Here is a 72089-nt window from a genome sequence, read left to right on the forward strand (position 1 = left end):
AGACTCTGCACTATGACAATGATGTCCCTTTCATGCCTGGGTGGGGGTAGTAGGGCTGACGTGGGCTATTGTTCAGAAGATCATGTAGCGGTGAGTTGCTGTCGCGTTCATCACATCTGCCCCACCAAGTCTGTGATCGGTTTATGGTGTAAATTATTAAGCCACACCTCAATAGATCACACAAACTGGGGAAAGAGGGTTAGGGATTTATTGATGAGTGGCACATCATCACATCTGTTATGGAAGGAATGATACAGTTCAGTTACCAACTGTATTGCAAATAGTTCTTCAGCCCCAGAGCATCACATTATATTATTTTACCTGGGGTTGGAAAAAATACAAAATAGGGAGGAGTTATTGTTAAGAAGGGAAAAACTATACTGTATGTATTATAAATACCAAAATGGACAGTGCATCTGCATTTGTCTTCTCGGAATGTCCGTCTTGGGTACAGAGCTCAACAGCTCTGGTAAACAGGAGTGTTGTTATGTAGCTTTCGGGCAGAAGAAGAGAAGGCCTGTGGAATGCACAAGAACACCATGTCAATATTGTTAAGTCAAGGAGAATGTAAGCTTCACAGTGGATGAGGATCAAGAAGGCAGAGTATAGGCTTGTGCAACCATGTATGATTAACTAAGAAGTGAGAACAATCTTTTATCACCAATCCCAGAGAAGTAGCTGCATGTAGCTGGATAATCAATCGCACAAATGCCAATTGTGTGCATTCATCATGTGACATATGTCCGGTGATAGTACCCCCAGAACACAACCACTTAATTATAGTTTGATTGACATTTGAGCCAGCACATTACTTAGTATTTTCCAAATCAACGCACCTCTCTCCAGTCAACAGGAGTAGAACTCTTAGAGTCATGTTCTTTTTCCCATAGGGATTGTTCGTAACTTCCTTCTTTGGCTGTTGAGATAGTCCTCTGACTGTCCCAACTATAAGTACCCTGCCGAGTCGAATGAGATAGACCTGCAGTTTGGATGAACAAGAAGGGCAAAATAATTTGAGCATTTTGTGTAGTTTTCGGAACTACACTGACTGATGTTCAGGAAAGGTGGAAGCAAGGCAATCATTCAGGCAGAATCATCCATTGGGCCCCAAACATTACAAATCAAGTTTACAAATTAGTTACAAAACCCTCCCAGCCACTACATGAATCATCAATCACTCAATATGTCACTCATTGGTGCATAGTTAGTTACCTGTTCTAAATGTGGACCACTGAACATGTGTCTATTGTATCTTCTCTTTTCCTACGGAAGAGACAAACCATGGCACTCTTGTATTATCAATGATCTTTGCTGGTGGTAGGCACCCCAGCTAGGGAATGGAAAAAAGAATGATAGGGATGAGATGCATTTTATTCATATCATTTAACCGAATGGGGGATGGGTCTTCTGTGCACACTGGTCCACTCCATACATGTGGATAGACGAGGCTGCATAAGACAGACACCAAATGCATAAATGTTCTTTGATATCCCCCTTTTTTTTTTTTACAATTGAGATCAACGATATTAATATATGAATCTTCTGTTGTGGCTTGCCCAGTCAGGTAAGTAGAGTTCATCCTAAAACTGAGATGGTTCACCTAGCAGTTCATCAACTAACACACTTGAGTCTGACCGATCACCCCAATCCTCTTCCTGTGCTGTTTCAGAAACAGTGTAATCTTGTGGTATGAAATGTTGGTTACTTTTTACCATAGTCAATTTTTCCATGTTTTGAGGTAAGAAACTGGTTCTTCTGACTGTGACAACTGTGCCGACAGCATTAAACACACACTCAGGAGACACAGACAAGCCAGATACTTTATTGCTAGCCTGCTGAGCTCTGGCCATTGTTGCACATTCGCATATCATTAGACCAATGGGTTTTGGGTCATCCAGATAGTCTTGGACCATCCTCTGAATGGTCATTAGTGCTGCCACTTGGTCGACCTCTGTTGCCTTCACCTCTGCCCTTGAATTAAGCTCTGCCACTTGAAACCAAGCCATTGCAGAGGTTGGGTCATATTTTCTGTTGCTTGCGTTGCTTGTGGTGCTGGTGATAATGATGATGGTTGTTAGACAATAGCACTGCCCTCTCCGGAGGTTGAAGACTGCATGCCAGACTTTCTGCCTGGGCCTCTACCTTCAAGCCATTCTTCTGCCAGGTGTCTTGCTTGGTCAACAATAAAGTCTTATATTGTGAAACATCCACTTCTAAAAAAGGAATGAAAATGGCCATTATTTTTTTGCACTGTGAATCACGTATTGTGGCACAGATGTACTCTTTGGAGGATACGATCTCTTTTTGCAGGCTTATATTAACAGACAAGTAAAGGATTAAGATCTGAACCAACTCATCTGCTTCTTTGTTCATGCTGGCAAATCTTTGCAACAACTTTTTCAACTGGTCCTGTAACAAATGCAACAATGGAATTGCTTGGCTCATCCTACTGTCCTCCTTTCTGACTTGCAGGGTGAAAACATCAATAGGAAGTTGCATTTGTGTAAGGCATTTGACTGGCACCCATTTGTCTATTTCCATGGTCATGCTTTTCCCAGCTGTACCCCCTCCTTTTTGATGGACATAGTTGGTGATCAGTCTGTACTGCTCAAACAGCATTGCAACATGTAGTAGGTTGAGTTCCAATCTGTTGACACCTTCCGTATTAGGGCTTTAACTGGTACTCTATTAGAATGCTGAATGATCCTAAACTGCTTTTGGGCTTTAAAAGAATAACTTAAATGAGTGCAGATTCTTCTGCAGGTGGCCAGTATGTTGCTATCTCTTCTTTTTTGAGGAAGTCTTGCACAATCACATTGATGCAATGAGCCAAACACAGGACCCTGAAAGACTCATGATCTGCCATGGCCTTGACCATATTACGGTGTTAGAAATTGAGGCCTATAGTTGGCAGGGGTATGCATCCTGTCCATATAAGGACCACAGTCCTAGTCAGGGGAAGTCAGATATAGAATCTAAATTAACCCATGCTCATCCTCTGGTAGCTTGGCACAGAGTAGTCAGGCTCAAATTAAGAGGCAATGTGTAAATATTTGTAAAACACTTAAATTACAGTAACACAAAGAAAACACCCAAAAAATATTTATCGGATTAAAACAAGACCAAAACGACAAAAATCCAATAACTAGAACTTGAGATATGATTTTTTTAAGATTAAATGCAAAAACAGTGCTCAGAAGTCACTAGCGGTCAAAAGAGAATATGACTAGTTACAACGCGAGTCATTACATCGCGTGGCATTACAACGCGGTCATTACAACGACCGCGTTGTTACCACGCAATGCCATTACTACGCAAGTCATTACACCGACTTGCAGTAGATGGTGCTCTGACATTAGAAATGTATAATTTACTATTCCAACTCCAGCCTACGTAACAGTAGGGAAGGTGTTGGAATAGTAAACTATACTATTCCTAATGTTAGCGCGTCATCTACTGCAAGGCAATGTAATGACTTGCATAGTAATGGCTTTGCGTGGTAACAACTCGGTCGTTGTAACGGCCGCGTTGCAATGGCATCGCAGTGTGATGACCTCGATGTAAAGGTCGTCTCCCATCAAAAAGTTACTTGAGGTTGTGAAGCACTGGTACAAACCCAAAGCTCGTGCTGACTGCGATGGAGGGCAGGCTGGCTATAGAAACCACACAGGGTCCACTGAAAAAGAACCTTGTATGGAGCAAAGTGTGGACGTCGAAAACACGATGCGCTGGAATTTTCCCTACAGTCGGGTCACTATGTCGGAGAGGAGCCTCCCAGATGATGTCAAAGATTTGGTGCTGCGTCGTCGTAGAGCCTTGCATATGGTGTTAAATGATCGGTGCTGTGTTGTTGTTGAACTTTACAGTCAGGACCCCCATTGTTGTTGAATCGGCAGTGCGTCAGTGTCGGAGGGCAGTGCGTCAGTTCCAATTGGCGCAATGGGGCCCCTGCATCGATTTTTGGGGGAAACAGCTGCAGAACCCACTTCTGAGGCCCAGGTCTGCAGGGGGAACCTCAGACAAGGGTAGGACTCACAGATACCAGAGTCCAGCAGCACCAGCAGAAGTTGCAAGAAGTCTTTTGTGTCCCTGAGAGTTCAGAAAACAGGAGGCAAGCCAAACTTGGGTTAAAGTATGTACAGAGCAGGTCCAGTCCCTCTCACTCCCGGGCAAGAAGCAGTAGGCAGCAGGCCAACATAGCAATGCAGGTATCAAAGTGGCAGTCCCTTCTATAGTGCAGTAGCTCTTCTTCAAGGCAGAATGTAGTTGGTCCCAGCAAAGTTGTGATTTGGGGTGTCAGGGGTGCAGTACTTCTACCCAAATGTGCCTTTGAGGTGGGGGAGACGTGAAGATCACAAGGTCCTTGCCCTGGCTCCAGACTCCCTACAGGGGAATATGCAGCTCTTTGTGTGTAGACAGGCACAGTCCCAATTAGGTGCAAGTGTCAGCTCCTCCCTCCCAATCTACCTCAGGAATGCCCATCAGCCTGGTGCTGCACCATCAGGATGCAAATGTCACACCCCATGTCCCTTTGTGTCACTGTCGAGACAGAATCCACAGACCCCAGCTGTCACCCAACCTAGATGCGCATTCAGAGACAGGCAGATGAACAGAATGTTTAAAGTAAGAAAATGGCATCTTTCTGAAAGTGACATTTTCAGACTTGCAATTTAAAATCCAACTTCACGTAAGTTGTGATGTTAAATTGGGAGTCCAGAGACATCCAACTCCAAATCTCTATCTTTTCCCACTTGGAAATTACACTTAAAAGACGTTAGGATATATAAACCTCAAAAGTACATCTCCTACCTTTTACATACACAGCACCCTGCCCATAGGGCTGCCTAGGGCCTACCTTAATCGTGACATCTGTAATAAAAGGAAGGTTTGGGCCTGGGAAGTAGGTTACCTTGCCCGCTCGAAATGGCACACTCAGGCTCTGCAGTGGCAGGCCTGAGCCATGTTTAAGGGCTACTGAAGTGGGCGGCACAGTCAGTGCTGCAGGCCCACTAGTTGCATTTAATTTACATGCCCTGGGCACATATAGTGCACTTTACTAGGGATTTACAGGTACATTAAATATGCCAAACATATTGGAGTGAACCAAATATGCCATGTACATGCTCATGCACATGCTCTTTTGCACTGGTTAGCAGTTGTAAAGTGCCCACAGTCCTAAAGCCAACAAAAGCGAGGTCAGAAAAAGGGGTGAAGGAAGGCAAAATGTTTGGGGGTGACCCTGCAGAAATGGCCAGGTCCAACATACTGCCAAATTTTGTTCTGAGACCTCTGTGTCGAGGTCATTCAAATACCTTGCTGTTAAAGCCTTCTAAGATGTTTGCATCTGTATGGCATTTCTCCATGGCTGACATTGCTAATTTTGCATGTTGCCGCAAGCCCTTAAAAATGTCGTCAGTGCTGAGACCTGCAGATAGCTGTTGCCCAACCCCCACAAAAGAATCCAATGTGCAGCGATACACATGTAATCAGTTGCTTGACAACTAGTTGTCCTCAGGTGGATTTTGTAAATAGCACTCTGCTGCATAGCTTGGTCAACTAATTGCAGCACATCATGATAGAGTGCTGGACCTTTTCATTTCGAGCAAATGGCTGTCACTAGTTCTAAAAAAGTAACATCTAACATTTTCACCAGCTTTCCGTTGTACAAACATGTTGTTGGGTGGGTGCATTTGTAGGGCCTCTCCTGCCTAAACATGCCCATATTAGGAGCCTGAATTGATTTCTTTTGATGTGCCACTGACACAGGCAAATTCCAGAGAGTAGCAAGAGATGGTAGACTCACTGTGTGTCTTAAAGCAGAAGTGACTATATGCAGCAGTGTCTGCATCTGAGTCTTTTGCCATTTGGATGTTGCTGATGCTGGTGATGCTGGCTCACTGCAGGGGACAATCCTGGTTTCTGTAAAGCTGTCAACCTCTTCTTCCTCATCGTCTCCTTGTTCTATCATTGTGATCGGAGCTGCTTCCCCTCTCTCATCACCACCCGCATCTATCTTTTAAAGGTACTCCTCCCACCAGACTGCATTATGTTTTTTCATATGCTTCGTTTGACCTCCAGTACCATAGTGTGAACCTGGCTTACTTCGACGAACACCCGCGTGGCAAATGGAGCATATTACAATATTATCCTCCTGCTTGCTAATTGTAGAGAAGTCCCAAACTGGGGAGAATAATGTTTTGCGTTTGCCACTGCCAGTGCCTGAAGAACTGGAAGTAGGTGGGTATGTCATTTGTCTCTTTGCAGTACGTACTTTGAGGTGGTGATGGATGCAGGTCACAGTGGGGGCCTTACAAATATGGAAGCTGGCAGTGGTGGTAGTGGTGGAAGCACATCCCTCTGAGCAGAATGAATAGGAGGGTTCATCTCGGTGTCCCTTGAGCTGCCCTCCGTATGGCTTTTCATCACTGTAATTTTCCTTTATTTTAAGGCTTTTAAGAGCTTTCCTTTTTTGCTTGTCTCTTCTGGCGGGTCTGTGACTTGGACGGAAACTAATCCATGTCCAGATCATCGTAAGGGGGGCTTGGAGAAGATGGTGGAGTAACCTTTCTTTTTCTTTCTGCAGATGGTGAAGTCAATGGTTCAAGAGCTACATCTTGTTCATCAGGAAGCTCAACCTCCTGTTCTGCTCTTACTTCAGGAAGAACTGTTGATGACTGCAGCTCCTGTTGTCCACTTTGCTCAGTTTCCTGTGATGATTGGGAACTTTGTGGCAGAGACAAATCCAATTCAGATTCACTGCTCATTACCATGACTGCAGTGGCTGATTTGCTGAGAGACATGGACTTGGGCTTAGGTTGGGCTGGTGTCAGTGGTGCAGGAGTGCTGCTCCCAGCTTTTTTCTGCTCAGAGGAGGGTGTGGCAGGCACACCATTTTTCCTGAGAAAGGTGGCACACCAATGGTGGCAATCTCTTTCCTTTTCTCCTCCTCACTGGCCACTTTCTTGGCAGGAACACCTTTCTTAGGGGCCATCTTCAAGTTATTAGCAGTTGGCACTTTGCTGCACAAGCAGGAACAGAGGAGTTCTTAGGTGATGTCAATCAGCACCAGCCTTATGTCTGGCAGTGCTCTGGTTGTGCGCCTAAAAGCAAACAAGAAAAACTTTCAGTAAAATGTGGCATTTGCAGTTTGAATATACATACTAACAATATAATTATTAGACCTGTCATCTTTAGGGTGGTCTTCCCCAAACATTTTGTCTACTTACCTCCTCTTCTTGCTGTATCTTGTGTTGGCCCTAGGACTCTGAGAATGTTACCTCTGCTGACCAGTGCATGTACTTCTACCCTAAACATGGTGGCATTGGTGCATACCCAATTGGCATATTTAGTGTACTTATAAGTTGCTTGTAAAGTGGTATACCATATACCCAGGGCCTGTCATCTAAATGCTACTAGTGGGCCTGCTGTCTGTGTGTGCTGTTTACTGACACTTTGACTTTGCATTTAAAACCACTTGCCAAGCCTTTAACTTTCCTTTTATTACACATAGGTCAAGCCCTAAGGTAGGCCCTAGGTACCACTAAGGGCAGGGTGCTGTGTAACTAAAAGGTTGGACATGTACATTTAAGTTTTACATGTCCTGGTAGTGCCAAACAGCTAAATTCATGTTTGACTACGGTGAGGACTACTCCTCTCATAGACTAGCATTGGGGATTCCTTAAAACACTTTTAAGCTGTAATTTCTGACTAGAAAGGAGTCACTGCATCTTGTTTCATATCTTTGGAATGGTAATAATAAATTCTGGTAACTGATAAAGTTGGATATAACATTACTGTTTTACAGAAGCCACTTTTAGAAAATGGTCATTTCTCTGCTCTTCCTGCTCTGTGTGCCTTGTAGCCTGTCTCTAATACACGTCTTGGATGGATTGGATGGACGACATCTACACTTTGTACATTTTCTCAAGACAGCCACAAACACAAGAAGGGTGGGTGTGACAGGGAACTCATCTGCATTCATCTATATTCTGATAGCTCTTCCTGGGCCGGGAGAGGTAAAGACTGCCGTGCTACAAGGATTGTAATTTTGCCTGACTGTTGCTCTGAAGGAACTGGTTTCTGTTTTGCTGAGCTGCCCTGCTACCTGCTGATCTCTGCCCTGCTGACGACAAGGACTGGACCCATCTCACTTGAATCCAAGGTCTTGCTCGCTTGCCCCCTGTTCTGAAATCTCAGGGCCCTCAAATACTTCTTTCAAACCTTCACCAGCACTGGGACTCTGCTATCTGTGAGTCCAGCCCTGCCAAGTGGTTCCAATCCAGTCCTGGGCTCTTGAAAGGTTATTTCTGCTGTCCAGAACCATCAAAATTGATGCAGTGATGACTTTGCGTTGATCGGAACCAACACATTGCCCTTCGCCGCAGGAGCTGATCGACAACATCACCTTGACGGACTGAGTGGCTCAACGATGATGGACAGCGTGGCTCAATAACGACACAGTGCCTGCATGGTAAAGGGGTTTGATGCTAAAGTCTTCATTGACTGCACGGATTAGTGCTAATGCTTTGCCTCAATTCCACAGGATTGATGCGGTGCCTCCTCGACTCCTCGCATCGAGTCTTTGACGTCAACGCTTGCTCCATCCAAGGACACATGCATGCCTTTGGCAAAAGCACACTGACTACTACAGAAAATCGCTGCCAGACACAACAACAAGCAATGAGTCATTGACAAAAAGAGCCCATGCAGATATATCAAAAAAGCACAACTACTACAAAATGCCCGCAAGCCACATGTTCAAACAACAACAAGCAAGGAGGCATGGACAACAAAAAAACACATGTAGGCCTATGGCAAAAGTACACTAACTACTACAAAATGGCCGAAGGCCACATGGTAAAACAACAGGAAACTAGGAGGCTTGGACAACAAAGAGCACATACAGGCCTATGAGAAAAGAACACTGACTATTACACAAAATAGCCACCGGCGACAAATAAGAACCAAGGAGGCATGGACAACAAAGAACACATGAAGCCTATGGCAAAGGCACACTGGCCACTACAAAATGGCTGCCGGTCACATGTTCAAACAACAACAAAAAGGAAGAAGGCATGGACAACACAGAACACCGGCAGGCCAATGGGAAAAGCACAGTGACCACTACAAAATGGCCACATGTTCAAACAACAACAAGTAAGGACACATGGAAAACAAAGAACACATGAAGGCCTATGGCAAAGCACACTGACCACTACAAAATGGCCTCTGTTCACATGTTAAAAAAACAAAAAAGAAGGCAGGGACAACAAAGAACGCATGCAGGCCTATGGCAAAAGCACACTGACCACAGCAAAATGGCCACGGGCCACATGTTCAAACAGCAACAAGCAACGAGGCATGGACAACAAAGAACAAATGCAAGCCTATTGACACTGAATTCACAAAATGCCCTCTGGCCACATGCATGGAAAAGAAAGACAAAATGGTTGCCTATGGCAAACACACACACACACACACTGGCCAGACAAAATGGTCACTTGGCTAGCAAACAAGGGAGGGATGACAAACAAAGAAGAAAACACTGCCATTAATTCAGCAATGCCAAAAACGAAAAATAAGTCAGCTATAAAATTCTCCAACACCACACTTCGCCGATTTGAAAGACGCTGGCGCAAAGCCTATGATCTACAAGCCTATGTAGAATATAAGGCAAAACTCGCCGTCTACAAAAAGACCTTGTTAAGCTACAAGGCCAAACATTACGAGAACAAGATTCAGTTGGCCACCAATAAACAAAAAGAAACATTTAATATCCTCAAAGAACTAAGTCAAAAACAGGTGCCAGTCGCCCCTTCTAGCAAGGAACTATGTAACAAATTTCTATCCTTCTTCTCAGATAAAGTCCAAGATATTCTGACGGACATTAACAACTCCCCCTTTAAACTCCCCCTTAATATGAGGGTGGAGTCAAAAGAGAAAGGTACTGAGCTAATATCCTGTTTCCAGCCCCTGGACTTGGAGACACTGCGAAGTATTGTGACCAAAGTAAAATCCGGCTCACCATTAGACCCTTGCCCTCCCAAGATTTTCAAACTGGCCCTTCCAGCTATCGAGGAGGAAATCCTAGCCCTGATGAACTCCTCGCTGGATTCAGGAAGTGTCCCACCCCAATTCAAAGAAGCCAGAGTTATTCCCCTTCTTAAAAAGCCTGGGGCTGATGTTTCCAACTTAAAAAACTTCAGACCCATATCTCAGCTGCCCTTCCTAGCTAAAATATTGGAGCAATATGTCCTCCAAACCCTCTCCAAATTCATGGAGTCCTACAATCTATTTGAGGACAGGCAAGCCGGCTTCAGGGCTCATCATAGTACAGAACTGGTGATGCTGTCTGTTCTAGATGAAATTAGGACCAAAGCAGACAACAAAAAACCCTGCGTCCTAATCCTTCTTGACCTGTCGGCAGCGTTCGACACGGTCAATCATGCTCAACTCTTAGATAGAATTAGAGACACTGGTATTGGAGGGTCGATCCTCCGCTGGATCGAATCATTCTTGTCAGATCGTACCCTGAAAATACAGATGGGGGATCTGACGTCAGAGAGGGGATCCATTCCTTGCGGTGTTCCCCAAGGGTCAGCTCTATCTCCCCTTCTGTTTAACATCTACCTGGGTCCACTGATCAGGAAGCTTGCCAAACTGGACTGCCAAGTCTTCAACTATGCGGATGACACACAAATCATTATCCAAATAGATAACAGTACGCAGGCACACGATAGGGTACAAGATATCTTGAGATTTGTGGTCAGGTGGATGACCTCTAATTCTCTTAAGATCAACCCCGACAAAACTGAGGTGTTAGCAATCACAAACAACAGCAACCCTTGGAACTCCCAGTTCTGGCCCGACGAACTGGGGACAATCCCAGCACCAGCCACAATGGTAAAAAGTCTGGGAATAAAAATCGATGCGAATCTCTCCTTGTCAAATCAGATCACCTCCGTCTTCGGGACTTGTGTGAGCCTTCTCAGGCGATTAAGAAAACTCTCCCCCATCCTCTCTTTCTCAACAATGAGAACCGTAGTATCCGCCCTGATCTTGGCCCGGATCGACTATGGTAATGCACTATATATCGGCCTTCCTTCCACACTACTGCACAGACTGCAGGTGGTTATGAACGATGCAGCCAGATTGATCTTTAAACTACCCAGACACACTCACGCTTCCCCCTTACTACAACAACTACATTGGCTGCCCATCAAGCAGAGGGCCAAATTTAAAGGCCTCTGCATCACACATAAGGCCTTGTTTGGGCAAGCCCCCAAATATATCAAAGACCGTCTGACAATATATACCCCCGGTCGCACTCTCAGGTCCTCCACGGAGGGTCTACTAAAATGCCCACGTTTCCACTACTCCAAAACAGGGGGGCGAGCCTTTTCCACTCTTATGCCCCAAATTTGGAACAAACTACCAAGCGACTTGTGCTCTGAAAGCAGTCTCCTGCCTCTCAGGAGGAAACTGAAAACCCTCTTATTCACGGAGGCTTGGGCCTAGTGCCCATGCTACAATACTTTCATCTCCTGGCACTTCCGTTGTTCTGTTCACAGCGCTTAGAGACCTGTCGGTATTAAGCGCTCTACAAATTCAAGTTAACATAACATAACATAACACATCTTCCCAAGTCCTAAAAAATGTACCCCCACCAAAATAAACTTTTAAAGTTTGCAGAAAAATGGGAAAAAAACACATTTTGCTTTTAATCCAAGGCCATACCTAAACCATAGATGTTTTAGAACAAAATTTACCACAAAAACAGTTGTTTTTTTTACATACCGAAGCCTAGTACTGGCTGGATGGTCCATGGGCAGACTAGGCCACATGGTAAAATTAATAGTGCAAATTTCACAAACATATAGATAAAGTGCAGAACTGTGCAACCTTTTTCTCATAAAAAACAAAAAAAGGTGAATGCAAAAAAGCAAATTTAAAAATTGGATAAAAAACAAAAAGGTGAAAATATATACTGCTGCATGCCCTTTATCAAACAACACCCTTGTCCAAAAGTATTTTTTAACTTACTTGATTGATATGCTGCAAAAGCAAAGTAAATGCACCAGGAATTGAGTTTTGTGCTAAAAAACTACCTGAACCGTTTGTATGGGTAGAATATTCACTTGAAAGGGTATTTTTGAGTTGATGTAGCTGCTTCTCGAGTAGAAAATCTAATTGAGAAGCAGCCCCAGCTGCTCGTGAATGCCTGTGTCAACAGAATGGCGCTGGAAGGCTCCCTGGCGAGCCGAAAATGAGCTGGGGCACCAAATCCCGCTCGCTTGATGGAGCCTCACCTTGTTCCTGTTGTCAACTCCATGTTACAAGAGTAACGCAGAGTTACCAAATTCAGCCAATTCCATGAGCAGAATTAAAATTCCACCCAGACCTACAAAGTAGCACAGGCAAAAAAAATTGCACCACAGAGAAAGTTTTTATAATACAGCCACTGACCCCTAGATTTACCTCCATGTATTACAAGGGTAAAGACCTAAGCCTGTATACATTGAAAGAAGCGTTGGAGAAAGGGTATGAAAAAGACATCCAAAATCCCAGCAGGAATACAGATCGTACAAGGAGAAAGCATTCTTAATTGGAACCATATTCCTAGAAGTAAAGGTCGACACAACAGTAGAATTGGTTTAGTGGGAAAGGCTCTCGTGGGGCTTGGAGAGTTCGTTGTTTCCAGAAATGGTAGTAAATATGTGTAATTGGCTTCCAGCAGCTCTAGTAGGGCCAAGAAGAGCAAACGTATGAAATAACTCAGCCAGGCACAGGGGAGTAGTATTAGTAGGAGCCCAAGGGTAAAACGGAGTAAGAAAAGTTTTTTTAGTGTTAAATGAGGTCAGGGCATGCAGACGGGTGAGCTTGGCAATCTGTAGCTGTCATCTCTTCATATATATATGATTCTGCTAGTCTTTTCGAAAAGACAAAACAAAAACAATAGTAAGGATGAGAGACTATCATGTTGCAGCAATCTACCCCATGGTGCAGTTGAGCAACACAATAACACAAACACGTGTCCAAAGTAAACATGAAATCCCTTCAGCTTAATAAACAACCAATCAGAGGGCAGGTATCCACTCACGCCCGGAAACCACCCCAGTCCAATAATGTGAGCCTTCATCAGAGCTAGAATGACACAATGCCAACTCATATTATGACAAATCCTTAATTCACACAACATGGTAAAACCATTTATGGAAAATGGGCACAGGTATACGTGTGATGTGAAAGGGAAACATATACCTTGATAATATCCTTTTAAGTATTTTTTTGTTGTGTTCATGCTTTTGTGAGAGCAATATGTGCAGTTTGTTATGTTATTACATTGTTTTGGGATGAATTCGCTGCATGTATGCTTTGCTTTGATAGGCTCATAATCGACCAATCCACATACATCAAGCCAGGAAAGTTCTTCAGCTTCTGATGCAGAGGAAGACAGTCATGGCTAATAGTGCCAATATCGGCCACACTCACCAGCCCTCCTACAGCAACATACATGTAGCATAAATAAGCAGACCAGACAACTTTTGGTGGAGAAAATTGCTGCAGGTTTATTAGCATACCAAATATGCCAACATGGTGGGTTATCTTACAGGCGATCCAAAGGCAAGCCGCCCCTCGCGGCCTAACACCTGATGGGCCAACTTGCATCGTGGTCTTAGCCAATCGGTGCTTAGCAGTTGTGGTGAGGGGATAGCCCCTCCCACTTCCGGTGAACCATTGGTCCACCATATAACTCACACTCCCCCCTATGAGGGGCGAAGCGTTCAAGCGACCCCCGGTTGTACAAGTTTCCAACCACCCGTAGGACAGATGGGGCGCCGTCGCACCCCAGGGTCCACCGCACAGACTTCCTGGGATATTCGGCCTTAGCACCCTTTGTGCTCCTGAAGAGGGTATCCCTGAGTACCTTTCCGCCTCTGGATCGCCATGTAACTCCGCCTGCAACACAAAGAAAAAGATTAGAACATCCCCCCCACCCTGATTAGGCTGGGTAAGCGGTAGGGAGGAAATCGGCATCAGGGCGAGGGGACAAAGAGGCCGCCAGGTGAGTGGGGGAGGAATTTATACCTCTCCCGACCCCACCCCGGCAGGAAGTGACACGCGGGACCCCAAAGGGGTCTCTGGACACTAGGCTGCCCAGTGTGCCATCTTGTGGCACTAAAGGGGCCGCCCTCTTATGAGGGTCCACTGCGGTGACTATGTCGGTCAGCCCGCATAGTGCCAATATCGGCCACACTCACCAGCCCTCCTACAGCAACATACAGGTAGCATAAATAAGCAGACCAACTTTTGGTGGAGAAAATTGCTGCAGGTTTATTAGCATACCAAATATGCCAACATGGTGGGTTATCTTACAGGCGATCCAAAGGCAAGCCGCCCCTCGCGGCCTACCACCTGATGGGCCAACTTTCATCGTGGTCTTAGCCAATCGGTGCTTAGCAGTTGTGGTGAGGGGATAGCCCCTCCCACTTCCGGTGAACCATTGGTCCACCATATAACTAACCCCCCCTATGAGGGGCGGAGCGTTCAAGCCACTCCCGGTTGTACAGGTTTCCAACCGCCCGTAGGACAGATGGGGCGCCGTCGCACCACATGGTCCACCGCACAGACTTCCTGGGGATATTCGGCCTCAGCACCCTTTGTGCTCCTGAAGAGGGTATCCCTGAGTACCTTTCCTCCTCTGGATCGCCATGTGACTCCGCCACAGCCCTGGGTGTGGCGACCGTTGCAGCCAGGGCCCCCCACCAAGGCCGGTGCTCCTACTTACATCCCGCTATTTCCAGGGCCTCCCCTAGGTCCAGGAGGAACAAGTCCATGCATATTCTGGAGAGATGTATCCCATCGTCCTCGAAACACCCTGTGGATTTAGCATGAAGCAAACCATGTCTTATGAATCCAAACCCCATTTGTTCGGTGAATTTACGCATCGCGCAATTGACTCTCCTGCGCGCAGCCTCCATTGCTTCCCCAGATCGGGCTCCCTGCCTCAGGAGCCGTGGAATGATCTCTGACCACCACAGTTCGCATGTCCCTAACTGATTGCTTAGTTTGCAAATTGTGGCTTTCATGTTTTGAAGCAATGTTTTTTTGCCCAGTGCCATCAGGTCGTTACCCCCCAGGTGTAAACCTAGCACGCTGGGGGAACTGGTAACTCCCCCCAGTCTATGCTGAAGTTTGTCCAACAACCCATTCCATCGTATGCCCGGGTACCCCAGCCAAGTTATCTCAGTGTTTGAAAAGCCATGCCTCCACTTCCTGCTTGCAGCCCACTGTGCCAATCTGCTGACGCCAGAGTGGCCAATCACCCAGATCTTTGTTCCTGGTAAATAAAGAAATGTGATTTTGCAAGACGCTTATTAACAACACAGCACGCAATAATGAAACATTAAAATTACACTGATCAACACACTGCCGCCAGTACCCGGAAAATCGGTTCCTGCGAGCAAATCAAATTATGTGGCGCATGGCAATACACAATTGTAAACAGAAAATTAAACACCACACCACACCTTCGTCAGTCGCCAGGACACGGCTGTTGAAAGGCTAATAAAGTTCGTGGGCTCATGGACGTATGTATCTTTTGAAACAGTGGGATCTGCTGGAAAGCCTTCCTTAAACGCTGTAGTTGCTGCCCCTATGCAGAAGGAGTGGCTGCAGAAACGCTTGCTGGGGGCCTTGTTGCCAGACAGCGCCAGGCACGCATGCATAATGTGTTTCACCTGGTACTTTGTAAGGGGCATGCTGCCTGCATGTAGGAAAAGGTAACTGTCTGCTGCCTGGCGCAGGGCCAAATAGGCGGCGAACAGCCTGACAGGGCAATACCTGCCATCGCCCAAACTGCACAGCCAGAAAACCCTTCCCTCCCCACTCTGATCAGTCTTGGACCTTCTTAGCATTACTTTAAGGGAATCCCTTGAGAGCACCACATCCTGCCTTTTCAGTGCCACCCCGACTTATCATTCTTCGCTCTGGCCACCAACTCACTAATTCGAAGTGCCCCAAAGAAAGCCAGGCAGAACGTGGCAGCAAACAATGCAGCCTCAAACGTCGAGTGAGTGGCCTTATGCATCCAATCTAGCATCCCCTGAAGTGTCTTAAAGTCTATGGGTGACCTATTGTTCGGTGCCTTTGGTTTACTTCTGGCCCACCCTTTTAATGCAGCTCTGATCACAAAGGATCTTGTTGGATCTGACTGCCCCTTTAGTCTGGCATGGTGGCTGATTGCTGCAAGATGGCCCAATATCCATGAATGACTCTTCCCTCTGTCTTTAGCCCACAATATGAAGGACTGCAGACTGCTTTCTTAAGATAGTTCGCCTTCATCCCATGGCCCCATCACTGAACAGACTGTTTAACGCAGGACTTATATCTCTTGTTTGTCCCGGGCGCTAGGGATAGCTCACTCAGGCCCCTCATTCGCTTTTCCACTTCAACAGGAACCAAAGGTGCGCTGGGAAAGGGGTCCCCTTCTCTCTCGCTCTCGGCCACACCTTCCGGAACCGACGCCACTGAAGACGAGAGAGAGCATCAGCCGCTGTGTTCTGCACACCCTGAAAGTGTCGCGCCCTGCATTCAACACTGTTGTAAAGACAAGCCCGCACCCACTCCCTCAAGAGGCACAGAACAAGGGGACAACTCGCTGACTGGGAATTGATGGCCTGCACTACTGCCAGATTGGCAGATCAAAAAAGGACCCTCTTAGCCGCCAGTACTGTGGGCCATAAGTGGAAAGTCACCACAATCGGGAATAACTCTAACACTGTGATGTTGGTCGTGATCCTCTCCTTGTGCCAGGCATTGGACCATTTCTCGGCACACCATTCCCTGTCTAGGATGGCCCGAATCCTTCCCTGCCTGATGCGTCTGTATGTAGGGCTTGGTCTGGGCTGCCTGCCCAGGGAGCCCTCCAAATCACTGATCCGTTAAAGTTGGCCAAGAACTCCATCCATATGGCCAGGTCCAGTCTCATGCCTTTGCTTTGCTTGACCATGTGGTGCTTCTTTGAGACCCTGGCGGTGGCCCTGGCCAACATTCTGCCAAACACTCTTCCAGCTGGTATGACCTTTGCTGAAAAGTTCAGTTTCCCTAAGAGCCCTTGAATGCATTCCAGGGTGGCCCCGCCCTGCCCAACCACAGACTGAATATGTTGTACTAGGTCACGGACCTTGTCTGTAGGCAATCTGGATTCCCCTGTGATGGTATCAAGCTCGATCCCAAGAAAAGTTAAAACCTGCACCGGACCCACCATTTTACCTGGCGCCCAAGTGACTGGCCAGCTGTTCAAAATCCTCAAGGGTCTGCTTACAGTCCTGCGTGGCATCACTCCCTATGAACAAGAAGTCATCGAGATAATGGGTCACCCCTACAACCCAGTAGGTCTCCAGGAGGACCCATTGCAGGAAGCAACTGAATGCCTCAAAATATGCACACGACACAGCGCAACCCATGGGCATGCATTTGTCAAAAAAGTACCTGCCCTCTAGCTTGAAACCCAGCAGGTGATGGCTGCTCGGATGGACTGGTAGCAAGCGAAAAACCGATTTGATGTCTGCCTTTGCTAACCAGGCCCCTCTGCCCGCCCTCCTGACTAGGTCCAATGCTACGTCCAGAGTACAATAAGACACGGAGCAGGTGCTCTCCTCTAGCCCGTGGTTAACTGATGCCCCTACTGGGTAAGAGAGGTGGTGAATCAGTCTAAACGCCCCCGGGTCCTTCTTGGGCACCACCCCGAGGGGTGAGACCACAAAGTTGTCCAGCGGGGGTTGCAAGAATGGACCCGCGACCCTGCCCAAAGCCCTCTCCTTCTCTACCTTGGCCCTGACTACCTCTGGATGCTCTCTTGCAGATCTGAGGTTGTCGGCCTCTCTGCTCCCCTGGGGGCCCACGTAGGGGATCTTAAAGCCTTCATTAAACCCAAGCAGCAGCGTGCGGCTATCTGGTATGTTGGGGTACCTTCTGAGAAGAGGCGTGATTTGGCCAGGCTGACAGGGGAAGGGCCTATGGTGGAGAGCCCGTGTGTTGTTGAACTGGCTGCGGTGAAAAGGCTCCCGGAACGGTCTAAGTCATTCTCGGGGACTAGGTGGTGCGCATGGTGGGGCGATGGGTGGGGGGGAGGGGGAGTTCTAGATATCTGTGGTCTTTCTGCCTCAAATTTGTTGCCCGCCTTTGTCGGCAGGCTGCCTATCCTGGTTGGTGTGGCAAGAAACCGCTGGGTGGGGCCCGCCACAAGTGTTACACGTGTGCAGGAACTTGCACGTCTTACCCCAGGAGCATGATCCATTGTTAAACAGGCGGCATGTACCCGGGGGGGACCTCTTGAAACCTCCCCTCTGTCTCACCCCCCGTGTGCCCCGCAAAATGTCTGTTTGCCCCTTGCGCCTGCTTGAAAGGACCCCCTGGAAGACGATTGTCCCCCCTGTGCATTTACCTGGGGGCCTACACTCTGCTGTGGACGGGAACCCATATGGTCCATCCAAAGCTGGACCTCTTTTTGGTCCCAACCCATCTCCGGGCACTGTGACATCTTCCTCCTGAACTCCCCATCATAATTCAACCATCCATTTCCACCCCACCTCATGGCCTTGTTATGTATGGTCCTAGAGTATTGCACCAACCCGGGTCCCTGCTCTGGAAATTTCTCCATAGTCACAGAAGCTAGGATGGAGAAAGCCTCTAGCCAGTTAGCTATGTTCTTCTCCGGCCAAGGCTGGTATTTTACTTTTTTATCATCCTCCTTTGCCCCCATTTTCCTGGCATCAAGCCCCTCTTGGCCCAGCATAAGCAGGGTAAAAATGTCCACAAAATCCCTCCTCCAGATTCCCTCTTTGGCTGCCTGGGGCACTTGCCAGGCCAGTGAACATCGCCCAGACAGCAGCAGGGCAGTCGTGCCTTGTTGGACCAGAGCGGGCAAGGGAGTGGGCACGAGAGAAGACACTACAGCTGTGGCCCCCGTACTTGTATTCCCCAGCGGTGGAATCGGGCTGGCTCCCGGAAGTAGATGTAGGAGGAATTCCCACTGCCGGAGTTGCTCCAACCTGCCACCCTGACTCACCCACACCTGCTGCCCATACACTTGACGCTGCTAATGTGGCTCCTTCCTTAGTCCCGCCACTGGAGCGCGCATGAGCAGGGCTGGAGGCCACAGAACCTGCTTGAAGCTGAGACATAAAACTGTTCATAGTGTCCAAGAGTTTAGCAAGTTCATCCCTAGTGGCGTAGTTACCTTGTGCCGCAGTACTGTCCATCGGGGTGGGTGGCCCCGGGGGCGTGGGAGCAGCTGTCGCCGTAACGACCTCCTTAGGGGCCTGAACTGATCTGCTTCTGGGTGGTGGCAGTGGATCTGCCGGGAAGTCCCTGGTCGTGGGCTTGCGGACCCGCTTGGGCCTAGATGGGCCTGCCTCTGCACCGGGTTGTTGTTCTGTAGGGAAAGAATCGCCGACGATCCCAGAGTGCTCCTGTTCGGGAGCGTTCATGATGCCGTTAGCCCATGCCAGGCCTTTGACCTTGGCCATCTCAAAGAAATTCACCCATTGCGCGTCCTGTGAAGTGCCCGGCATCGAGTCCTCCACCTGGGATCTCTCCGGGAAAAGGGGGGGGAACACTGGCTATCCATGCCGACCTTCGTCTCCACACGGGCCACCGATCTGAGGAGAAACAATTTTGGGGTCAGCAAACACGATTTTGCTTCATTGTCTAGGGCAGACCTCTGAAGTCCCCTGCTGCCCCTGACGCTCCTTGGCCCCACCTTCCCCCGTACTTACTTATTGTACGGTAGCAGTAGTGGACCTGGGGCGTGACACGCCCAACAGGCTGGCTCAAAGTGTGCCCTGCGTCTGTTGATGATGTGGGTGGGCTGGGGGAGAAAAGAAAACGTTAGCTGGGACCGTGGTGCGCGATCAGCGACCCTTAGCGCCCACCCGCATTGGTCCTGGTGTCCCCCCAGTGGGCACCGGTGCTGTCTCTCTCGCTCCCACCCGCAGGTGCGAGCCCTGATCAATACCTGCTCCTAATTCCTGCTGTTCATCCCTTTTCATCAGACCCCTTGCGACATCGCTTCCTTAATGAATGGTTCTGACCTGGAATAAAAAGGAGAGTTTTAGTGCGCACCGAGACGAGGCCGGCGTCCATGACCCCTCGTGCACTGTCGCATCTTCACTGGAGACCGTTGTGTCCCCGTACTTGCTGCGGGCACTGAAGCCGCAGGACCACCGCGCAGCAGTAAAACCCTATCGAATGACACAGCACCTGCAAATGAAGACACGTTAAACACGCCCATCAATGTGTACATTTCATGCAAGCACGTCCCACCACTTTGTTAATAGATTCGGGGGGGAGGGGCAGGCAAGGCATTGGGTTAACAAAGCTTTAGAAAATTAAAGAATCTCGTGAAGCTATTTGTGTTGGTTGCAACATGGAGTATCTCCGTAACAGTTCCCAATTAGTAAGCCTTAAATCTCTGGTGCATGATATGAAAAGGTGCTGCTACGGTGCTTGTCTCAGCAGATAAATAGAAAATGACAACTGTAGCATTAACACTGTAATAAACTGGCACATTACTGTCTCAAGTAACATGTTGCATCATCACCCGACTTCAATATACATGCCAATAACCTTCTCAAATCCTTTAACAACGACAATTGTAAAGCAAAGTGTGCCAATGTAAAATGGCCTCTGCGGGCCGGGGCCAGCACTAGGATATGTTTGGCAGGGAGGACCCTTCACACTCCCCCGGTGGGCCTGAGATCACCATGCCACCCAGGGGAACAACAGTAACGTAATGGCGGAAGGGGGGGGGCCCGACGCGGTCTGTCCCCAGAGCTGATCCAGGCTGCAGGCATACGCAAGAGAGCCTGAACTCGGTTCCGGTGTCCCCCCCAGGGGTGAGGGAGATACAGGAGGGGACGGCCCATGAAGACGACACCTCCCACGGCTGGCCTCCCACATGGCCCCCGCGGGCCTTCGACCGAAGCGGGAAAAGCCAGCACGGGATCAGATGGGAAAAGCACCTCTGGGCAGAGAACCCGTGGAACTCCACCGTGCGGTCGAAGGCAGTGTCCCGTACTGGCACCCTGCTGGCCACTTTGCGGGCCCCCGAGCCAGCAGCCGGACCGCCCTCATCGGGCCCATAATAAACGAAATAGCCCGATCGAGATCTCCGACCAAGGCACAATCTCGCCACCCCGCTTGGGTGGCGGCGCCCTTAGCAGGCTTGAATCCCCTGCAATGCTTTCCATTTCCCGCATGCGCGCCCCCAACACATGCACGTGGGGGAAGGGGGGTGTAAGATGCCCGCCTTCTTCCCCACCTCGTCCCCCAGGCTTCGACCTCCTATGCCCTCAGGCCACCAACCCGGTGTAGCGTGGGGAGCCTGGCTATAGCGGAAAATACGGCTCCCAAACCAGCCAAATGCGCAGTGTTCGTAGGCCGGGGGGAGAGGTGGGGTAAAAGACCCGCTGGGGTAAGACTTGCTGGACGAGGACTGTTCTGATCGGCGGGCCTAGGTCCCCAAGGCCCACGAGGCAGGGAAACCCTTCCGTCCCCCCCGGAACATGGATAGAGGATGCATGGACGCGGTCACCCTGTGGCACCACTCGCCTCAAAATATCGCGCGGGTGGCCTAGCCCAAACTGATGCATACTGCCAACTTGGGTGGAGGGGGGGAGGGAGTGTGGAGGAGTCAGCCTCGCAACATTCCGGCAACCCAGGTGCCCCCCCCTCCAACCGCCGATCCTCTGGGCACACTGAAAAGGCCCGTACATCACAGCTACCACCATGACGTGGCACAGAGGGCGCTGAAATACCATCAGGGAATACGGGGGGCACACGTTGTCTCCCCCGCAAATGAGGCCCGGGCGAACCCCTCAACCCTGTGCCTAGTCCCGGCGAGCACTGCCCAAGTGGACCGAGCCAAAGCTGCGCACCCTGTCTGTCCCCACCACCGACCGTAGAGGAGGAGCGTCCTAGTCCTTGACACCGGTAACTACCATGCAGGACATGTGGACCCCACGACCAGTCGTGCCCCTGAAACCCCCAGCCCGGAGCCCCCACGGGGCCGGGGGCAGCCCGGCGGGACACCGAGCGTGCTGCTTTAACCCCCCCCAGGCGGCCTCCAGCCCTGGCCAGGCCGCCAAGCCCGTGATGCAACCTGATGGGAGCTCGGGCGAGAGTGGGGGGGGAGGCCTGGGCAAGGATGCACTCACCATGCAAAAGATGCAGCAGCTCCCACGGGACACGTCCGAATCGGCGTCAGGGCGAGGGGACAAAGAGGCCGCCAGGTGGGCGGGGGAGGAATTTATACCTCTCCCCGACCCCACCCCGGCAGGAAGTGACGCCCGGGACCCCAAAGGGGTCTCTGGACACTAGGCTGCCCAGTGTGCCATCTTGTGACACTAAAGGGGCCGCCCTCTTATGAGGGTCCCCTGCGGTGACTATGTCGGTCAGCCCGCATAGTTGCAGCACAGGAAAAAGGAGAATTACCACTGTGACTGGTGTGCATGCAAACACTGTCAGGCCAATCTGTCCCAGCAGCCATCTTCGTGTGACATCATGGACAAGCAACTGACCTTTAAGCCCTGACTGAGCTCAGATCCTGCGCTATGACGTCATCCTGCAACTTAAAAATCGTGGCGCCATCTTGTTTGACAGGTCGTAACAAGGATGCTGGTAAGCACTGAAAATGGGCACTGAACAAAAGAAAAATTAAACAAAATCATCAGTGAAGGACTATGGTCAGGTATCTACGCAGCAATTATTTGAATCAAATATATTCAAGGAATACATTTTGGACAACACACTAGTTAGTGGTTGGCTGATTTTGGATATGCAGACAAGTGACAAAATAAAGTATAGGGTTCACGGTGAAGTCAAGAAATGCAGGGTGACAGAGCATTCAACCACTCACTTTATTTTTACAGAATACTTTAAACTTAGTACAAAGTAGTAACTGTGACACAGACTTTTGAGAATTATGTGGTGACAATTGATGCAAAGAGGCTCGTAGCAGAAGAGAGGGAAATGGTTTTGTTGTTTAAGTTATTGGGTGCTAAAGGTCATAATTCTTTTGACCACTTACCGTAAATTGAGCCCACTCCAGCAGCGGAATGATGAAGGTGGGATGAAATACTCAAGAAGTAGAAAGTCTGGTGTTGAATTTTTCTGAAGAACCGAGTGTAGTGTTTGAGGGGCACAGCCTTTATTTTAAGAAAAAGGGAGTCAGGAAAAGATCAACGAGTATCTGACTTCCTTGGGATTCTAACTGCCACGTGTGAACTTTATAAAAGGATATAGACCAATACCAGAAGGATCGAATAGTGACAAATTGTTGTTCTAACAAGTATGTGAAAAACGACTTTGCTGCATAAATCTAACTATTGGGAAAACTATTACAAAAGCCAAAGCGATAGTGATCTCAATGATATCTGCTAGGGCGTTAGCTAGGGATGTGGACAATTCGATGCAAGCAAGTGTGAATATTGTGGGGAAGGAGCAAAAAGCACATAGAAGGAAATGAAGAGAGGCAGAAACAATTGTTTTAGATGCGGGCTAAGGACACATGTAGGAAACAATCCTGCATGCCCGTCAGTGGGAAAAGGGGGCCCCAGGGGGAGCGGAGAAACAGTCTCCCCCTGGGGCTTTTCGCCCGAATGGAACGGGCCGCGCTAGCAGCACAGGGAGAGGCGCGCGCGCGCGTTAGTTTTCAGTCAGGTGCGGTAGTGTAGGGAAGCGCGAGCGTGGGGGAGAGGGAAAATTGAAGTCCCACCCTCCCAACCCTAAAAAAATATATATATATATATATATATATATATATCGTCATGTGATCAAGGCTCAGGCGACCCGAAACGCGTTATGGCGACAATGGAATAAAAAGAAAAGCTTGCACATATTTTCGGGTCTGTGTCCATCCTTTGGGAGAGCCGTCGGATGAAAGTCAGCGGAAGGAATACTCGTAATATATATATATATATATATATATATATATATATATATATATATATAAATAAATAATTAACATTTTTTTTTTTAAAAAGCCACTATTAGACAAGTTGCTCTTGGGCAACATTCATTTAGTATATGCAAGGTTTGGGTTGGGTGAGGCAGGAGCGGTCTTACCCGGCATCCCAGGAAGACGGGTAGGAAATAGGGGAAGAAAATAATGACAAGGTAAAGGCAACACAGAGAAGTTGGAAGGTTGGTTTAAAGTTTTGAAATGGGGAAATGTGATGTTAGAAATGGTTTTGGCTCAGTATTCTAAATTATAAAATAAATACATAAATCGTTGAGTTATTTGAGAGTTTACCTGTTCTAAATAAAGTGGCCTTTCTACTATGCAAAGATGCGTGAGGGTCAGTTTGTTTTGGGCGAAAGTGCATGAAGTGGAAAAAGCTAGGCTATTTTTAGTGGCAGTGTAGGGCACATAACTCCTTAAAGTGAAGTAGTATTAAAAAGGAAGAAAGGAAATTCAATTAACCAGTTGATGCCAAATTTGCTGCTGGTATTTTACCACGCAAAAAGGGACCTTTCTGTGAAGTAAATATAGGTAAGGTATAAACTACCATTATGGTTGAATGCGGATCAACAGTAATTATTCTATGGAATAGTGCATTCAAAACATATTTGGTTATTATGGACTTGAATTAAAAAAATGCTAAAACTGACATTTGCAGAACATATTATCAATGCATTGGGTTATTTCGAGGACAGTTTAGAATGTAATCACAGTTGTATTTTAACTAAAGTTTACATAGTAAAAGATAGAAGAAACATAATGGGGTGTGTGGAGCAGGGTAGACAAGGAATACATTGAATATAAGAGTGGATACTCCTGTGTTGTTGATGAGTGATATTTGGAACCAGTTTGGTGATGTTTTTACTGACAAATGCAATTGTGTCAACGTGTATGAGAACAAAATAATATTGTGAAATGGTGCCATCCCTGTCACATATATAGTGAGAATGTGCCCCTCACTATTAGGAGAAAATTCAGAGCACTACTGGATGATTTGTTTGCACAAAGAATTATTAAGCCTGTTGATGCAATGGGGAACATGTGTACAGTTGTTATTGCAAGGACGAAAAGTGGGCAAATAAGAAGGTGTGCGGACATACTGTCATTCAAACAGCATATTGTTGCATGTCACCCCCTTTCTAAAATACAGAACATGCTTGCTATGGTATGTGGTGCCACATACTTCATAACCACAGATCTGAAAGCAGCATACCATCAGGTAGCACTTGATGCCAAATCTCAAACTTTCACCACCTTTGCACCTTGTACTTATCAAAGCCATGTGGGTTGGTTTCTACTATAGGTGTTTTCCAAAAATGCATGTTTACACTGCTTAATAAGGTCTGGGGGTACGGACTTTGTAGGATGAGATCATCTATGCTAGTACTGAGTAAGAGCACAACTAGATTTTGGAAAAAGTTCTTGGAGTGTCGAAAGAAAAAGCAATCAGTGTTTAAAGAAAAATGCAATATTTTGACATTATCTGTGGAGTGTCTAGGACGTTACATTGTATTGTTTTGCAACATTTATATAACACGTATTACCGCTATATTGGGCACTGAAGCGCGTGTCTACATGGTTAGCATGCTATACCGTGAGGAGTGAGCTTGGAAGTGGGTGTTCTTTGTTTGGGGCCTACATGTGAGTTTTTTATGTGTTGTGCATGATGACCATGATGTGCGGTTATTGTGTTATGGGATCCAGCTCTTAGCAGTCTAATGGATGAAGAAGGATGAGGCAGATGCACACAGTTTATGGTTTTCTGTAAGCTGTCAGCTTTGAACATTACTCCTGAAGACATAAAGTGGAAATGTGATTTTGTGAAAGCGATAACTGATGCACTTAATCCACTGAAAAGGATCAACTACGATTGTTTATAGAATTTAGGGCCACATGTATCAAAAAAGCATTTTGCGTTTGCCAAATAGCAATTTTTACCAGATCACTATTTGGTAATCACACACGGCTATGTATGTAAGGAATCGCCAAAGATTTAGCGATTCCTTAATATTACCAAATAGCAATTCAGTAAATAGGTAATCGCTTTTAGGTAATACTACCTAAATGCCCATAGGTGCGAATGTTTTTGCATGAGATAATTTGACTTTATCTAACTGGTAATCACAAATTAAGTAATGCAAAGCCAAAGGTGCCCGGGGGCCTAAGGCCCCGATGATGCACCCCCCAAAAAAATGTGCACATGTAAAGTGCACACATGCCCTTGGAGCATGTGTGCACTACATGCCAATTTGAAAAATGCATTTTTGTGCATTTTCAAAATTGACACATGGCTACCATAAAATTGGAGTCAATTGTAATAGCATTTTCCTAAATGCACAGTTTGGATTTAGAAAATGCTTGGTACATGTGCTAAGGGAATTGTAAATTCCGATTCCCTTTTAGGTAATCACTATTTTTGCAATTACCTGAAATTGTGACTACAAAGCCTTTCATACATCTTGAAAGGCTATTTTGCATTTGCAAACGGCTGAAATTACCAATTCACACCGTTTGCGAATGCAAAATTGTTTGATATGTGTGGCCCTTAGTGATTATTATTTGAGATTTGTAAAAGGGTACGTAAGTGGGTAATTTGAAAAGAATGCTTAAGAAAGAGGAACATTTGTGTGGGAGGAAGCAAAGCAAAAATCCATTCCAGCACGTAAAATTATTATTTTGGCACCTGTATTGAAACTTTATGAATCGGAAAAATAATGTGTTTTACCAGTGGATGTCTGACTGGGTAACTCGGAGCTGTCAATTCTCCTTACCTTGGCCCCTCAAAATGTTGTTCCCCATAGTCTCTGCTACTAAACTGATTAATTCCACGAATGTCTTAAATTGGAATATGGTCTGAGCTCCAAGGAAAATAATATTGAATGGCTGGAGTTTATTGGAGGCAATAGTATTCTTTGTTTCCAAGAAATGTGGGCTGTGAACAACACTTTCTTTGTGAAGGGTTTTGTTGCGTTTTTTTCTCCAGCTACTCCCGCAGTCTCAGGGAGGTCCAAGGGAGGCCTAATCACAATGATTTCTTTGAAACTTAACTGTACGGCTGTCTTTCTTGACACCAGTAATCCTCATCTACTTGCTGCATTAGTACAGTTTTCTAGAAAAGATAAATTATTGGTGCTGAACTTCTCTAATTGCCCAAATGGCTGAAGAAGTCCTGGTCATTCGATGAACCTTAGAGTTTTTTAGGATCATTTTAGAGAGACTCATAGGGGCAGATTTACAAGCCTGGTGCGCCACTTTTGCGCCGCCGTTGCATCCCTTCTGCGACGCAGCGGCGGCGTAAAGCTAGCGCCATGATGCGACGGAGTTGTAAAGCCCTGCGCCACATGAAACCTGCGTCAGGTTTCATGTGGGCGTTCCGGTGCAGGGTGGGCGTTCAGGTGCAGGAACGCCTCGGAAAAGTGCCTGAGTGAAATCTACAAGATTTCACTCAGTCACTTTTCCGACGCCGCTGCGTCAAAACCTTACGCCTGCTTGAAGCAGACGTAAGGCTTGACGCACAATGTTGCAGATTGGCTGGGTTAGAACAGTGCTGGGGTTGCGTCGCGCCAGCGACATGACTCCAGCACTGCGCCAACCTTACGCCGGCAGATGCGACATGCATCTGCATTACCTTGTGCCATGGCACGCCGCATTGTAAATGCGGTGCATCCGTGGTGGCGCAAGGATTGCAAAGCGTGTCGCAAGTTTCCTGACGCATCCCTGCTGATTTGCAGGGACGCGCCAGGAATTGTAAATCTGCCCCATAGTTTGTTTATTCCTCTCATTTTAGTAGGCAATTTTAATCTTCATCTGTGTGAGCTTGAGTCTTGTATGCAAGGCTCTTGGTGGGATAATGGTAATGAGGACTCCCTTCATAATGAACATTCTACTGAATGGGACTTTTTAAATAGTATCCTGGATGAGTTTAAATTAGTTTTCTCACAACTCCCTAGAGGAGTAACACTATCGGTGGCGGAGAATGGTTTCCGATACCTCGGCATTAGCATCACGCCTGACCCAGCCCTATTTTTTTAACGCAACCTGCTTACGCCCCTTCGAAGACTCCGGAGCGATGTCAAACACTGGCATTCCCTTCCGTTAACTTTGCTGGGGAGAGCAGCCCTGTTCAAGATGATGGCCCTCCCGCGCTTCCTTTATGTACTGCAAAATACGCCCATGCCGATCCCAGACTCCTACTCTAAGTTGGTGGAGGCGGAGGTGGGCAGTCTGCTGTGGGAGTGCGGGCCCTACTGCATAGCTCTCTGCAAACTGATGAGGAGTTGGTACGACGGGGGAATCGCTCTACCCAACATACGTTTCTATTACTGGGCCTCCCAGCTCACGGTAATCAATCAATGGCTGCATGCGCCGCACGATGATCCGGCCCTTCGCATGGATAGTCATAAGATGGGGGTGACAGGAGTCCTTCGTGCCTTGTACGATAAATCCCTGAAAAATACACTAACATGCCCCACAAACCACACCATACTCATATGGCACACGGCGCAGCGCAGGCTTGGTTGGGAGGGGGTGATCACTCGACAAACGCCGTTATGGGTCTCCCCCGCGATAGGCATGATGCATTTAAGTAAGGAATTTGCGGGGTGGGAACTGATAGGCATCTCCAAGGTCGGTGACCTCTGGAGACGGGGTGAGGTGGTCCCGTTTGAGCAACTGCAGATAGAATATCAGATGAAACGGGCGGAATGTTTCAAATTTCTGCAAATTCAACATGCGTTAAGGAACGCCATACCTAGGGGGACCACCCCACCTGAGTCCTCCCCACTCGAGGATCGTTTGCTCACAGATTATCTGACCAAGAAAGCTATATCATTGACGTATCGTAAGCTGGTGAACCATCACAAAGGCCCCACAGAACTTCTCAAAAGGAAGTGGGAGGCAGACATAGGAGACATGGATGAGCACGAATGGCAGGAGGCGACGGCGTCCCCGCGGGAGGTGGCGGTCTCATCCAAACTAAAATTGGTGCAGCTTAAAATACTGCACGGGATATACTACACTAGATCCACACTACATAAAATAGGGAGGGCGGATGATCCGCTTTGCCTGCGGAGATGCGGCCTCCAGGGTACCTTTTTTCATACTATATGGGACTGCCCCGCCATTGCTGGATATTGGAGGGAGGTTATGGCAACGGTCTCCCGAGTAACCGGTCATGATGTTCCACCGGAGCCTCGGATGTGTTTATTGAATGTATGGGATGATACAGACCTCAACCACGCCGAACAAACCTGGGTGACCATAGGACTAGTATTGGCAAAGAGGAATATTGCACGACACTGGGGGGCGCAATCAACCCCCTCGCACACGCGTGGTGGTGTCGTGACTTAGATGGTAGCGGAGAAGGTGGTATGTAGTAATAGGGGTTGCCCCTGGCGATGGCAGCGGATATTTGGAAAATGGAACACATTCAGGGGTCATATATGCGAACCCCCGCTGTCGGGATCAGTGTCCGACCTCAGCGAATAACACAGAGGGTACACTTCACTATTAGAGGGGACAGGGTCCACGTATGGGAATGCTTTCAGGAGGCTACCTGTGTTGTATGTAAAGATGACGTATGGCCACTAAAGAGTGCTATCACCAATGTTAAAGTCAACAGATATGATTACGAAAAGTGTCTTGAAAAGGAAATCTGTATGATGAAAGGTGCAATATTAATGTTAATAAAAATTGTTTTAATAAAATTAGTTTTCTCTTTAAATAAAGGTGCTTCAAAATCTTCTCGGACTAGTTGCCCTACATATATTGGGAAAGATGCAGAGACAATCAATCATTGCTTTGATATTTATCTCTGTCCCGCTGGTTCCTTCAATAAAGGATTTTAATATTTTGTGGAGCACCTGGAGTGACTATAACCTTTTACGTTTAGTATTATGGTAGGAGAGGGACACCAAGACACCAGACACGTTGACATCCCATGGCCATATGGTTAAGAATCTTATTTACACTATTGGTCAAGGGCGAAGGATTAGGTGGACTAAAATTATTCCTGGGTCTTGCTTAGTAAGATAACTAACATTTGAATCAAGAAGTTTACCTTTTGCCTTTTAGAGACTTCTACTAGTTTTGAGTATCTTGACTCTTGTGAAGTAGTTTATATATGATCAGCTGTGGTCTGATTTCTTATCGATGATCTGTATCATCTTGTCGCTGGTTCGATAAGAAGTGTTCTAGTAGAGGCCTCATGAGAGAGCTAAGTAAATCACCGAGAGATAGAGTTGATGTGAGAGAGAGTTGAATATTGTATAAATCCACTATTAGGAAAAGAAAGACGTTTTTAAAAAGGATGCCTGGGATCTACTGGCCTCTGCATGTACATTATCTCTTAGTGTGACATTTTGGCAAATAGAAATTGACCCATCTTCTCTTAGTCTGACGATAATACTGTTTGCTCAAATATTCCTCTAGAGAGTTGGGTGAAACATTTTGAAGCAATATATAGTTCCAATGATGATCTTTCGGATAATCGCATGATCTACTCTGTTTGGGGCCCTTCAAATATTACTTTTGAGTTGGATGAAGTCCAGCACTCTTTGACCTGGTTATCTAACAATATCTGACAATAAAGCCCTGTGGCCTGGTGGGGTGTCCCCTGATTTGCAATAAACACGCACTCAGAAGCCACATTGGCTACCAGACAAGCCAGATACTTTATTGTTAGCCTGCTGAGCTTTGGCCATTGTAGCGTCTTTTAATACAAATGAGGAACTGTTCCTGTCAAGATCAGAAAGAAAAGAGAAAAAGGACTCCTGAGGTGAGCAGCGAGGGTAGGTCATTCGCTTTTGCAGCGCCAGAACTGATCAGAAGTGGAGCGCTGACTTCTGCTTTGCAACCTATGAGACCAAAACCTACCAATCCTATGGGTTGGATGGTCAGTTCACTCAGTTCTTTATAAACAGGTATTTTGTAGCAAATACCTACTATTACACTTAGTAGGTGTGGGGTGGGGTATTGAATAACCCTTTCTTCGTTCTGAAGAAGCATTGCGGACCTGGTCTCGTTGGGCCACAAGATATGAAACATGTTGACCTATGATTACATTTGATCACACTACTGATACACATCTCCTGTCTACAGTAGACCCAACCTACATATGCTCTTTTAACCCTGACAGGAGAGCCTCCAGAATAAAACTATTGAAGTAGGGATCTCTTAGTCAGTTTGGGATTTTTTCAATCACAATCACACAGCCACCCTCACTTATCCTCCTGATTTTAGGAGCCCTATCACACACACTCATCATACGGCTGGAACTACGAAAAGATCTCCACCGAAGTGACCTTCGGGGGACCAGTTTGGCATTGCAGCTCCGGCCACACGAGGAGCAAGCCCGATGATGAAGCATGACATCCCTAGCGGTGTATGAGGGCATCACGAATAATCTGTAGGATTTTATTACTTCACCGTCTGCCTTCTTTTTCCTCTTTTCTTCCTGATCTTGACAGGAACAGTACCCCATTTTTGTTTAAATTATGATTTAGGACTCCAGTTATTAGACATCCATTGGCTCTCGTCAAACCTTTTTTTTTTCTTTTAGCGCGCGCGCTTGTCTAACACAGTAATGCAGAAATAATGCTTCTGAAAAATGCATCAATCTTACTGCTTGTATTACATGACCAAATGTGAGATATTGTTAGAAGGTACATAAACTCGGATATAACAAGCTCTTCTAAGCCACTATTAGTATGTTTTCCTGATGCCCTACACAAGAAACAATGTATTTTTGTCCAGAATGTTTGACTACTTGTGCAGTCACTCAATACTAGATCAAAGAAAGGTTTGTCACACTGTAACTCCACTAACATCAAGGGTCTCCACAAAGATATGCGTGCACCCGTCTGCAGACAACCCCGCTAGGAATCTACGCTAACCTCCTTGCCAGGCCCAAGGCGGCTCTTCCAGGCAAAAGGGGCTGCAGTGCGTGCTGCTCTCAGGAACCATGCGCAGCTCGCTAGGTGAACGGACAAGCTTTTTCCCATCGGAAAACATCTTTTCACAGCCCTCTTACCATCCCCGTGGCCACCCGTCTGTCCCAGCCAAAGTCGTACATGCTCGACGCCATGAGGGTGGGTCTCGAGCTACTATTTGCTGTGGTTTCGACAATTACAAAACATTGTGCTGAGATCTGTAACTTCTGACTAAACATTGAAACGGAGGATCTGTCCCGTCAGAAATCATCCACTCTCCGTTTTTGTCCTGCCAAGCTTCAGCCAATCGGTTGCTCTGTCCCGTCGAGCTTCATCCAATCACATTTCACTTGAACACCAACGTTGCGATGATAGTATTTCGTGGCAACTGGGTAAAGCAATAAAACATCATGATTAAATGGGTTATAGTGACATAAACATAAAAGGTGGACCCTAAATTCCAAGCCCCGCCTCCACTGAAAGTTATTGAAGAGAGACGTCTCTACGAAGGCTTTTCTGCTGGATACAAGGAAATGCGTTGTTTCTTCTTTGTAGCACGCGAAAAGTGGATGAAATAAATAACACACAGCTACAAAATATCACGATTAGTGTCTGCATTGATATCATCTACCCTACCAATGACTAGATAATGGGTCCCCAGGGAGAGCGGAGAAACAGTCTCCCCCTGGGGCTTTTCGCCCGAGTGGAACGGGCCACGTAGGGACGTTAGCAAGGGGCGCGCGCGCGCGTAGGTAGTTTTTCAGTCAGGTGCGCGTTTGAGTAGGGAAGCGCGAGCGTGAGGGAGATTAAGCAGCGAAGTATAAAAAAATCAATAAATAAATAACGAAGGCAGCACTGTAGAAACAGTTTTATTGGTGGCAAAAGGACCAGAATCGACGGGGAGGAGCAGGGAGACATGGAGGACGACGAGACAGTGAGGGCAGCATTGGAAGTCCTAAGGAAGGCGGGGAGAGAAGACCTGCTGTCAGAGGAGGCGAAGGCTGTGTCTGCGCCCAGGGGAAGGTCTATGCGGCGGCAAGCGGAGTGCAGAGGGCAATAGCGGCCTGTTTGCCTCAGCAGGCTAGTAGAACACGGAGAGCCATGCGCCTCAGGAGCGGAGGTGCACACGGCATTGCGGACAGAGGAATGGAAAAACGCCTTGCGCAGCGCCCGGTGATAGCACTGCCTCAGGGAGTTTTACATGATACCATAGTAGGGCAGGTGGTTAGCATGAGGGGGGCCCCAGTGGCAATTGTTAGGGGGCTCATTTCCAGAAGAAGTAGAGTGAGGGGCAGGAGGGGTTGGGGGAGGGGTGCTGCACCATGCCTCCTCAGCTGGGAGCAACAAGGTAGCGTTGAGAAGGTGGGAACGGAGGACCAACGGGTTCGTGATGAGGCAGAACCTCTGGGTATGATTTTGCACTCTAAAGGGGAACAAGGCTTTCCGTTGGTGGATTATTCGTCAGACTCAGGGAGTGACAGGGGCCAAGAAGAGGTTGCGGGCAGTTTGCGGCCAGTGCAGAACAAGAATAGGCAGAAGCCTGGTGGGGGTACTGGTAGCAAGGGAAAAAGGTTACAGCAAGTGAGGAGTGAAGGTTTGGGTGTAGGGGAGGAAGGTGTGGATTTTGTGGCGCAGGTGGTGGAGACAAGTGGTGAGTCCAGTGAGGAACAGGATGATTGGGTATGTGGCATAGACCAGCTGGGTGGGAGTTTGTGGCAGGGCGATAATGGGCCCTCTCATAGGTCAGATCATGACATGGAGGAAAGTATTTTTCCAGAGCCTAGGTTACCACCAGGTCAAATAGCGCAAGGGGATTTAGCAGAGATAGGGTGTGTGCAGGGCAGAGGAGTGAGGCGCAGGAGAGGGAAGCCGTTAGAAAATCACTGTTTCCGAGAGTACCAGTTGCGGAGCAGCTTGCCGGCGGGAAGAGCGCCCGTAGGTCAAAAGCTGTTTCTGGGCGGACTGTAGCTCAAGGTGAGCAGCGGTCTCGACAAGCTCCACAAGTAGCGGTGGCTGGCGATTTAGCGCAGCAGCAAGAAAATTTCAGACGCAGAGCTCAAGCACAGAGTCGTGTTCAAGATTGGCGCTTTTTTGATGGAGGGATAGGAGATGGAGCATTGCCTAGCAGTAGTAGACAAAATGTGGGGTATGGAGAAGAGGGTGGGGATGCAGAGGTGATTTGGGATGACTTTGATGATGAAGATGGTACAGTCAGGCAGCAAATCAGAACGGGAAAAAGGGTAGGGGAGGGGGGGAAGGGGTCAACTGCCTATGTTTCTACCTTACAGAAGTCACATGAGGACCTGCCAGTTGAAGATTCTCAAAAGAAAAGACATCGGGTGAATGTGCCAGTGGCCTTGAGGGACAGAGCAGAACATCTTCCGAGAGGTACGACACCATGGTGGGAGGTGTGGGCCCCTTCAGTTTCACAGTTAGACTTAACACAGGTGAGGGATATACACAGCGGCTCGAGTCAGCCAAAGGTACTGTCGGGTAAGGTTGGGGGGGAAGAGGCCTCAGTTGTTAAGCAAAACACGGACAAAGTAGGGAGTGCGACGGTGCAAAAGACAGGGGGGGACGCGTCGCAGGCAGTTGGTAAGGTAGCTAAACTTTTACCTTACATGGGCTTAGCGATGCCCTTGGGTACACATTTATCTTTAAAGACGAAACAGAAAATTTGGGATCATGAGTTCGTCGATATCTTTAAATTATTACACAGGGAAGTCCAGGCAAAAGAAGGTTCTAAAGAGGAGGAGTGGGAACTGGCAAGGCGACCAAGGGTTCCACGTAATGTGGAAAACTGGACGTCTGCGTTTCTCATTTTTGCCAGCATATATACGGAGAAATACCCTGAGAGAGCAGTGTCCATTTTTAAATATATGGATGTAGTACGAAAAGCTCAGTTACAGTTTGGGGGCTATTGCTGGTTCAATTATGATGAGGAATTTAGGGCCAGGATGAGCATGGCACCAAATAAACCATGGGGAGAGGTAGACGCAGAATTGTGGCTCCAATGGATGGCTTCAGCTCATCCTGTGGCGACTACTCATACTGCCAGTGGTCTGCCAGTTACATATAAGCCCTTTCTATCACGTCCCGCTCTATCAGGGGCGGGTGTCACACGGAGGGGGCAGGCGGCCGGGGTTGGAGCCTGCTGGAATTTTAATAGGGGATTGTGCACCAGGGAAGCGTGTCGCTTTCGACACAAATGTTCACAATGTGGGGGGCGACATGCAATTACCCAGTGCTTCACCACATTTAATGGAGCTGGTGGACAGAGAGGGCTCGAGCAAGGATGGGGGGCCAGGGGAGGAGGGGAACCATTACAGTCTATGCCAAAAGGCGGCTACGCCAATTAATTTAGAGGCGATGATACCATGGCTGAAAGCATATCATGATAAGACAGCGGCTAGCACATTGTTTTGGGGTTTGTTGGAGGGTTTCAAGATTAGTTATCAAGGGCCCAGGGAAGGTCGGTGGGCAGAAAATTTGAAATCCGCAATGGAGTTCCCTCACGTAGTTCGGGCTAAGCTGCCTGAAGAAGTGTCATTGGGCAGAGTAGCCGGCCCTTTCGAGATGTGTCCCTTGCCAAATTTGATCATCTCACCCATCGGTGTCATACCTAAAAAGGCAGCTGGGGAGTTTCGTATGATCCAGCACCTGTCTTGGCCAGAAGGCTCTTCTATTAATGATTTTATTGCTCCAGCAGACACGGTAGTGTCTTACACGTCAGTTGATGAGGCCCTGAAACAGGTACATTTTCTAGGTGGAGGAGCACAGCTCGCTAAATGCGATATCAAGTCGGCGTTTAGGCTCCACCCGATTCATCCAACTGATTTTGAATTGTTGGGAATGTATTTTGAGGGGCACTATTATGTTGACAAAGTGTTACCTATGGGGTGTGCAGTGTCTTGCGCCCTCTTTGACCGATTTAGCACCTTCTTGCATTGGGTTTTTTCGCAGAAATACCAGCAACGAGCTTCCTGTCACTAATTGGATGATTTCCTCTTCATGGGTCAGGCAGGTACTAGGCAGTGCCAGGCAGCTTTGGATGTTTTTTGTAAACTAATGAAGGAGCTGGGAGTGCCATTAGCGCCAGAAAAAACAGTAGGGCCACAGACCTGTTTAACATTTCTTGGCATCGAAATAGACACGGTAGCACAAATAGCCAGGCTGCCAGCAGGGAAAGTACGTGAAATTCGAGAATGTGTGGAAGAAGCATTGGGAAAAACGAACCTCGAGCTTAGGCAGGTTCAGCGCCTACTGGGCTATTTGACGTTTGCTTGCAGAGTTGTAAGGGCAGGTAGGACGTTTTGTCGGGCTTTAGGCATGGCGCTGTCGGGAGCCTGGCGGCCACATCATAGGGTCCGCATATCCAAAATGGTGAAGGAGGATTTGAGAATATGGTTGGTTTTCTTGGAAAATTTCCATGGAGTGCCGTTACAATTCATTGAAGAACGTTTTATCTGGCAGGTACAGATATATTCGGATGCGGCTGTTCCAAAGGTTTTGGTATCTTTTGGGACGGTCGGTGGTGTTCGGAGCAGTGGCCAGTGCACTGGATAATACATGGGCGCAGTATCGCCTTTTTAGAACTGTTTCCGGTTTTAGTAGCGCTGGTCACATGGGGCAAAGAGCTTCAAAATTGATCTGTTCTGTTCAATATTGATAATATGACTGTGGTGAATCTACTCAATCATCAAAAAGCCAAAGATGTGAGAGTGTTGCGCTTGTTACGGGAGTTTATGTTGGTGAGTTTGCAATGGAATATTATGTTCAGAGCCAAACACATACCTGGGGCAAATAACTGCATTGCTGACGCCCTTTCACGTCTTAATTGGCAGCTTTTTCGCGAACTGGCGCCAGGGGCGGACGACAGCAAAACCCTTCTGTCGGACAACATCTGGGCATTGGGGACCTGACAATTGAAAGGCTCGTGGAAAACTCAGTAGCGGACTCCACAAGGAAATCGTACAGACAAGCGTGGTTACAGTTTACGAGTTATGTACAATGTAACAGTGAAGGGTGGAAGAGGCAACATGTTACTCACATTATCTTACATTTTGTGCTTTGGTTGGCGAAACAAGGGTTGTCATCTAATACCATAGCGGGTAAGCTGGCTGGGGTATCCTTTTATGGCCAGTTACACTGGGGCTTTGACCCTGTTGATGGCATTCTGGTGTGAAGAATGTTGAAGGGTTTGAGTAAAAGGAGGGTTACAAGGCGGCTGCCTAGAGCTCCCATTTCTTTTCAGCTGCTGCAGAGACTGGTGCAACAGTTACCACATTGTTGTTATAGCGCTCATGAGACAGCATTGTTCAGGCTGGCAATGATTTGGCTCTTTTTCGGAGCGTTCCGAGTGTCAGAGATATTGGGGGACAGAGGAAAAGGAGGCATACGTTACGACGAAGTGATTTGCGAACAGCAAAGGCTTCGGATATGGTTACGAAGTTCAAAAACGGACCAATTGGGGAGGGGTGTTTGGGTTTTTCTGAATAAAAGTGGCATGGTTGATTGTTGCCCAGTTTTAGAGTGGGAGGGGTTTCAGGACAAATTCATTACCACTACAGCAGATTATATTTTTGTGCATAAGTCAGGCCACCATGTTACCAGTTCACAGCTTTTGGGGGTTCTGAGGTTTTGTTGTCAGTGGGAGAATCACCTTCAGAATATGCGACCCATTCATTCAGAATAGGAGCAGCGATCGATGCTGCGAAGTTGGGGTTAGGGTGGGATGCCATTCAGAGAATAGGCAGGTGGAAGTCCAGGTGTTGTACACGTTACGTACGCAAGTAGTTAATAAATGTTGGTAAGGCGTGCTAATTCTATTTATTTTATATTAGGTGATATCCGCACTTTGTCTGGAAAATGCCACGTATGGATCATCGGACATTCATTTGTCAAATGGGCAGGCCTCTTCGCTGAAAAACAGATTTATGGTCGCAGCCTCGGCCTCCCAAGTGCAGGACATGAGTTGCTTTGGCATGGAAAAGGCGGCATGAAATGGGAGGAACTGTTCCCAACTCTCAGAAGATTGAGGTATGACAGACGGCTGCCGAATTTGCTGTTGATACACTTAGGAGAGAATGATCTCGTATCGCTTTCAGGTCTTACGCTTTTAAAAAACATGAAATTAGATCTAGTGGTGATCAAGGACAACTGGTTGAGAACGACAGTTGTATGGACGGAGTTTGTTTATCGGCAGCGTTGGAGGCTGGCGAGAGACCAAGTGGCAATGGACAGAGCACGCAAAAAGCTGAATAAAGAAATTAAAAACTATTGTGCGGGAATGGGCATAAAGTATCTGTCACATGGAAACATCACCAGTACAGAAGGACAGTTATTCAGAGCGGATGGGGTTCATTTGTCAGAGTTGGGCCTGGCATATTACATTTTGGAAATCAGGGATTGTTTATCAATGCAATTGGCTGTTGACCTTTGGTGCAACAGCAAAGTTCGCTGAAGGGACGTTCAGCTCCAAGGTTGGGTGGGGACAGGAAAACGCTTCGGTTTTCCTGGGTGGCAAGGTTTGGGGTGGGTGAGGCAGGAGCGGTCTTACCCGGCATCCCAGGAAGACGGGTAGGAAAAAGGGGAAGAAAAGAATGACAACGTAAAGGTAACACAGAGAAGTTTGAAGGTTGGTTTAAAGTTTGAAATGGGGAAATGTGATTTTAGAATTGGTTTTGGCTCAGTATTCTAAATTGTAAAGAGAAATAATAAATTGCCGAGTTTATTTGAGAGTTTATCTGTTCTAAATAAAGTGGCCTTTTCTACTATACCAAAGATGTGTGAGGGTCAGTTCGTTTTGGGCGATGGGTCCCCAGGGGGAGCGGAGAAACAGTCTCCCCCTGGGGCTTTTCGCCCGAATGGAACGGGCCACGTAGGGACGTTAGCAAGGGGCGCGCACGCACGTAGGTAGTTTTCAGTCAGGTGCGTGTTTGAGTAGGGAAGCGCGAGCGTGAGGGAGATTAAGCAGCGAAGTCCCACCCTCCCAATCCAAAAAAAAATAAAAAAATATATATATAAATAAATAAATATAAAACAATTAAAAAAAAAAAAGTCACTATTAGACAGGTTACTCTTGGGCAATGTTCGTTGGTAAGGCAAGGTTTGGGGTGGGTGAGGCAGGAGCGGTCTTACCCGGCATCCCAGGAATTCGGGTAGGAAAAAGGGGAAGAAAAGAATGACAACGTAAAGGTAACACAGAGAAGTTTGAAGGTTGGTTTAAAGTTTGAAATGGGGAAATGTGATTTTAGAATTGGTTTTGGCTCAGTATTCTAAATTGTAAAGAGAAATAATAAATTGCCGAGTTTATTTGAGAGTTTATCTGTTCTAAATAAAGTGGCCTTTTCTACTATACCAAAGATGTGTGAGGGTCAGTTCGTTTTGGGCGATCTCACAGACAACAAGCATGTTCCAATATAGCTGCTACATACCGACGTCCCCTTGTTCAAGCGTAAGAGATTCCTGAAAAGGGTCATTAATCCTGTATTCAACAAATCTAACTTCTTTTCCATGTTACTAATATCAATTGATAATTTTTCTACAACCTTATTCACTCTTTATTCCACCAAATCCTAAACTCTGCTCAGTTGTAAATGTTGATACTAACAAACAGGTCGACTGCCTCACAAACTTAGATTGACCCTGAGTCAATAAATGATTCGAGTTCATCAGCTGCAGTGAAATAAACTTGCAATGCACTTGCGAACAAAATACATTTTTTTGTTTTTGTTTATGTAGCACGAACTCGGCCCGAAGGTAATGGAGAGATTTACATGCGCACCAGTTACAATACACGTTCATTTTCGTAGGCACAGGGGTTGATTTGCCCAGACTCAGAGAATGTTTAGCCGACGCCGAGACTCGAGCCCTGTTCCAAAGTCAGCCGTTCTGGCCGTTAGGCCACATCCACGTGCTCATTTATTTTCATGTGCTCAATATTTTAGGATGGCCGCCGCATGCATGTACACGTCTGAGCATCAGTATGGCAGCATAAAGAAATCAGACTTGCATTGTGTCACTCAGAAGGAAAATGCTCTCTCCATGAGAGCTCAGATACACAAGTCCACCGTCCCATTCACTGACGTAGCAGGTCCCGTCACACGCTGCCCCTGCAACGGTCTGAAGCTTAGGCACAACCTAGAAAATAACAAATTATTGAGGGATATGTTTTTTTTAAACTCTAAGGAAAAACAATGCGCGACGCTCTTTAAAAAAAGAAAATGTTAAGAGTAACCTAAAGTACTCTTGACCAAAACAACCGTATATAACGAGCATATATAACTTAAACTAAACAAACTTGCTCATTATTAGTTGAGCGGCTTCTAGTTTTTGACCTCACCTACTCAGTGCAAGCATTCCCCCAGCAGGCAAATACTTTCACCACAACAGGCTGTACATTCACCACAACATAGAACTATGAAACACATGACCCCTTATCTGTTGGGGAGCTGAAAAAGAAGGAAGATAGCTGTGAGTTCTAGCTGTTCATGGTATTAAAGAACGGTTTAAGGTTCTCCATATTTTTAAGTGGGCCATGTCCTCCCCGTGCTCGGTACCTGCAGATGCTGAGACGGGTCCCTATCGGGCGCTCCATCTTTTCCCTGACTTCACCCTCAGGGTGTAAATGAAATCTTAATTTTGCAACAGTACCACTCTTCACTGCTTTTGAGTAACTTCAAAGATACTCGTTATAGCTATTTTACAGTTTCATCATTTCAAAACTGAAGCATTTTCAATAATATATTCAACGAAGCTGTTGTTGCTTATTTATCTTATGCAACTAACAACCGATGACAAAGCCAATAGTCCTGGCTATTCTGAAAAAAAAGCACAGATTTTTAGCTTATGTGTTTTAAGCCACGCCCTTAATTACATCGGCCATTCCCCTTTGAGAGACCCCCCAGTTTTTTCATCCCACCTAAAGCTATGAGGTTCTCTGCTCTTTTATGGTGGCTCTAGTAAGCAGCAAAGGATGTATTGCTAAATGCCTCCGCGCATTGCTATAAAATCCTAATGCAAGTGCACTGCCGACAAGAAAATCCGATTTCACAGTTATTTATTTATATATGCATTCAGTTCTGAGCCTGTAAAACACAGAATGAGGAGAAAACTGTTTCCGTTGCATAATTTGATGTCTCCACATCTGTGTTATACAGGAATGATTGGCAATGCTGATTTTAGAAGTATTATGTATTTTTTGCCCTTCGGCCATTCCACCGCAGAAAGTGTAACATCACCTCCACCTTACACCAGATGAAGCTAGCATGACACCATTCCCTGCGGGGGAAGTTACAGTTCCTACGTGCATCCTCTTATAAATCACCTGCTTCTGAAACCTATCAGCTCGTTTATATTGATTGAAGAGAGTGTTGAATTCTTGTTTTACCCGTCTCCTGGGAAAACAAGCATCGGCATAGCCAATAGGTCTCGCCTTTGGGACCTTATAAGTGTTTAGTCATGCAACAGTTGATGTTGTTGCATCAAGGATATTGTGCTGCATAACTAAATACTTATAAGGTCCCAAAGCGAGACCTATTGGCTATGCCAATGCTTGTTAATACATTGTCACGTCTTCCCATACCATTAGACCAATGAGTTTTGGGTCATCCAGATAGTCTTGGACCATCCTCTGAATAGTCAATGGTCCTGTCACTTGGTTGACCTCTGTTGCCTTCGCCTCTACACTAGACTTAAGCCCTGCCACATGAAACCAAGCCATTGTAGAGGTTAGGTCAGATTTTCTGTTGCTTTCATTACTTGTGTTGCTGGTGATGATGGTGATGGCTGTGAGACAACAGCACTGCCCTCTCTGGAGGTTGAAGGTGTCACACCAGAATTTCTGCCTGGGCCTCTACCTCCCAGCTATTCTTCTTGCAGGTGTCTCGCTTGGTCAACAATGAAAGTATTATATGGTGAAACATCCACTTCTGAAAATGGAATGAAAGTCGCCAGTATTTTATCGTACCATGGAGCAAGTATTGTGGCACAGATTTACTCTTTGGAGGATACGATCTTTCTTTGCAGTCTTTCATTAACAGCCAACAAAGGATTAAGCTCTGAACCAAATCATATGCTTCTTCGTTCACACCAGCAAATCTTTGCAACAACTTTTTCAACTGGTTCTGTAGCAAATGCAACAATGGAAGCACTTGGCTGATCATAATGTTCTCCTTTCTTCCTGTGTGAAAAACTCAATAGTAAGTTGCATTTGTCTAAGGCATTTGACTAGCCCCCCATTTGTCCATTTCCGTGATCATGTTTTCCCCGTTGCATCCCCTCCTTTTTGAAGGGCATAGTCAGTGACCGGTCTGTACTGCTCAAACAGAGGTTGTGACGCAGTATGTTGCATTCCATTCTGATAGCACTTCCTGTATGAAGGCTTTAACCGGTTCTCTATTAGCACGCTGACTGATCCTCAACTGCTTCTGGGCTTTAAAAGAATAGCTGAAATGAGTACAGATTCTTCTGCAGGTGGCTAGTATGTTGCTGACTATGGCTTCTTTTTTGAGAAAGTCCTGTACAATCACGGTGATGCAATGTGCCAAACACAGGACCCTGATATATTCACCACCCGCCATGGCTTTGACTATATGACTGTGTTAGAAATTGAGGTCTCTAGTTGGCAGAGGTATGCACCCTGTTCAAGTAGGGATCAGAATCCTAGTCAGGATAAGTTAGATATACAACTTAAATTAAACATGACCAGAACAACAAAAATACAATAAGTAGAACTTGAGACATGAATTTTTAAAGATTAAATGCATAAACAATGCTTAGAAGTTACTAGCCGTCAAACAGTTGCTTAAGGTTGCGAGGGACTGGTACATATCCAAAGTTCAGGTCGACCGTGACAGATGGCAGGCTGGCTACGGAACCCAAGCAAGGCCCGCTATAAAAGTGCTTTGTATGGAGCAAAGCATCGATGCCGAGATCATGATGTGTTGGAATTTTCCCTGCAGTTGAGTCACCGAGTCGGAGACAATCCTCACAGATGGTGTCAAAGATTCGGTGCTTTGTCGTTGTTGAGCCTCGAAGACGGTGTCAAAGGATTGGTGCTGCGTCGTTGTCGAACCTCGTAGTTGGGACCCACGTCATCGTTGAATCGGCACTATATTGGAGGGCACTGCATCAGTTCCAAATGGTGCAATGGGGCTTCTGTATCGAATGTTGGGTTAAACAGCTGCAAACCCCACTTCTGAGGCCCAGGAATGGAAGGGGCACATAAGGCAAGGGTAGGACTCATAAATGGCAGATTCCAGTAGCACCAACAGAGTTGAAAGAAGTCTTCTCTGTCCCTGAGACTTCATAAAACAGTTGGCAAGCCAAACCCGGGTTCATGGATGTAGAGAGCAGGTCCAGTTCCTCTCACTCCCAGGCAAAAAGCAGAAGGAAGCAGGCCAACACAGCAGAGCAGGTATGAAAGTGGCAGTCCCTCCTGCAGCACAGCAATCAACAGGCAGCAGGCCAAGACAGCAATGCAGGTAGCAAAGTGGCAATCCCTTCTACAGCACAGTAGCTCTTCTTCCAGGCAGAATGTCCTTGGTTCCACCAACGTTCTGATTTACTGGTGTCAGGGGTCCAGTACTTATACCCAAATGTGCCACTGAAGTGGGGGAAGCAACAAAGAGGCCTTTGAGATCACAAAGTCCCTGCCCTGGCTCCAGACTCACTACAGGGGGGTATACAGCTCTTTGGGTGTAGACAGGCATCGTCCCATTTAGGTGCAAGTGTCAGCTCCTCCCTCCCAATCTACCCCCAGAAGGCCTATCAGCCTGGTAATGTGCCACAAGGATACAAATGGCACACCCCAGGTCCCTGTGTGTAACCGTCTAGAGGGAATGCACAAAGCCCAACTGTCACCCAACCCAAAAGTGTATTCAGAGACACACAGAGGCACAGAATGGTTAAAGTAAGACAATGGCTTTCTAAAAGTGGCATTTTCAGATGTGCAATTTAAAAATCTGACTTCATGAAAGTTGTGATTTTAAATTGTGAGTTTAGAGACACCAACTCCAAATCTCCATCTTTTCCCAATTGAAAAATACACTTGAAAGATGTTTTAAGGCAATCCCAATGTTGACCTATCAGAGAGATAGGCCTTGCAGTAGTGAAAAATGGATGTAGCTGTTTTTCCTTTAGGTTACCTTGCCAGGTTAAAATGGCAGTTTAAAACAGCACACACAGGCTCTGCAGTGGCAGACCTGAGCCATGTTTAAGGACTACTGAAGCGGGTGGCACGATCAGTGCTGCAGGCCAACTAGTAGCATTTAATTAACAGCCCCTAGGCACATATACTGCACTTTACTAGGGATTCACAGGTAAATTAATTATGCCAAAAATATTGCCACCTTTTAAGGAAAGAGCAAATGCGCTTTTACACTCGTTAGCAGTGCCCGGAGTACTAAAGCCAACAAAAACTAGGTCAGGAAAAGGGGAGGAGAAAGGCAAAATGTTTGGGGGTGACTCTACAGAAAGGGCTAGGTCCAACATAGTGCCATTGTTTGTGGCAACAAATTAAATTCTGAGACCTCTGGGTTGAGGTCATTCAAACACCTTCCTGTTAAAGTCTTCTAAAATGTTTGCATCTGTATGTGATTTCTCCATGCAGACATCGATACTGTTGCATGTTGCCAATTACCCATGCCTGTCCTCAGGTGGATAGCGTGAATAGCACTCTGCTGCATAGCTTGGCCAACCAATTGCAGTGCATACTGATGGTTTGCTGGAACAGCAGCTCTGGCAAAATAGGTCCGGGTTTCACCTCACACTCTAGGGGCGTTTTGACCTGGGTCAACCCTGCTGCGAAGTTCCGGATTGAATGTAGTGATACAGACCCTTCTGGTAGATATGTCATCACCCGCTGTTACAACTCCTCTATAGATGTCTTGGTAGTAAATTCCTATGGCCCAAATTACGATGATCCACAGTTCTATTACTCTCTCTCCCGGGCCATTAAATCGTATTCCCCTTCATCTGTAGTGTGGGGCGGGGATTTTAACTGTGTTTTGGATCCACTGTTAGACTGTTCTAAGGGGCCATTGAGATCTACTTCGGCTGCAGCCAGAGCGATTGCTGATGTGTCTGTACAATTGCAGATGGTTGATATGTGGAGGGCCCGATCGAAAGGTATGGGAGGGTTCACGCACTACTCAGCTCCTCATGACATACATACACATATCAATTACTGGCTCATTTCGCAATCCTTGATGTCCACGGTGCAGGATTGTGAAGTGTTAGCGTGAACGTTCTCGGACCACTCACCTATTTTGCTGACTCTCTCCGTTCCTCCACGTGGGCCTCCCCCCTTCCTGTGGAGGTTCCCTCCCTACTCGCTGCTTGATATGGTCTTTAAAACTGAACTGAGCGAGGCCATCTCAGAATTTTTTGCGATAAATATAGGCACTGTAGATTCTTTTGCCACTGTGTGGGAAGCCTTTAAGGTCTATATTAGGGGTATGGCCATCAGCAAACATGCGGGTGTACGTTCAATCCGTGGTAGGCTGATTATTTTGGAAACCCGGATTGCTGCATTAGAGGTTGAACTGTCTCGGGGGTCCTCTCCACAACTGCTTGAAAGCCTGAAATCCACGATAGCTGAGTTTAATGCTGAGGCAGACAGTGAGGTTAAGCACATGGAAAAATATGCTACAGCTAGAATGTATGGGGAGGCGGATCGACCGAGTTCGATCCTGGCAGCTATGGCACAGTGCAGGTTAGACTCCAGTAGTATCACTATTTTATCAGATACTCCCGGCTCGACTTGGTCAGATCCGATCGCTATTCCTAATCAATTCTGAACTTACTATCAAGAGCTTGATAGCTCCAAGGTTTCCCCTAGTGACAAGGACATATTGCAATATCTAGAATATATCGAACTCCCTTGGTTACAAAACTGGCATAGGGAGTTTTTAATGCGCCCTATAGAGCTCGCGGAGATACAATTGGCATTGAATTCTATGAGAGAGGGTAGTGCTCCTGGCCAGGATGGACTCACAGTCGCATTCTATAAAGCCTTTAGTGATCTGTTGATTCCCCATTTGGCCACATTGTTTCAGGAAATTGACGCTGACGGGGTTATGCCACCGAAAATGCGAGAAGCCCTGATGGTTACCTTAATGAAGCCAGATAAGGATCCCCACAAATGTTCCTCCTATCGCCCGCTATCTCTGTTGAACGTGGACACTAAGATATTTACTAAGATTCTCGCTAACCGCCTCTCCCCATTATTGCCTCAGTTAATTGGCCCTGAGCAAGCTGGTTTTATTTCGGGCCGCACACTCTCACACAACCTTCGTACGGTGTTTGGAGTTCTTCAGCATACCCGCCCGGACGTCCCTGCAGTGGCAGTCTTCTTGGATGCCCTAAATGTGCTTGATTCAGTATGCAGTACTGCACCGTATGGGAGTCGGTGAAGTGTTTTATGCAACTGGTGGGTGTCCTCTATAATTTGCCGGTAGCTTGAGTTCGTGTGGGGGAACGTAGTATCTGATTCTATTGTTATTTTGCTGAGCACCAGGCAGGGATGCCCCCTGTCCCCACTCCTATACGCTCAGACGGCTGAGCCCTTGTTGAGAGTGTTGAGGGAATATCATGGTCATAGAGGCCTGCGCTTCCCTGATTATAATTTTATAGTGTCAGCCTATGCAGAAGATACGCTCTTGTATATTAGAAACCCAGAAGTACATCTCCCTCCAGTTATACGCGAGGTGCTGCGTTACGGTGGGTTATCGGGGCTAAACATTAATTGGGATAAGTCCTTGATTTTCCCGCTCACTCCTTGTACCACTTCCATGGAGCTAGATTACCCTTTGCAATAGACCTCTGATCCGGTCCGCTATCTTGGGATCCGTGTCCATTTGGATGCTGAGCTCATGATCCGGGCAAATTATAGCAGAGCGATAGCAAACTTGAGTGAGGATGTCGACCGTTGGATTTGTCTCCCGCTGTCACTAGTGGGGAGAGTCTTATTGATGAAGACGGTGGTGCTGCCTCGCCTTCTCTTTTTGTTTATTAATATTCCCATTGTAGTCCCTCGACACCTGTTTAGAGAATTGCGGGTGCTGATGATCAGATTGGCTTTGGCAGGTAAAGCGCCGCATTTTTCTATGGACACACTTATGTTGCCGTGCTCTGCTGGTGGCTTGGGTGCTCCAGATTTCCAGCTTTATTATAGGGTCGCACAGGTGTGACATGCGCATGCCTGGGTTCACGGTCCCCAGAACCTTCCACATCTATATAAAGAAAGAATTGCTGCTGCTCCCGAACCATTACCTTGGCTTTTAGCTAAAGCTCCTATTAGACGTTGTGGTGTCCTCGATTCAGTGAACTCCGTGACACATGCGTGGCACACCCTTCTTGGTTTGTTTGCAGGAGTCCAACTGTATTCGCTTCGATTGCGTATAGAGTAGTGCCACTGGTTCGTTTTTAGCTCGGAAAGAGGCATGCTCCGTGCACTGCATAGTCTCAGTATGTTTGAAATGGGTGATCTTTTTAAAAATGGTAAGATGGTCATTTGGAATGATGCAATTGCTAATAAGGAGCAGCCCTCTGCCCTAGCGCAGTGTCAGTTTTTTCGCACGAAACATGCACTTCGTGAGGTGTTGGCTGAAGAGATGACAGAACCTATGGAAACCCCTCCTCTATCCATCTTACTCCATTCTCAGTCCCCGATTAAGCTAGTCTCTAAATTATATGCTTCGGCCTTGCAGACTAAGATATCCCCATAAAATAACAAAGAAACAACCAACAGCTGACCTTGGTCAAGCACTTAAATTCCATTAATCATATATATTTACAAGCGAGTGCAACATCTTCCAGTATCTGCTGTTGAAAGATACTAGTAGTATCTGCTGTTGAAAGATACTAGTATTACATACAAGTCCACAAAAGAAGGGAAGGTGCACTCTATTGAAAGTCATACAAGACCAACACTTGTAGTTGAAATAGTTTTCTTCTTTTTATTTGTAGTTGCTTGATAAAAAAACACAGGCACACAGCCAACGCATTTCGTTCCCTAGTGCCTTGGGAACTTTGTCAGGGCTGTAATAATTATAAAAGACTCACAAAAATACACATGTAAAATACATATATATATCAAAATATACAATACGTAAATAAATAAGCACAAATTACAAAAATCAAAAAACATTAGCCCAGAATCAATACAAAAAACAGCAAAGAAAATCTTTTAAAAATCAGAATGCACATACACTTTACAACATATGAAAGCAAGAACATACGTGTGGCTTTATACAAATAGTATTTTGAAGAACAAAGGTCCTTAGCTTAAGAATAGATAGTGAAACCATTTCGACATAGACTACAATGAGCGCTATGGAAAGTCTTCCAATGTCCAGCCGGACAGAGGAACATTTATTCAGAACAATGCACAGGGAATAAACAGAGTAAAGGAAGCAACAAGGGGTGAAACATAGGCACAATCCTGTACCGAGCTTAGAAGGAAAGGAATTGAAAAAATGCAAAAAAGGCAAAGTAGCAGGCAAGAACTTTAGGAGCAAAAAAGGCGGCTTACATTACACAATAATCTTAAGTAAGCTCTTACCAACAGACACCACAATATAGGTTACACAATGGTTAAATTGCGGTGCTGCTAGACAAGTCGACGTTTCGATCCCTAGCCCCTAATACAGTGGGATCATCATCAGGACTAGAAACTAAACAGTTGCCTGATACAATTTAGACGCCTGTAAAATTAAAACAGGAAAAAGGAGAGAGGAAAGAGGAGAAAATAAATAAATTTATACACTTAATAAGGTCCACCATTAATTAAGCATATCATATAGACAACCGTTAAAGTGATAAAGAGCATAGTTACAACTAGAAGTCGGGAAATTGGTTGCATCAGCTAAAAGTGAAGTGAGCAAGACGCTGTGCTACATGCGAATGCGATTAGGTGCGACGCAGACTGAGTGCGGGAAGGAGGCGGGGTGGGAGAAGGCCGTTGTTGAGCAGTCTATACGGAAAGGCGGTGTAGTGAAAGTGATACATTGTAACACATCATGTGTGTCATTTTCGAACTGTAAAGAGATAAGAGTGAGGCTGATAAAAAGGCATCCCTATTCGTACCATATAGAGTTAGGCCAGGAACGCAACACAAGCGGTTTGCGGAAAGCGATCTACTCAATGGTAGAACAAGGCGGTACTGTTACGAATAATTAATATTGAAGCGCGGTGAATAATGACGGCGCTATTAGAGTGATTACGAGATGTCCAAGGGTGACGAAAAAACGGTGCAGTGATGGTGTATCATGTTAGCGTGTATGGGTGACCGCTGACCTTGAGAGAGGCTCTATGATTACCCAGTACAGGGAGAGAGGTACGGAAGGGTCTCAAGGACTCTTACGAATAATTAATATTGAAGCGCGGTGAACAATGACGGCGCTATTAGAGTGATTACGAGATGTCCAAGGGTGACGAAAAAACGGCGCAGTGATGGTGTGTCATGCTAGCGTGTATGGGTGACCGCTGACCTTGAGAGAGGCTCTATAATTACCCAGTACAAGGAGAGAGGTACGGAAGGGTCTCAAGGACCACCTATGGCGAGAGGGGTGGAGAAGATAAAGGAAAAAGGTTAAGTAACAGCTCCAGGGGCCTGTGGCAGGGAGTGGACGGAGGCGGGCGGTGTATTACCTTAATGGAAATAAAGGGCTCCTGGTCCGGAAAAAAACGAACTTCAAGGCCTGAGTGGGCGAAGCATCTACAGGAATAGCGCAGAATTCGGAACAGCGAGCAAGGGCTGTTTGGTAGCACCGGAGCTGTGGAAGCGGGAGATGGTAGTGAGATGGGAAGGTAAGGAGCAGGGGAAGGCACAGGCAAGGAGCAATAGCTAGCGTGGGCTTACCTCAATGGAGTCACAGAAGGCCGAAGGATTTGGAACAGCAAGCAATGGCTGTTTCGTAGCACCGGAGCTGTGAGTGCGGGAGATGGTGGTGAGTGGGGAAGGTAAGGAGCAGGGGATAGCTCAGGCAAGGAGCAAGTGCAGGCGTGGGCTTACCTCAATGGAGTCACCGGAGGCCGAAGGTTGCAAAAGGTCTGCTATTCCTTAAGGCATGATAGCGGGAAAGGGTCCCCTTGTTATTTTTACTTATACAAATAGTATGGCACATGACCATCATGCAAGGTCTAAAGGCAAAAGCATATATATATTGCTTTATACAAATAGTGTAGCACATGACCATCATGCAAAGTCTAAAGGTGGGAAAAAAAGGATTTAATAAAAAAGAGAAAAAGGAAAAGGAGAAAGCAATTAAAAGAAAAGAGGCTTGTCTATAGCAGACATCTCCAATACTACAATCCAATCAAGATATAATCAAGAGTGGCCAGATGTGACAAAGACCAGAAAAATAATAAACGTATTCAGTAGAGACAACACAAGAGTACCAAGTCACCAATAAAATCCATAGTGCAGAGTGGTGAGACCTCCGTGAAAAGTAAAAGCAATATAGTGGAGTAATCAGAAAACTTCCAAAAAGTTTGGGATAAAGATCAATTAAAACAGACATCTCACCTTGCTATAAGTATCAAGTATATTTCAGAAAGACCAAGCTATGGTAAGTAGGTCCAATAACGGTAATATATCAAGAGTCTGGTCGTATTTTCAGCTTCATAAATGCGTGAGATTCTAAAAGAAATAGTAGAAATGAGGAGCCAATTTCCAAGATATATCTAAAATGTCATAACATAATCACCTAGGAAGCAACTAACACCCGCACCAACTAAGAAACACTCATCATGGAGGACCATGAGATAATACCCCTATGGTAGATATGGCTGCCATTAATTGGATTGGGTTCAATATCTAAATGGATGAATTTATACGATTATATTGTATAGATCTTAAAAGGGGCGAAGGGAATACTATTAAAGCGATGATAAGCATGCCTTCCATCTATGAACCAAGAATTAAAGTCGAAAGGGGCTCACCAATATAATTTCAAAAAAGTATTCACAAGATTAACCGTCAGGACATAGAATAGCACTCCTTAATCAAAATGATGCTCGGGTGTAAATCAGACCCGCAGTCAATACCCGTAAGTAAGAGGAGGAAACGATATATTTCTCTTGAATACCCCACAAGGTGTACATCTTTATAAGGAGAGTATAACTACGCGCCGAGAGTCGCGTTACATAGATAAAAGAATCTAGCACAGAGTCTCACCTTAATATATATGAGATACGCATCCAATACGCAGCTACTTCAATTTTTTAGCAATCACAAGCATAAAGAAAAGTCTCCATTAGATATCTGTCAAAAAACATCTTAGGCACCCAGGGAGGATAGTCGGGCGCAACTGTTGTTTCAAAAGGATTGTAAATAACAAATACGGGTGAAGCATACCACTTAAATATGACCTCATGGCAATATCATCAGAAGCCACATTACAATGTTTCTATATCTATAATATGCACAACATATTATCAGAATCAGGTGTTAAATGCCACACAGTATTATCAAACCTGGAGAAGCATAATCTATATGCATTCCTGTTAATCGCGTAAAAGTAAAGAATCAAATTGAAGGTTCCCGCAGCGGAAATGCTCGCCGAACACTAACTGGCAGTTACATGCGGTAAATATCTGACAGACGACTCTTACCTCAATTCAGACACGTGTCAGCCAAACAGTATGATAACTGTTCTCTCGGTCGATATCAAGAAACAGAAACACAAAATATTGCCGACGTTAAAAAGACGTGCTGAACCATCACGTGATCACGGAAACTCCGTGCACGTTTAAATGGACAAGGAAAACGGGCAATCTCTAATGAATAATGTCCCAAAGTGGCGGCCATATTGGAACATCCACAGCCAGTGTCGAGCCCCCAAACTCTATATGTACCCTATGAATTACACCAAAAGTTCATTTAAAAAGTCACAACATAAAGGTCCTATATATAAAATAGTAGAAGGCGGTGTTAAGCAAAATTTAGAACACCCGTCAGATTTCACAAGATTCAATTTACCACAAAATACAGTTCGTATCTCAGAGTATCTTAGGGCCCATGTAGATAGGGACTGCTATCCCACAGGCTAACTCACATGACGCCGTATATATATATATATATATATATATATATATATATCAGCAGAACGCTCGCTCTACTTCTCCTTGCTGAGCTGCTGGAAAAAGCGAGAATGGACCCAACTTGGTGCTTAGTAGATTTTATTATGCAAGCACACCTTCCACCATGACGCGTTTCGGCAGCTCCTCTGCCTTGATCACATGACAGCGCTTACACGGGGAGGATGCATTTTTAAAGTGAAATTACATGGTCACATGGTGAGTAAACATGGAAAACATTAAAACATTACAACAATGTGTAATTTTAAAAGACAGACCTATAGGTTTTACAATTTTTTATCGCTAACAAGCCTTTTATAAAATTACCTATTTGTCATGTCAATTATTGGTAACCTCATACAACTTCATATTCATAGAGTCATATCAAACGATTAAATAATGGCTTAAATGCCTAATACCTATATGTTTTCCGATTGCTTGCATAGATTGTTTTGCATGGGACCTGTGTGAAACTAAAATATGCCCGTGTAATAAATGTTTTGAAAATTAGTGAAGGAACCGGTGTTTAAAAAAATTTTTTGTAAGTGCAAATAAGTGCAAAAAGTGCTTAAAAACTTGTGCTGAGGGACTGTGAGACTATGTAACCTCCCTCAGTATTTAGTTGAAATAATAGTAACATGGTTTGTTTTCTTATGTCACAGACTATTCGATGTCTGAGCTGAATCTTCTGATAGAATATATCGTGGACTGGAGATGTTCATGTGCCATGCGTTTGCTGGTTGAGACCGGTGTGGTATTATGAACAGACAACGTATGTACTGTAGGAGATTGAATGACTGCCAAATGCATCAGATCTCTGTTTGGGTATACTTTGACAAAGGGCAGTCAAAAATACATGTGTGGAATTAAGAAATATACAAGTATATAAATAAATAAATAAATAAATATGAATATAAATAGATGATTTCTAAAATATACACATGTGATCCGTTAAAAAAACCCTCTCCTTGCATAGTTGGTAAAATACCAGCATAGTCAATCCATCATTATTGTCTGTACCAATTCAAATCAGTCAACCAACAGTAAGACATTAACTCTAAAATCAGTGAAGTAAAAAGGAGAGACATAGATTCATATAATGGTGCTAAAATATGCAGAACATAAAATGTAGGTATTTAAAAAGAATTTCTTTCATATAAATATTAAATAATATATAATAAACATTAAATATTAAATGTTAAATATTAAATATTAAATACTAAATACCAATTATTACACAAACATGATGTTTAAAATTAGTGGTTCGTACCTACAAATCTATATTCTAACAGATATCACCACCCGCCCACCGGTTAATATTCATTTCTTGACATTGCCTGCAGGAGCAAATAAAACGCCAATATCAGATTAATGCGCAATTTCTAGTCAAGGTATGTGTGCAAATCCTCGCTAGTATTCAGACCCCCTGGAAATTTGGTATCTAACTCTAAAATGTAGCGTGTTTCAAGGCGCCTGAGTTTTTGTTCCCGATCCCCCCCTCTGCCGAGTGGGGGTATCGCATCAATCACAAAATATTGAAGATGTTTTAAGTTATTTTCATGATGTGCCTTAAAATGTCTAGCTACAGGATAGCTTGTGTCACTGTTGGTGATGGCTCTAATGTGCTGCAATATGCGCTTATGGACTTGTAACTTCGTGCTACCTATATACAGTATTACAACCAACAAATGATGGACGGAATGCTGACAATGCATACATTCTCCCCCAGTCAAGAGATCTGGGTTAAATCCATCGTTCTTTTGCCCACTACACCACCCCAGTTTAGACATGGCCATATGCAAATCAGTCTTGACCCTGTGCCTCATGGGAACAGTCCAGCCCGAACTGCCAAGCCATGGCTTCCCTGGACCGGAATCAAGCATCCTAGGACCGGTTTCTGGCTATCAGCCGTCATCAGCCAGGATAGCTTGACTCCAGTGGCGTAGTGAGCACGGGTCCCACGTCTGGGAATACCCATCCCACTTAGGGCTGTGGTAGTAGTGGTGGAATCTCATCCCTCTGAGCAGGCTGAATAGAAGTGTCATCTCGGTGTCCTCTGCGCTGCCCTCCATATGGCTTGCCTTCACTGTCACTTTCCATGATTGTAAGTCGTTTAAGAACTTTCTTTTTCCCTTGTAACTTGTGGTGGCAATCTCCTTCCTTTTCTCCTCCTCACTGGCCACTTTCTTGTCAGGAACAACTTTTTTAGGGGCCATCTTCAAGTTATTAGCAGTTGTTACTTTGCTGCACAAGTGGAAACAGAGGAGGAGGACTGATGTGATGTCAATCACACCAGCCTTATGTCTGGCAGTGCTCTGTGTGATGTCACTTGTGCACATTCAGTGAAATGTGGCATTTGCAGTTTGAATATACATACAAACAATATAATTGTTAGACCTGCCATCTTTAGTATGGTCTTCCCCCAAACATTTTGCCAGCTTACCTTGTCTTTTTGCTGTATCTTCTGTTGGCCCTAGGACTCTGAGCATTTTACCTCTGCTGACCAGTGCTAAAGTGCATGTGCTTCTACCCTAAGCATGTTGGCATTGGTGTATACCCAATTGGTATATTTAGTGTACATATAAGTCCCTTTTAATGTGGTATACCATATACCCAGGGCCTGTAATCTAAATGCTACTAGTGGGCCTGCAGTCTAAGTGCAGTTTAGTGCCACATCAACTTGGCATTTAAAACCACTTGCCAAGCCTTAAACATCCCTTTTATTACACACAGGTCACCCCTAAGGTAGGCCCTAGGTACCTCTAAGGGCAGGGTGCTGTGTACATAAAAGGTAGTGCATGTACATTTAAGTTTTACATGTCCTGGTAGTGTCAAACAGCTAAATTAATTTTCCACTACAGTGAGGCCTACTCCTCTCATGGGCTAGCATTGGGGATGCCTTAAAACACTTCTAAGCTGTAATTTCTGATTAGAAAGAAGTAGCTGCATCTTGTATCATGTCTTCAGAATGGCAATAATAAATCCTCGTAACAGGTAAAGTTGGATTGAACATTACTGTTTTACAAATGCCACTTTTAGAAAGTGGACATTTCTCTGCTCATACTGCTCTGTGTGCCTTGCAGCCTGTCTCTAATACACGTCTGGGATGGGCGACATCTACACTTTGTGCATTTTCTCTAGATAGCCACAAACACAGGAAGAGTGGGTGTGAGAGGGAACTCATCTGCATTCATCTACATTCTGATAGCTCTTCCTGGGCCAGAAGAGGGAGGGAGAGCTGACACTTACATCTGAATAGGCATTGTCCTGTGTCCCACAAAAAAGGGCTGATTACCCCCATAGTTATCTTGGCAGACAGGGCTGGGATGAAAGGATACCTGTGCACTTCAAGGGCCTGCTTTAAGGTCACCCCACTTCAAAGACACATTTGGGTATAAGTACTAGGACTCTGACCCTACCAAGACTGTAAAAGACACACAATTGATGGACGGAATGCAGAACAAATCAAAACATTCACCCCCAGTCAAGAGATCTGGGTTAAATCCATCATTCTTTTGCTCACCATGCCACCACAGTTTAGACCTGGCCATATGCAAATCAGTCTTGACCCTGTGCCTCATGGGAACAGTCCAGCCCGAACTGCCAAGCCAGGTCCTCCCTGGACCGGAAACAAGCATCCTAGGACCGGTTTCGGGGTTTCACCCCTCTTCAGCCAGGATAGCTTGATTCCAGTGGCACAGTGAGCCCAGGACTCACGTCTGAGCATACCTGGCGCACTTAGGGAGAGAAAGCAAAAGACACACAATTTATGAACGGAATGCAGAACAAATCAAAACATTCACCCCCAGTCAAGAGATCTGGGTTAAATCCATCATTCTTTTGCTCACCATGCCACCCCAGTTTAGACCTGGCCATATGCAAATCAGTCTTGACCCTGTGCCTCATGGGAACAGTCCAGCCCGAACTGCCAAGCCAGGTCCTCCCTGGACCGGAAACAAGCATCCTAGGACCGGTTTCGGGGTTTCACCCCTCTTCAGCCAGGATAGCTTGATTCCAGTGGCACAGTGAGCCCAGGACTCACGTCTGAGCATACCTGGCGCACTTAGGGCGAGAAAGCAAAAGACACACAATTGATGGACGGAATGCAGTACAAATCAAAACATTCACCCCCAGTCAAGAGATCTGGGTTAAATCCATCATTCTTTTGCTCACCATGCCACCCCAGTTTAGACCTGGCCATATGCAAATCAGTCATGAACCTGTGCCTCATGGGAACAGTCCAGCCCGAATTGCCAAGCCAGGTCCTCCCTGGACCGGAAGCAAGCATCCTGGGACCAGTTTGGGGGTTTCACCCCTCTTCAGCCAGGATAGCTTGATTCCAGTGTCACATTGAGCCCAGGACTGACGTCTGAGCATACCTGGCGCACTTAGGGCGAGAAAGCAAAAGACACACAATTGATGGACGGAATGCAGAACAAATCAAAACATTCACCCCAGTCAAGAAATCTGGGTTAAAGCCATCATACTTTTGCTCACCATGCCACCCCAGTTTAGACCTGGCCATATGCAAATCAGTCATGACCCTGTGCCTCATGGGAACAGTCCAGCCCGAATTGCCAAGCCAGGTCCTCCCTGGACCGGAAGCAAGCATCCTGGGACCGGTTTTGGGGTTTCACCCCTCTTCAGCCAGGATAGCTTGATTCCAGTGGCACAGTGAGCCCAGGACTCACGTCTGAGCATACCTGGCGCACTTAGGGCGAGAAAGCAAAAGACACACAATTTATGAACGGAATGCAGAACAAATCAAAACATTCACCCCCAGTCAAGAGATCTGGGTTAAATCCATCATTCTTTTGCTCACCATGCCACCCCAGTTTAGACCTGGCCATATGCAAATCAGTCTTGACCCTGTGCCTCATGGGAACAGTCCAGCCCGAACTGCCAAGCCAGGTCCTCCCTGGACCGGAAACAAGCATCCTAGGACCGGTTTCGGGGTTTCACCCCTCTTCAGCCAGGATAGCTTGATTCCAGTGGCACAGTGAGCCCAGGACTCACGTCTGAGCATACCTGGCGCACTTAGGGCGAGAAAGCAAAAGACACACAATTGATGGACGGAATGCAGAACAAATCAAAACATTCACCCCCAGTCAAGAGATCTGGGTTAAATCCATCATTCTTTTGCTCACCATGCCACCCCAGTTTAGACCTGGCCATATGCAAATCAGTCATGACCCTGTGCCTCATGGGAACAGTCCAGCCTGAATTGCCAAGCCAGGTCCTCCCTGGACCGGAAGCAAGCATCCTGGGACCGGTTTTGGGGTTTCACCCCTCTTCAGCCAGGATAGCTTGATTCCACTGGCACAGTGAGCCCAGGACTCACGTCTGAGCATACCTGGTGCACTTAGGGCGAGAAAGCAAAAGACACACAATTGATGGACGGAATGCAGAACAAATCAAAACATTCACCCCCAGTCAACAGATGTGGGTTAAATCCATCATTCTTTTGCTCACCATGCCACCCCAGTTTAGACCTGGCCATATGCAAATCAGTCTTGACCCTGTGCCTCATGGGAACAGTCCAGCCCGAACTGCCAAGCCAGGTCCTCCCTGGACCGGAAACAAGCATCCTAGGACCGGTTTCGGGGTTTCACCCCTCTTCAGCCAGGATAGCTTGATTCCAGTGGCACAGTGAGCCCAGGACTCACGTCTGAGCATACCTGGCGCACTTAGGGAGAGAAAGCAAAAGACACACAATTTATGAACGGAATGCAGAACAAATCAAAACATTCACCCCCAGTCAAGAGATCTGGGTTAAATCCATCATTCTTTTGCTCACCATGCCACCCCAGTTTAGACCTGGCCATATGCAAATCAGTCTTGACCCTGTCCCTCATGGGAACAGTCCAGCCCGAACCGCCAAGCCAGGTCCTCCCTGGACCGGAAACAAGCATCCTAGGACCGGTTTCGGGGTTTCACCCCTCTTCAGCCAGGATAGCTTGATTCCAGTGGCACAGTGAGCCCAGGACTCACGTCTGAGCATACCTGGCGCACTTAGGGCGAGAAAGCAAAAGACACACAATTGATGGACGGAATGCAGAACAAATCAAAACATTCACCCTCAGTCAAGAGATCTGGGTTAAATCCATCATTCTTTTGCTCACCATGCCACCACAGTTTAGACCTGGCCATATGCAAATCAGTCATGACCCTGTGCCTCATGGGAACAGTCCAGCCCGAATTGCCAAGCCAGGTCCTCCCTGGACCGGAAGCAAGCCTCCTGGGACCGGTTTTGGGGTTTCACCCCTCTTCAGCCAGGATAGCTTGATTCCAGTGGCACATTGAGCCCAGGACTCACGTCTGAGCATACCTGGTGCACTTAGGGCGAGAAAGCAAAAGACACACAATTGATGGACGGAATGCAGAACAAATCAAAACATTCACCCCAGTCAAGAAATCTGGGTTAAAGCCATCATACTTTTGCTCACCATGCCACCCCAGTTTAGACCTGGCCATATGCAAATCAGTCTTGACCCTGTGCCTCATGGGAACAGTCCAGCCCGAACTGCCAAGCCAGGTCCTCCCTGGACTGGACCTGGGAAGAACTCTGGCGGGAATAAAGACTGCTCTACTACAAGGATTGCCACTTTGCCTGACTGTTGCTTAGAAGGAACTGGTTTCTGCTTGGCTGAGTTGACCTGCTGCCTGCTGAACTCTGCCCAATTGAGACAAGGACTGGACCAATCTCACTTGAATCCAGAGTGACTCTAAGGGCTTGCTGGCTTGCCCCCTGTTTTGAAGTTTCAGGGCCATCAAAGACTTCCTTCAACCCTTCAGCAGCACTGGGAGTTGGCCATCTGTGAGTCCTGCCCTGCCAAGTAGTGCCAATCTAATCCTGGGCCATTGAAAGGTAATTTCTTATGTCCAGAACCATCAAAATCCACGCAGTGAAGTCTTTTTGCCGAGCGAAATGAACAAATTGCCCTTCGACGCAGGAGCCGATCGATGACATCGCCTTGATGAACTTCGCAGTTTGACAACGATGCACAGCGTGGCTCGCAGACGACGCAGTGCCTACATCATAAAGGAGTTCGAAACTGAAGCCTTCATTGACTGTGTGGATTGGCACCGACGGTTTGCATCAATTCCACGGGATTGACGTGGCGCCTCTTCAACATCTTGCATCGAGTCTTTGACATCAATGCTTGCTCCATCCAAGGACACATGCAGGCCTGTGGCAAAAGCACACTGGCTACTACACAAAATAGACGCAGGCCACAAACAACATTAAGCAAGGAGGCATTGACAACTAACAACACATGCAGGCCTATGGCAAAAACACACTGACTACTACAAAATGGCCTCCAGCCACATGTTCAAACAACAATAAGCAAGGAGTCATGGACAACAATGAACACATACAGACCTATGGCAAAAGCACACTAACTACTGCAAAATGGCTGTAGGCCACGTTAAAACAAGAACAATCAAGAAGGTATGGACAACAAAGAGCACACACAGGCCTATGACAAAAGAGCTCTGACTACTACACAAAATGGCCACCGTCCACAAACAACAAGCAAGGAGGCATGGACAACAAAGAACACATGAAGCCTATGCCAAAAGCACACAACCCACTACAAAATGGCAGCTGGTCACATATTCAAACAACAACAAGCAAGAAGGCATGGACAACAAAGAACACATGCAGGCCCATGGCAGAAGCACACTGACCACTACAAAATGGATTCTTGCCCCATGTTCAAATGATAACAAACAAGGAGGCATTGACAACAAAGAACACATGCAAGTCTATGACAAAAAAAACACTGACTACTGCGCAAAATCGCCACCGGCCACAAATAACATCAAGCAAGGAGGCATGGACAGCAAAGAACACATGAAGGCCTATGGCAAATGCACACTGACCACCGTAAAATGGCTGCAGTCTCACATTTTCAAACAACAACAAGCAAGAAGGCATTTACAACAAAGAACACATGCAGACCTATGGCAAAAGCACATAGACCACTACAAAATGGCCACTGGCCCCATGTTTAAACATGAACAAGCAAGGAGGCATGGACAACAAAGTACACATGCAGGTCTATGACAAAAGAACACCGACTACTACTCAAAATGCCCACCGGCCACATGCATGCATAACAAAGACGAAATGGTGCCCTATGGCTGGCACACACACACACACACACACACACACACGCACACACACACACGCACGCACACACACACACACACACACACACACACACACACGCACCAAAATGGTCACTTGGCCAGCAAACTATGGAGGCATGGTGAACAAAGAAGAAAACACTTCCATTAATTCAGCAATGCCAAAAATAAAAATTAAGACAGCTATAAAAATTTCCCAACAACACCCATCTTCCCGATGCATAAAAAGAATTACCCCACCACAATACACTTTGAATCGCTGCAGAAACAAGGGAAATAAAAAAAAAACATTTTGCATTTCATCCAAAGCCATACCTAAATCATAGATGTTTTAAAACAACATATAACACTGAAATTGTTTTTTTTAAATATATATTCAAGCCTAATACTGGCTGGATGGCATGGGGGCAGACTAGGCCACATAATAAAACTAATTTTGCACATTTCACAAACATAGAGATAAAGTACTTAACTGTGCAAAGCACAACATCAAATAAAAAAATTTGTATAAAAAACAAAAAAGGTGAAAATATATACTGGTGCATGCCCTCTATCAACAACACCCTTATCCAAACAGTTTTAACTTACTTGACTTATATGCCGCAAAAACAAAGTACATTTAGTAGGAATTGCAGACAAAGAGAGTAATTCTTTTACTTTGAAATCCAAATGACAGTGACCAGCAAATGGACAAAGCACTGAGAGGAGTCTTCTGGACAGGAATTCTATCCTATTCTGTAAGCGGAAATAAATTCCGCCTGGGCCTACAAAGTAGCACAGGCTAAAAAATTGGCACCACTGAGAAAGTTTATATAATACAGCCACTGACCCCTAAATTGAACTCCATAAATTACAAGCCTCAAGTGCTCGCCTTACAACTGATTGAGCGGAAATTTCATGTCATTTGTAGGGGTGCATCATAATCCCGTGTAGAGCACATCCGCATATACTCTTGTAATTATATCAACGTAAGGTGTTATAATTGTGAAATGTATTAACATTACAACGTGACCTATTCTAAGTTACTGACAGGTAGTATGGATAATTAACATAGGAAATGAATGAAAAGTAGCATAAAATGTTAACATGAAGAACTTTTGTTGTGAAGATAACGCCACTCCAAAAATTGAATGTGTTTAACAATATTTCTATATTTTGGTAAGATGTGTTAGTTAAGACGCAATAGAGTTATGCCAATCTATAATGCTTAAAGTGATACGTTCTTATGTTAGCTAAAGTCGAGGGCCTGAAATGCAAGCGTTGTCAAACACTCGCTTTAGGATTCATCGTTTGAATTTCATGTGCACTGTGGAATCTGTTCTTTCTCACATTTGCATGGCAGGGGGAGAAACATTCATTAGGGAAAAGTAATGTCTTTGTTTTAGTAGCAAGGCAAGGAGAAAAGAGGTTACAGTTACATGGCCTGGAGGTGATAAAGACGGTGACGGATTCACACGAGCGAAGGCATGGGACCCAAAAACGAATTGTTATGAGGGATGTACATGGAGAACGCTGTAGAAAAGTACTCCCATGACTGTGCCAATTGTGGATTAGGCGCACGCTGTGCATTTTGGGAAAGCTACTTGTGGTTAAGAGATTGTTGGAATTAGGGACAGTGTCCACTCCTTTCTTGCCTTCGGAGAGAGAGCATCTCAGAACAAGTTCTTTCTTTGTGATAGTGGCTTTATGCTACTTGACCCACTGATGGTGGAGAGGCTTCTTCGGAAGACTCTACGTACTGACACCTTTCCTTTTCACTGGAAATGTCTATGTAGGGATGTCATATTAGCACTAGGGTAGGAATAGATTTTATGCTTTTCACTCATGAGACGTCGATACAGGGAAATTTGGACTCATACTTTCTGATTCTCTGTATCCTATTCCTCAAATTAATCGTTTTGTTCATGCTGCTCCGTTTAAATTGGGTGCGTAGATTTGACTTCATGCTAACTCCTTTGTATTTCTATACCCTCGCGTTGAGGTGTCTCCATATCCAGTTATTTTTGGCATTGTACTAAATTAACTAACCTTACATAGTTGTTTGTGGATTATTATGTATCAAGGAGAGTTATAGGCTAATTGACAGTATCCTAACGATTTTCTCCCCTTCATACTTTCATGCTGCGAAAAAGAACCATCGGAGTGTGTATCTAGAAAAGGTTTAGAACTAATGGGACTGGCCCTTTTACAATCTAAACCTGTATACATTGAAAGAAGCATTGGAGAAAGAGTATGAAAAAGACATCTGAAATCCCAGCAGGAATACAGGTCGTACAAGGAGAAAGCATTCTTGATTGGAAGCGTATTCCTAGACATAAAGGTCGACACAACAGAGTAGAATTGGCTGAGAGAGCAAAAGGCTCTTTCGGGGCTAGGAGTGTTATTGGTTTCCAGAAATGGTAGTGAATATGTATCATTGTTTTCCAACAGCTCTAGTAGGGCCAAGAAGAGCAAACATATGAAATAACTCGGCCAGAAACAGGGGAGTAATAGTAGTAGGAGCCCAAAGGTAAAGAAAATATTTTTCGTGTTAAATGAGGGCAGACGGGTGAGCTTGGCAATCTGTAGCTGTCGTCACTTCACATGTATATGATACTGCTAGTCTTTCTAAAAAAAAGTCTAGGGAATTAGCTCCAAAAAACAAAAACAATAGTGAGGATGAGAAACTATCATGTTGCATCAGGCCATTCCATGGTGCCACTGAGTAACAGTAACACAAACACGTGTCCAAAGAAAACATGAGATCACGCCAGCTTAATAAACAGCCAATCAGAGGGCAGGTATCCACTCACGCCCGTAGACCACTCCAGTCCAATAATGTGAGCCTTCATCAGAGCTGGAATGACTCAATGCCAACTCATATCATGACAAATCCTTAATTCACACTATAAGGTAAAGCCATTTTGGGAAAATACGCACTGGTATACGTGTGTTGGGAAAATGAAACATTTACCTTGATAATATCCTTTTAAGTAATTTTTTGTTGTGTTCATGCTCTTGTGAGAGCAATATGTGCAGTTTGTTATGTTATCACATTGTTCTAAGATGAATTCGCTGCATGTATGCTTTGCTTTGATAGGCTCATAATCGACCAATCCACATACATCAAACCAGGAAAGTTCAGCAGCTTCTGATGCAGAGAAGACAGTTATTGCTAGGAGTTGCTGCACAGATAAAAGGAGAATTACCACTGGTGTGCATGCAAACACCGTCAGGCCAATCTGTCCCAGCAGCCATCTTCGGGTGACATCATGGACAAGCAACTGACCTTTCAACCCTGGGCTCAGTTCCTGCGCGAAGACGTCATCCTACAACATAAAAATCGTGGCGCCATCTTGTTTGACAGGTCGTAACAAGGATGCTGGTAAGCACTGAAAATGGGCACTGAACAATAGAAAAAGGAAGCCTAATAATCAATGGAGTACTATGACCATAGCAGGTGTCTACGCAGGTATTATTTGAAACTTTTGACTTTATTTGAATTAAATATATTCAAATAATACGTTTTGGACAGCTGACTAGTTAGTGGTTGGCAGATTTTGGATATGCTGGCAAGGGACAAAATAAAGTATAGGGTTCACGGTGAAGTTAATGCAGGGTGACAGAGCATTCAACCACTCACTTTATTCTTACAGAATACTTCACATTTAGTAAAAAGCAGAAATTGTGGCACAGAGCTTTTGAGAATTATGTGGTGACAATGCAAAGAGGTTTGTAGCAGAATAGGGGGGGGGGTGGTTTTGTTGTTTAATTTATTGGGTGCTAGAGGTCATACTTCTTTTGACCACTTACCGTAAATTGGGCCCACTCCAGCAGTGGGATTAGGAAGGTGGGATGAAACACTCAAGAAGTAGAAAGTCTGGTGTTGAATTTTGCTGAGGAACCGAGTGTAGTGTTTGAGGGGCACAGCCTTTATTTTAAGAAAAAGGGAGTCAGGAAAAGATCAACGAGTATCTGACTTCCTTGGGATTCTAGCTGCCATGTGTGAACTTTATAAAAGGATATAGACCAATACCAGAAGGATCGAATCGTGACTAATTGTTATTATTCTAAAAACTACTTTGCTGCAGAAATCTAACTTGGGGAAACTATTACAAAAGCCAAAGCGATAGTGAGCTCAATGTTATCTGTTAAGGCGTTAGCTAGAGATGTGGGCAATTCGATGCAAGCAAGTGTGAATATCGTGGGGAAGGAGAAAAAGCACATAGAAGGAAAGGGAGAGAGGCGGAAACCATTGTTTTAGATGCGGGCCAAGGACACATTTAGGACACAATCCTGCATGCCCGTCAGTGGGAAAAAAGTGCATGAAGTGGAAAAAGCTAGGCTATTTTTAGTGGCAGTGTAGGGCACAGAATAAATCCATTAGGTTAAGTAGCATCAAAAAGGAAGAAAGAAAATTAAATTAATCGTTGGATGTCAAGTCTGAAGTTGGTGTTTTAGCACGCAAAAAGGGACCTTTCTGTGAAGTAAATATAGGTAAGGTATGAACTACCATTATGGTTGAATGCGGATCAGCAGTAACTAGTCTATGGAATAGTACATTCAAAACATATTTGGTTATTATGGACTTGAATTCAAAAATGCTAAAACTGACATTTGCAGAACATATTATCAGTACATTGGGTATTTTGAGAACAGATTAGAATGTAATCACAGGTGTATTTTCACTAAAATGTACATAGTGAGAGATGGAAGAAACATAATGGGATGGGTGGAGCAGGGTAGACAAGGAAGTACATTGAAGACAAGAGTGGATACTCCTGTGTTGTTGATGAGTGATGTCTACAACCAGTTTGGTGATGTTTTTACTGACAAATTCAGTTGTGTCAATGTGTTTGAACACAAAATAATATTGTGAAATGGCGCCATCCCTGTCACACATACAGTGAGAATGTGCCCCTCACTATTCGGAGAGAATTCAGAGCCCTACTGGATGATTTGTGTACAAAAACAATTATTAATTCTGTTGATGCAGTGGGGAACATTTCTACAGTTGCTACTGCAAGAACGAAAAGGGGGCAAATAAGATAGCGTGCGGATATGCACTCATTCAATAAGAATATTGTTGTTGCATGTCATCCTCATTCTAAATTACAGAAAAATGCTTGCTTTCCAATGTGGTGCCACATACTTTACAATCACAGTCTGAAAGTAGCATAACATCAGGTACCACTTGAAGCCAAATCTCAAACTTTACCACCTTTGCACTTGTACTTTGTACTTATCAAAGCCATGTGGGTTGGTTTCCGCTACTAGTGTTTTCAAAAAAACGCATGTTTACACTGTTTAAGAATTTCTGGGGGTATGGACTTTGTAGGGTGAGATCATGATCTATGCTAGTACTGCGGAAGAACACAACTAGATTTTGGAGAACTTTATTGGAGTGTTGAAAGAATAAGCAATCAGTGTTTAAAGAAAAAGGCAATCTTTTGACATTATTTGTGGAGTATCTAGGACATTACATTGTATTGTATTGTAGTGTCTTTCTTGACAATGGTAGTCCTCATCTACTTGCTGTATTATTCTAGAGAAGATAAATTATTGGTGCTGAACTTCTATAATTGCCAAAATGGCTGAAGAAGTCCTGGTCATTGATGTCCCTTAGAAAGTTTTGGGGATCATTTTAGAGAGACTCATAGTTTGTTTATTCCCCTCATTTTAGTAGGTTATTTTAATCTTTATCTGTGTGAGCTTGATTCTTGTGTGCAAGGCTCTTGGTGGGATAATGGTAATGAGGACTCCCTTCCTATTAAACATTCTACTGAAGGGGACTTTTTAAATAGTATCCTGTCTGAGTTTAATTTAGTTTTCTCTTTGGCTAAAAGTGACCTACGTATATTGGGAGGGGTGCAGAGAAAATCATTGATTTCATATTTATCTCTGCCCCACTGGTTCCTTCAATAAAGTATTTTAAGATTTTGTGGAGCACCTTGAGTACCCATAATCCATGTAAGCTTAGTGTTGTGGTGGGAGGGGCACACCAGGACACCACACATGTTGACATCACATAGCCATATGGTTAAGAATCGTATTCTTCCATTGATCAAGGACGAAGGATTAGGTGGACTAAAAGTATTCCTGCGGCCTTGCTTAGTGAGATAACTAACATTTGTATGAAGGAGTTTAACCTTTGCTTCTCAGATGCCTCTTATAATTTTGAGATTCTTGAGTCTTGTGAAGTAGTTTTTATAAGATCAGCTGTGGTCTAATTTTTATTGTCCACACAGATCTGTCTAATCTTGTTGCTTCAATAAGAAGTGTTTTCATAGTAACCTCTGGATAAAGTTAAGTAAATCAACAAGAGATAGAGATGCTGTGTGAGAGTGTGGCCTGATGCGGTGACCCTTGATTTGTATTAATGGCCCCAGAAACATGGGTCCCATTATTAACTCAGGTCGTCAATGCTGCAGCAAGAAATGTCATTCCTACTTCGTAGACTCACTCCAATATCATCCCTGTTTTTAAAAAACGAGACAAGCGTAACTCTTTTTATAGACCTATCTCACTCATTGATCCTGTGGTTAAAGTGGTGGGTCATGTGGTTCTAACTAGGCTACTTGCCTGGGGAGAGGAAAATTGAGTAATCTCAGACCTGCGATATGGTTTTAGGCCTGGCCTGAGCATGCTGGATCGTGTCTGAATCTTCATCTTTTGATTTTTAAATATGTTTTGGCAAAGAATACTAATTTACATCTGGCCTTATGGACCTGACCTCAGCGTTTGACAAGGTAAAGAGAGAGATATTGTGGTCCTTAATGGTCTCTACGGGAGTGAATCCCAATATTGTTATTTTAACAAGTGACTTACATAAGGACACATCAGTTCCAGTAAGATATGGTGTTGAGGGACACCTTACAGAGAATTTTAATATTAACAGGGGGGTACGACAGGGGTGTATTTTAGCCCCATTTTTATTCACCTCACATGTTGATGTGCTGTAGAAGACTATTTTAAGGAATGCTAAAGACCTGCCTATTGTTGGCGATAGACCAATTCTGATAATTTATGCGATGTGGTTTTTAGCCCATACCCCACTTGCCCTTAAGTCTCTTATTGACTCCTTTGTCTCTTTTATGGAGTCTCTGCATCTTTCATCCAATTGTAAGAAATCACATATTATGATAGTTGTTAGAAAAAGCAACTGATTCAAGATGATATTTTATTAATGTGCACAAATTGAGTAGGGTGCTGACTTTTTCTTATTTGGGGGAACAATTTGATGAAACAGGCTCATGGGCTCCACTTCAGTTTCAATTGCCTACTGATATTTAGGGTAAAAAAAAATCTGCATTTGCAGTCTGTCTCTCCTATTTTTGATTTTGCATCAAGAATGGGTAACAAGCATGTGAACATAGATTCAAAGAAATTCATGTCAATGTTGGTGATTGGGTCTTGTTTAAAAGGAAAGGGGGAAGAGGGTGGAAGGTACTTTGGGCCTCATGTAGGTAAATAAAATTTACCGATTCTTAAATACCGAACCGTACCGAATCGGTATTTAAGAATCGGTAAGTTATATGTAGGTAATAATTCGGTAACATTTACCGAATCGGTAACATTCGGTATTCAAGAATCGGTATTTACCGAATCGGTAAATACCGAGGTGGTATTTACCGATTTGGTAAATACCGAAGTGTTATATTCCGATTCGGTAAATACCGAATCGGGAAAAAAAATCACATGACTGGATGAAACAGCCAATCCTGTGCAACCACACCCCACCCAACCAGGAAGTGGCCACACCCAGGCAGATGCACACAATTAACAACCTCAGGAGAGGCTTGAAGTGCAGAGGAGAGGCAGGGAGCCAGTGCCTGTTTGTGCAGCACAAAATCATCATGTCCACGCAGAGGACACTGAGAGATGGAGGGGAAAGGAGGAGGAAGATGAAATTCAGCCCCAAGGAACTCCAGGTGCTGGTGGAGGAGGTGGTGAAGCAGCACCAGAAGCTGTTTGGGAGGCAGACCCTGCAAGTGCCGGAGTCAGAAAAGCGCAATATATGGCTGGGCATCCAGGCGCAGGTCAATGCTGTGGGAGTGACCCACAGGGACATAGAGGTACTCAAAAAGCGCTGGTATGACCTGAGGATTGTAACCAAGAGGAAGATGGGGGAAATCCAGAAGGAGGCCACCCAGACTGGAGGTGGAACCAACAGGGCACCTGCCCTCACCGAACTGGAGGAGCTGGTGGAGGCCACAATAGAGCACGAGAGCGTCGTGGGTCTTGGGGATGCCGACAGCTCTGCCAGAGCCGCCACCCAACAAGGTAAGACGAATGTACAGCAATGTAGCCCCCCCTACCCCTATCCCACATCTCCCAATGTGAAATGAGTATCCCACTCCAGTCCATGTGTTAGTGCAGACAGGCAATGCATTCTGGGAGATGTAGTCAGGGAACCCCCAACCATGAAGTGAATAGCACAGGACAACAATGCATGGTACACACATTAGCCAAAAGCAGGCAGAGGACAATGTGAGAGTGTTACATGAATTTATTGTGATACTTGCAATGCAGCCCTTTAGGTACACTGAGCTGATGTTGCATTTCTGTCCACAGATGTGACATCGCGCAGGACAGGACATGCTGCAGGAGAGAGGGCACACCGGCCAGACAGATCATCTCTGGCCAGCACAAGTTCATCCCAGGGAGCATTGCCACAGGCAGCCGCACCACTACCACAGGCAGCCTCACCTCAACCAGAGCCAGCCTCACCTCAACCAGAGCCAGCATCACCTCACCCAGAGCCAGCATCACCTCACCCAGAGCTAGCATCGCCACTCATGTTTGAGTCACCGGCCACATCACCGCCTGCATGTGTGAGGTCGAGGAGGCGTGCTGCCGCCAGGCTGCGAGCCTTAGACACCTCGTCTGACGACAGCAGGGGCCCGGAGCAAAATACGATGCCCCAGGATGGGAGCCATGCCACTGTGCCCTACACCTCACAGGTAGAACACACGGGTGCAAGACGGCGCCGCAGGTCGCGTGTGCAGAGTCCACCAGCAAACATTGACAGCCATGGGGTCTTCTCGGGGCTCGAGGGCAACATGTTAAAGCAACAGCGCCTGCAAACAAAGGCAGTCATGTCAGTCCAGAGGCATATACGGGGCATGAAATCAACTTTTGTCAACGTGGACAAGAACATCAGCACAATGGCAGTGGGGATGGGTGAAATGGCAGCGGGCATTCGGGACATGTCCCAGTCAATCCAGCTGTTGTGCAGCAAATTAGATGCTGACAGAGATGCACGGCGCCGGGAACGGCAGAGGAGGGACAGTCACACCAGGGCACTCAACCGTCTGGCAACTGCCACTTCTCTACTCTGCTGGCGCTCTGTGTCGATGCAGGAGGGCCTGACACACTGCTGCAGCGACGTGTCTCGGGGGATGGTGCAGGTCACAAGTGCACTTGAGGTGCTATTAACAAGTCAGGCGGCCACAACTGCTGCAGGGGATGCTGCGGAGAGCATCGACTCCAGCAGCAGGAGCAGCATCACACCCCCCGTCCCAGATACACGCAGGAGCAGCAGGCGGCTTGGGGTTGGCAGTAGTGAGGATGCTCAATCCGTGCCATCCCACACTGCAGCGCGTGTGCACAAACATTGATGCAGCCCTGCGTAGCCAATTCCTAATGGGTGACGTAACCCTGGACTTACTCCTTGTAAATATGCAATGTTGCCAGATTGGCTTGATCTTGTTGTAATGGCGTAGTGGCGCATTATTAAACTACGTCATGACATCCAACAACTGGCTGTGTCCCCTTACTTACTCAGAAATAGTTGCATGTGATCTCTGCCCGTCTCTCTCTCCCATCTATTGCAGTTGGCACTCCAGCTGCGTTGGCGTCTGGCTGGCCTGACTCATCCTCATTGTCCTCAAAATCTGTTAGTTCCACCTCTGTACCTCTCTTCGTGGCAAGGTTGTGCAGCATTGCACAAGTGGCAATGATCTTGCAGCAGATGATGGGTGTGTACTGGCGTGCGCCTCCGCTCTTGTGGAGGCAGCGGAACCTGCTTTTCAGTAGTCCAAACGTGCGCTCCACCACATTGCGTGTAGATTTATGTGCCACGTTGTATCGTCTCTCACTCTGGGTTGATGGGTGTAGGTAGGGAGTGAGGATGAATGACCGGCAGGCATATGCACTGTCGCCTAGGTGAGTAAAAGGGAACCATCAGTCACATGCCTCAATACACTATGATTTGCAGGTTTCATGGGGCGTCACTGTTACTTACCTAGCAGGTATCCCTCTCCAAATTCTCCGGCAAGCAGTCGTGTGTAGATCCCACTGTTCTGGAAGATGTAGGAGTCGTGGGTGCTCCCAGGAAACTTCGCAACAATATCAGTGATGATGTTCCCTGCATCACAGATTACCTGCACATTGATGGAGTGGGTGGACTTTCTGTTCCTGTAGATGTGCTCAGTGGCAGCTGGTGGGCAGATTGGGATGTGTGTGCCATCAATACAGCCAATGACATGGGGGAACTGTGCCATGTGATAAAAGTCAGTTTTCGTTTTCTGCAGTTCAGCCTGTGTGTTTGGGAAGCTGATGTAGTGGTGCATTCTCTGCATCATGGCATCCAGGTACTTCCTGAAGAAACGGGACAGGCAACTCTGGGATACACTGCCCACCGCAGCTATCACCCCCTGGTAACTGCCTGATGCCAGTAGATGTAGGCTGCAGAGCACCTGCACATGTGGTGGTATGGCATGCGCCCTTCTTGTTGGCTGGTCCAGGAGTGGGTGCAGGTCCCTTATCAGGTCCATGATGGTTTGTGGGTGTAGCCTGTACCTTTCATGTATCTCTGCGTCAGTCAGTTGGAAGAGTGTGATGCGCTGTCTGTAGATGCGTTCCTCCCGTCTCCATATCCTCAGACCTGCTGCCTGTAGACGTAGGCGCCTTGCAATGACATTCAGAGCGGCGATGTTGTCCACGCTGTTGCATTTTGGGATTGCTTATATGCACTGTTGATGCTTACCACCTGCTTTCAATCAGTGTTAATTACCGACTCTTAATGACTGAATTTCATGGATTTCTTAATTACCGAATTTACCTACATGTCTTTTTCAGTTTTACCACTTCATAATTACCACTTCATAATTACCACTTCATATTTACCACTTCATATTTACCGAATCGGTAAATATGTATTCGGTAAATATGAATCGGTATTTACCGCTTCATATTTACCGAAAACTGGTTTTTGCCCTCCTACATCTCACTTGACTAAATACCGGCCGGTAACAGCATATTTACCGAATTTCGGCTGTTACCGACCGGTATTTAGCTACCTACATGAGGCCCTTAGTATTTTGGGTGAGTCATAATTTTAAGTGTGTCACCAAGAGTCTGGTGCAATTAAATGATTGCAAATACTTTTGTGGACTTGATGGACGAGTAAAGTCAATGTATGTGAATTTTGGAAACTGATGAATGAGAGCTTCGTGGTTGGTGGCAGTTAAGGAGGTCCTCTGTAAAGTGGTATATCAGTTCCTGGTAGTGCATACATGCATATGGCTGTGCATTATCTTCTGGAGAGGTGGAAGAAGGTGAAAGTACTGGTTCAGTGGCGCATAATTTGAAGGTTAATGAAAGTTTGAGTCTAAAGTGTGGGTATGAAGGTCAAAATGATTATGGGGAACAGGGTAGTTCTTGACTGGTTACCATACAGGGGAGACCTATTGAATTTCTTGAAACAGGGTGTTGCCCACTGGGCCTGCCCGAGATTTATTTTTCTTGGCCTCTTGCCAAAGTGGTGCTTGCCAGTGTTAGAGGTGTATTTCTAGGCTGTGCGAATAGTCAAAATCATCAAGCCCCCAGCAAAGGTTAACTATAATACCAAATTTGACCGAGGTGCTCTTCATAATACAAGGTCTAGTTTCATAGAAAGAGAACCTGCAAATCAG

The sequence above is a fragment of the Triturus cristatus genome, chromosome 5_1 (genome assembly GCF_964204655.1).
Source record: "Triturus cristatus chromosome 5_1, aTriCri1.1, whole genome shotgun sequence".
NCBI lineage: Eukaryota > Metazoa > Chordata > Amphibia > Caudata > Salamandridae > Triturus > Triturus cristatus.